We start from the raw sequence: 72,089 nt of genomic DNA, 5'->3' as shown, positions 1-72,089 counted from the left end.
GGAGAGAAATGGAGTGGTTGGGAGAAGGGCATTCCAGGCAAAGAGAACAGCAATTTAAAGGCACAGAAATGAGAAAGACAGTGCAATGGGGTGTAACTTGGGGGTTGCTGAAACATAGCATGCATGGAGAGGATGGTAGGAGATGAAAGCTACTGGAAAAATTGGCTGACATGAGACCATTCATGTGTTTTAGTTTAACGATGAAGCTGGTCTTCACTTCTTAGGTGTGAAGATTTGAAGGGTATTTAAGAGAGGAATGGTGTGATCAGACTTCTGTTTTGGGGAGATCGCACTGAGAACAATGTGAACGATGGATTATAGAGGGGACACTGGAAGCATGAAGAGCTGGTAGGTCTCTATCCAGTCAGTCCATCTGAGAGATAATAAGGATTCAAACTAAGTTTTAGTGGAAATAGGGAAGGAGACCAAAGCCGAGGATATTTAGGAGATAAGATGAACCAGAGTCCATCTGGAAGTTAGTATGAGAATGAGATGGTCGGGTGGAGATAATTTTTAGTTTGATACCTTTGGCATATATGAGAAAAATAATAATTTATCAAAGAGACTATTCAAAGATACATAGCTTTGACTGAATAATTTACTTATCAATTTATTCAACAAGAGATTAGTCATTATGAATCAGGCATTATATCAGGTACTAAGGATACCAGGATGTTTATCAGTAGGTAAATATGGCCAGGTTTGCTTGGAAAAGTCCTGGTTGACGCTTGCTATCCTCATCCATCAACAGGTGAATGGACAAACACAAGTGGTATATACATAAAATGTAATATTATTCAGCCTTAAATGGAAAGGAAGTTCTGACACGTGCTACAAAGAGATGAGTCTTGAGGATATTATGATAAAGTGAAATAAGCCAGTCACAAAAAGACAAATACTGTATGATTCCACTTACCACAGGCAGTAAACTCATAAAGACAGATAGTAGACTAGTAGCTTCCAGGGAATGGGAAAGGAAGAAACGTGGACTTATTGTTTAATGGATATAGAGTTTCAGTTTTGCAAGATGAAAGCGTTCTGAGATGGGCTGTACTATGATAGGAATATACTTAGCACTTCTGAACAGTACACTTTAAAATGGTTAAGATAAGAGGTGCCTCGGTGGCACAGTCGGTTAGGTATACAACTCTTGGTTTCGGCTAAGGTCATAATCTCAGGGTGTTGAGATCAAGCCCCGTGTCAGGCTCCACGCTCACACAGTCTGCTTGGGCTTGTCCCTCTCTCTCCCTCTGCCTCCCTCCCCCTTCTTTAAAATAAATACATAAATCTGTTATACGCAAATAATGAATCATGGAACATTGCATCAAAAACTGGGGATGTACTGTGTGGTGACTAATATAACAAAATAAAAATTATAAAAAAATAAAATAAATCTTAAAAAAATAAAATGGTTAAGATGGTAAATTTTACATTGTATTTTTTTTTTACTAGAATTAGAAAATTTTAAAGTTTTGGTTAATGCATTTGGTGTTAACTTGAAATTACCTTTTAATTCTTTGAAATAAAAAGTATGGTGGGATTTGGCAATTTCCTGGATTTTTTTTTCCTACAGTGTTTGTGGTTAGCGATACCCAATAATTTTCCTTTGAGGTAAGGAGTTTTACTATCCAGTGAAGAACAAGAGTAATTTTATATTGCATCATTTTCTGTAAATCAGGTCTCCAATCCAAAGGGCAGGCAGTTGTTCCCATGGTTTACCAAAGCTGCTAATGAGAAGCTTAGAGATAGCACATCAAATCTCTACAGTATTTAGTCATACCAGCTTATTATGTAGCAACATCAAGGAGAGTAGTCAGGTCCCTAGACCCATGGGCTATCTGGGCCCAAGGTCATGTGGGGATAGTCCATTAGCTCCCGTTAGGGTACACCTGATGGCTATGAGAGCTACTGGCAAAGACTTTGGCCATGACAACTAAAATTTCTCAGGTAACTTTGTTTCCATTTTTATGTGCCATTCATTCATTCTGTTTTAATTGACAATGGTAACGGTGGCAAAGCTTTAGGGTTACAAACTTCCTTAATTATTCTCTCAGTCAAATGATTACCACGATTATTCCCAAGTGGGAAAGGTAAAGTCTAAAATTTCTTTGCTCTGTAAAAGTAGTTGTTTTATTGTTAGAAAGTCTACAGAAAGAAAAGAAAGAGCATGAAGAGGCCTCTAGCCACCCACGAAACAGACAATATTAAGAACCTATCATAAACATATGGGGCAGGGGCTGGAATCAACATTTTTTGTAGATAGTCAAACATGCTAAAAATTTTAGCCTATATTCTTAGCCAATCTTCTTATCCCACTTGTAAGTTTTCTTAGGATTGTGGGCTTGAACAGTAGAAAAAAAAAATAGACAGTCTGGACAATTCCACTGAAGTTTCACTAACAAAGCGCATTTAGGATGGTTGTTAAGTTTTTCTATCCCTAGTGGTTTATAACTACAGCATTTTTTATAAGACTCTGTTTCAACCTATTTGGCCTGACTATCTTAGTGTCACTAGAGACTGGGTGGAACAAATAATCTAATCTTTACTAAAGTGCCTTTTTTTCTTTTTCTTTTTTCCAGAATAGGTGCCCAAAACTGGCATTAAATCAAGACTTGATGACATCAATCAGGATTTTGTTTTGGCTTTGATTTTCGAACTTGTTGGATAGGCTAGATGTGTTTTAAAACAGTTCGTTTAGCATTATAATCTGCTAAAGCATTGCCTTTTGCTCGTTGAGTCTGTTCTTAAACTGTGCTTTAATCTTAATTACTACCAATTCCTCTGGAAGAAGCAAGTCAATTAATTGGGTTTTGATATGGCTGGCATATTTAATTGCAGTTTCACCTCCAGATAAGAACTCTCATTGCTTCCAAAGCGCCAAAATCATTAAGGTCTCAAAAAGATAACTGCTATCTGTACAGACATTTCCTTTCCTATCTGTACCTGCTTGACAGGGCTCAGTAACCCCAGCATCAACTAGAAATGAAATATTTTGTTCTTGCCATTGTATGAGAGTGTCTCCCTCTTTTGTGAAGGGTAAATTTTGGTCAAGCAGGAGGCATCATTCAATCAGACAAAGTTTGTTCTTTATCTTTTTAGATTTTATCTTGTAAGATAAGACACAGTAATTGTTCTTTAAACGTCCCCTACCTTTCCTATAATGACAGGTATGTGAGGTTTTATTGTTGCTGTTGTTGATTTGTTGTTTCTGAGTAGTCCCAGAGTTGTCCTTTCTTAGGATGACCTAATTGTTCAATTTGAAGAGTTATTATGTAGGTCTAGAATTTTTGTTTGAGTCAATGTTGTCTTCAAAATGCCCAGCTAGGTCTTACAGATCAGAGAGGGGGAAGTCTACCATCTCTTCGTTTCTTATGAAATCTACCATTGCAGATTTAAGACAATCACCCACAAAGGTGACTAGAACAGTTGTAGTATCTTCTCCCCGACTGAAACCAGAATACTTTCTAAAAGTGTTAGTGAGATGGTCTCTAATATCTGGAATGTATTTATTTTTGCCCTTGTATTCAGAACTGAAATTTTTACCAATTTTTACGGAAAAGATCTCAGGGACAGCTTTAATATATCTTACTCAATTTTTATACTTTTTTGTATGCATGCTTGGCCAACTTTTGATTCATATAATTGATATCACGTTGATAATCAATTCACTCTGATTTTTCCACGTTTTAACATTCTCTGTTCCCAAGAGGTGACTCCTGGACTAAATTTCACAAGGGACATACTAAATCCACATAAAATCATGGATTTATGTCTTCACTTGGGAGGGTTAGAGAAGTCTTTATCTAGATAATGCAAATCTAATCTTAACTAAAGCTTAAACTCCAAAGCCAGCAAGTGTAGTCACCGTCTGAAACTATAAGACATCGTAAGTTGCTACTGACCAACAGGAGTGGGAAAGGTTAGTGGACAAAAAGGAAGAACATAGAAGGAATAAAGCAAGGGGTGGGCAGGTGTTGGGGTCAAATTAAAAGAGGAGGCTGGTGAAATTTTCATTTTAGAATTGTATCTGGTCAGTTCAAGTTTAAATTTTAGTTCTTCCATGTTGGTACTTCTTTTCTCAGAGCAGCAATTTTAGAATTTTTCTGGATTTTAAAAGCCTTTTCCTTCAAATCACAATACAGCTGGCCACCAAATATTTTAAGTCTTAGGATCCTTTGATTTCTAAGATGCCACACAGGTAAAATTATTTTATTCATGTCTTAAGTTCCTCATGTAGATCACTTAATTTCTTTATGGGCCTTAGTAAAATCCTGCAAGAGCTTCAAATACTCAGTGTTTTCTTCCTTTCTTTCTTTCTTTCTTTCTTTCTTTCTTTCTTTCTTTCTTTCTTTCTTTCTCTCTCTCTCTCTCTCTTTCTTTCTTTCTTTCTTTTTTTCTTTCTTTCTTTCTTTCTTTTTTTCTATAATTCTCTACATATAACCCAATGAACAGAGGTGCTTAAAAACTGATGATTATCTGTATCGAAATGATGAGAATAAATGAGAGAGAAAAAACAAAAAACAAAACACTAGATCCCAAGAGCCATCTCGTCCATGTGAGCCCTGAAACAAATAAATCTAAATTTTCAGGAGGAGAAATTAAAAATATGAATAAGGGCTTCGATGATGCTCAGTATAAAGGAATGAGTGGGACTTACTCAGTGGTCCAGTGCCTGAGACTCCAAGAAGGAAGCATGGCAATGGCCTCCTGCATGCTCTATTCTTGTCAAAGTGGACTGGATTGACAAGCAAGAGCACAAAACTATGGATTACGGTATCTCAAATTTTCAAAAATACCTTACGCAGTTTTATTTTTGATATAATTTATTTAATTTTATTTTTTAATAAGTACTTTAAAATTTTTAGTTTAATTCCAGTTCATTAATACACAGTGTAATATTAGTTTCAGATGTACAATATAGTGATTGAACGCTTTCGTACAATACCCTGTGCTCATCACAAGTGCCCTCCTTCATCCCCTTCACTTATTTCACCCATCCCCACCCCCACCCCCTCCACCTCGTCTCTGGTAACCATCAGTTTGTCAAGAAAGTGTTTCTTGATTTGTCTCCTCTCTCTCTTTTTTCCTCCCCACCTCCCAATATTTTAGTGGTTTAATATAATAGGAACTTGTTTCTTGCTCATAGAATCAGGTGAGTGGTCAAGATGCTTTAGTTACCAAATCACCACATGAAGGAAAGCTATGCCTCTATCTTGAACTTACGAAGTTTTAAACTATAAGGCACAATACTAAAAAGTAGAAAATGGTGATTTTTGTGTTGTTTTTCAGATTATCGGTGTCTTAAATTTTTTACTCATACTTTTCTGAATTTTCTAAATTTTTAAGCATATCACGTATTAACTTTTCTAATTATAAAAATGAAAAAATGACAAAATTCCATCTATCTGTTAATTAGGCATATTAGATGCAATATTGCAAAATATATTTCCTTAAATTATTCATGGCATTTGTCAGCCTGATTTACCCTTTAATATTTAAAGGCATAGTTATATATATATTGCATATATAACCCCATATATGTATACACATGTATTTCACATATATACATATATGCATGTGTGTGTATATATATATATATATATGCACACACATCTATATACATCCGTATATGCACATATATTTAGATCAGTGGCAAATGCCAAAATATTGTGACATCAATATCTTAATAATTAAAAACGTTTATTCTATCATTTGCATTTCAAAACTTCATTCATGAAATCTAATTTCAAACTTCACAGACACATCAAGGATTTGTAAATTCCAGCAAGATAAAATGTAAACAAAACAAAATGAAACAAATCAACATATATATACAAAGCCAGCAAACAGTCAACTCTATTTCAATTTTTTAAAAAAGTCAATAAATAAAATAGAAGTCTTATTTCAGGAGCCCAGTTTGTAGTCCTTAACTTTTTGATTGAAACAACATATGGTGGGGCGCCTGGGTGGCACAGCGTCGAGCCCCACATCAGGCTCCTCCGCTATGAGCCTGCTTCTTCCTCTCCCACTCCCCCTGCTTGTGTTCCCTCTCTCACTGGCTGTCTCTATCTCTGTCGAATAAATAATAAAATAAAACCTTTATAAAAAAAAAGAAAGAAACAACATATGGCAAGGCTCAGTAGTAGAGCTGAAGTCCAAAAACCAGAACAGTCTGTGATGTCATCAAACCCTCATAAAGTATAAAGCTCTATACCAATTATCTAGTAATCCAATAAGTTTTATCTACAACAAGGGGTAAAAACTTAAACAAGGACTACTAGCAGTAAATAATTCTGCCAATATCTTTCCCAGTAGGGCGACTCCTCCAGCAGTTTTCAGGATTAGCTACCAGTGGCAAGCATTTTCATAATCTGTTCTTAATTTTGCAATGTCTGAATGAACTTGGCTCTGACACATTCCTTGTTATTTCCCTACTACCAGTAGGATGAACAACTTGTCCAAGGTCATGCTGTGTCAAAGAAGTGTTAATGTGTTTATATAAACGCCACATACAGCACCTGTCTTGAACACACTGTATTTTTTTTTCAGCTACAGTAGAACACATGCACAATTTCTTGGTATAGGAATGTAAGAGGGAGAAAAACACAAACTGAAAATTTAGAACGATAATAAAAATTAAATTGTTTTTGCTGAAGCCCAGTCGGCTATCATAACATTAAAACCAATTTCTTTTCCTCATCTACGGCTTTTCTTCATTTCCACTACTTACATAGGTAGAAATTTCAGTTTGTTCTTTTCAAGTGCTTTGAGAGTTATAACTGAACTAATTTTCATTCTTTTCCTCAATACGTACATTGAGAGTGAAAATTAAATTAATATGGCATTTCTTTTGATAGGTGTGCATATATATATGTTCTAGATTTTTTTATATATAGGTAATTAATACTTATGAATTATCTTAAAGGAAAAATGCATAATTATGACTAAGCTTTGATAATATTTCTGCCCCAAAATTATTTGCCTAATGAACCAAAACCATTATTCACTTACATAGTTTATCTTCTTTCTGTGTTATTTTGAAGTGTAAAACAAATCTTTAAATAACTCTTATTCCAGTCTCACATGTTTGTATGAAAGAAAAACCCTCGTTTTTAATTCCAGGGAACATATGGCCCATCTTCAGTGTCCTTTGCTAGCTCGTAGAATGAATCTAGTAGTCATAGTTTCCAGATAAACATAAAATAAAATCCATTCCAATCAGATGCAAAAAATACAGGTAGGAAAATACTTCATTTTTCTAAGGAATTATAAAATATTGTAATCTTGGTGAATTATGGAATAAAAAATGGAAGATTGTAAATATATATGAAAATGAATCNGGAAAATACTTCATTTTTCTAAGGAATTATAAAATATTGTAATCTTGGTGAATTATGGAATAAAAAATGGAAAATTGTAAATATATATGAAAATGAATCACTTTTTTAATGAGAGTTAAATTGATAGCTTGTTAACTTTTATTCATATCTTATAAAAGATAAACATCTTTTATTATGCAATGTGAAAAACTTGTTAAAACTTTAATTACATTGTGATGCTTTCGGTGGCCGTTCACTCACCTTCTTAGCAGTTAATATGTTTATACTGAATGTTACAGCAAACAAATTCTTTAAAATAAGATGCTATTTCCAGCATGAAGCAGGGTAAACTGAAGCCTGAAATGAATTCTGTGTATCTGCAATTGAGTAACTTAGAAATGTTCAAAAGTTTTTCAAAATTATAACATAAATGAAATAGTTTTTATCATATGCTTTGGTATATATGAGACAGATTGAGAGACCCAGACAAAGAGATAAATGTACGCAGGGCAGTGTACAACACTTGGTCATAGGCATATGTTTGAGGGCCAGGGCTAGGCCCAGAATAAGGGTTAAAGGGCCAGCATATGGAGCCTAAAATACTGTAGAGCATGGTTTCAGTTCTAAGTGCTACCATGGGGCTCATAGTAACCTCCATTGTTGAAAAGGAGTCACCAGCTGGATCAAGATTTGTAACCACATTAGAAGCAAGTTTTCTAGTTGTCAGTGCTTGGGGCAAAGATTGTAAGAAGTGAGCAGCTGTCTCCTGAGAGAAAAGAGATCAGCTTTGGTGAATTCTGTGACAGTTCTGTCACTGACTGAGGGGTTGTTAGGGTTCACACAGAGGAGGATTTTAAAATGGAGCTTCAAGGTCAAAAGGGAAAAATGAAAGAAAATTTTGAATATTTCTAGGATCATTAGGTTAAAGGATGTGAATGTAAAAATAATTCTTGCAATGTGTGTTGGAAGGAAAGCAACGGCACACGATGTGATCACTATGGGGATATGGTGCCATGTGTAAGTTAAGTAGATCTCAGTCTTAGTTTCTAATGCCTGCCATCATCATTTTGAGCAATACATTTGTCATTCTGACCTAAAAATTATGACTAAAGATTCTCTGTGCTATGTCAAAAATATCTGTAGGTCTATATAATGTGAAGAACAATATTATGAAAATACAAAGTTCTAAAAGCATATATTATAACTATTATACTATTTTCAATGACCCTCCCTACTGCCTACTCAATTGAAAGGATGGTTATTGATTTGGAATTGGGTCAAGAGACATAACATCTTTTGGACAGCTAATGCCACAGTAATCACATGTATGTATTTTTTCTTTCTGTATTGCAAAATTTGTGACCTAAAAGAAGAGCACGAGAAAAGTTAATGTACGTGAGCATAAGGCTTAAGGGTTCTTTTGGAGCCCGTCAGAACATGACTTGAAAGATGGAGAATAAAGGAGAGAGAGAAAAAGTGTATGAGAGAGACAGAGACAGACAGACCCAGAGAAATGGAGTGTGTGTGCACAAGAGAAAAAATGATTAAAGGAACTGAGATATGCTAAGAAAGAAAACAATATGAAAGATGCAGCCATTGAAAGTATTTTATTGGTATTGCACTTGGGTTGGTTTTAGCCTGTAAGACATTCATTAACAACGTATGTGCTATGAGAAACCTTTCTCCAGCTATACTTTTTTGTCAAGTAGACACTATATATTACATGCATTAAGCAGAGGTTATTTCCCATAACAAAATGCTTCCATCAGCACTGATGAGGTGCTCTGAGTACCTATGCTGTTGGCAGTCAATAAATGCTTAATAGTAGTAATAATACCACAGATAACATGTGGTTTAAGAAGTAAAATTGGCCTTCACGTATTTGTTTCTTCCTCAAAGAATAAAATGTCTTTCCTGGCCCTTTTTCATCTGACGTGATGTGAACATTTTCTCATTAATGTGAGGGTAGCTCTACTTTGATGAATGCTTCTGCTGCACTCAGGAAGATAAAAGTAGGCCAGATCATAATCACTTGAGTTGTGTTCATGGAAAGAAATGCTATAGGTTCTCAAAACATTTTACTCATCATATCTAATGTAGCTAGTTGCACTGACTTTCTCTAAAATCTTTGATGCTAGATGGAATATTTGTTATCCTGAATCATGTGGCTAATTTCAGACTGTAAGAGACAGATGGAATAGAACAAATTTTATGGAGTAGGATTATTATTTTACTGAACATATATATTATATTTAAGCTACAATCTGTATAAAAGTACTCTAATTGTTGCCAAATAGGCATCTCAGAAGCTGAATGTATTATATGTAAAAGAAGAAAACAGTAACAGGAGAAAAAAAGGAATACAAGAGTAAGTTAACACTTTTGCAAACTACATTTGAAACTTACATACATACAAACAAATTGGTTATATAATAGGTATATAACATAATAGGATATTTAAGGGTTTACTAAATTAATATGCATAATTACCGAATCATATTATCTGCACATTTAGCGAAATTGTGTCAGATTCTTTGACAGTTTTGTAAGAGAATTTTATCTTAAATTACCATTTCCATCATTACTAAACTCTAAGGAGTTATAGAAGATAATCTTTGTGTATGCCTGACATTTTTTTCAAGGATCTGACACACTCTTATTTGTTGTCTTTGTATCTGTTTGATTTCCTTTTCAGGGTTTTTGTCACTTTTGATTACTTGCTTGAATCTTCTAACTGGAAATGCCCAAGAACCCTTGCCTGCTGGCATTCAAAACACTGTAATAAAGGACAGTGATTAAAGAAAAAGGCTCCACTCCTGTTTGTGAGAGTACTGAATGACTGCTCATGTTTTTACAAATAAAGTTTTATGGAAACATGGCCTTGCTCATTCATTTATATTTTGTCAATGGCAGCTCTCTCACTTTAAGGGCAGAACTGTGGTATGTGAGACAGAGACCTTATAGTTTGCAAAGCCTAAAGTATTTTCTATCTGGCTCTTTATAGAAAAAGTTTCCTGACCTCTGAGTTATTATAATAAAGTAGATAAATTGTCTTAAGCCCTATTGCATTCTTCCCCCAATCTCTTTTCTTCTTTCCCTCCTCATTAGAAAATAACCCAGATCTTACTCCTTTCTTACCATTCATTGACTGACTACATGGGCTTCAAGTTTTCACCTTAGAAACACTTTTTTAAAAGCTTGAAATAATTCAGTTTGAATGACTTTCAGAGATAACTGAAACACTCTAAGACCAATTCATTTTAAATAATATTTTAGAATAACAAGAGCAAATACAGATACAGCACTTACTAAGTTCCAATCATGGTTCTGAATATATAGCTTATATTGATTTATTTAAATCTCACCACAGCACCTTGGAGAGAAGTGTCATCTTTATCCCCTTTTGGGGAATGAAGAAATTTTGGTACAGAGAATATAAGTAATTTACCGAAAGTAACATAGCTAAATGGAAGGCAGAAATGGAATTAGATTCCAGGACAGCTGGATAATAACTAAACTCTATGGCTTCAGTGTATATTTGTTGGCCAATTAATGTGCTTTATATTTTAATCAACATCATTACCGCCTCAACATCATTACCATTATCTCTTGTTCTTATACATTATCAAAAAATTCTAATGTAAGCCAGGTGATACATTAACAATTTAAGGTTTTCACTTAATATATAGAGGTATCCTATGTCTCCAACTCTCCAGTCTTAGTAATGCTCAGGAAACATTAAAACAGCACTTAACAGTGGAGAAGAAGAGTGGTGATACTTTGAGCTTTATGTGACATTGAACTGAAATTGAAAATGAGATTAAATATTTTCCAGATAGTGTAGAATATCTTTATGAGAAAGAGATGGGGCATTTCCAATTCTTTCATCACAAATCTCACTAGCAAATGTCAGAAATAAAATAATTTTACTATTACATGGAATTTTTATATGAAGACACAGATGAAGCACAGAAAAATAAGTGACCTTATAGAAATAAATAACAGACACAAGTTTACCTGGATGGTGACCATCAGAATCAAATTAGAAAGAACAAATTAGCCCGGCTACAGAAATAAACCATCACTGAAAAAAATCCCTACAAATTAGAGAGAAATACATTGTTCAAGAAACACATCATTATTATTATTAGTCAGTATAATAATTGAAAAAGGGAAAGATAGCTTTGGGAAAATGACTCTAATTTCAAACTAAGCATTAATTACCCTAATTATAAGTAAAATAGGGGAGAAAAAATATGTAAGATCTGAATGTCAGTAAGACAACTTGAGAATTCTCTAGTTCATCAAGTTTTCTTTCTTTTGTAAAGAATATACCTAAGCTATTCAAACACAGAAAAATTATCTCACCTTTAAACTCACATAATTATTTTTGATTTATGAGCCTGTCTTCATAATTCATTGTCTGAGAATCTCCTCTTACTCAGTCTTTGATTCACAAAAATAAAATAACACAACTACTTTTTTTCTAGAAAATTATGTAATGTCCTAAATAGAGAGTGACAAAAAAAAAAATGTTTCTTTTTTAAAACTAAGCTCTAAAAGGAACTGAACTGCTACGGTGTGATATGGTTAGTGCCATATTATTTTCTTCTATATGATTGCATAGTCATCTTGAAAATGAGAAGTGCTATCAATTCAAAACATTACTTTTTACATTTAATAAAATGTATTGGCTACTAGGATCAACCTTGAAACAAAAATACATTTTGTTGGATTAAAATTTTGTTACAATAGCTGTTTTTATAATAACTCATTTGAAAATGCTTAAACATTCACGTCTGATGGAGGGATAAATCTGTTTAAAGGGGTTTAAAGCACAACCACTCACAACTAAGCTGGCCTTTGTCAGCATGCACTTGACATCTGAATGAGTCTATTCTCTATGTGGTAAGGGGTCAACACAATAAAATGGCTGTCATTGAATCATTGAGTGGTTTTGGAGAATACTACCAAAATGCTGTCTAGGTATTCTGACACTAATCTGTGGAGAGGTCACTTTCACCTGAGTGACCTATGAAATCTCATGGTCAAGAAGACACAAACAATGCTTAACAAACCCAGAGACAGTAAATAGTTTAACCAGCTCTCCCTTGACCAAAGCTTTGTATTTAACCAAAGTCTTCTACAGGAGTATTGTTAGATATGTTTTGGAACTATGGAGACAATGTGAACTTGACACCTTTGAACGGATGGGAATTTTTCTATTCCAAATCCCATCCTGATTTAATCACAGTTACTTTAATATGTTCATTAGTTTTATTATTGTTGCTGTTGTTGTTTAAAATGTTTAAAATATGTCAGATTTCCATTGAGGAAAGGGGTCAATTATTTAAAAGGAAATTAGAAAACCCCTGCAATGAAGAAATAAATTAGTTCCTGAGACCATCTCAACATTTAACAGTTATATACTCATTCAGTTTTTTAAATTATAAGATGGTTCGACACAAGATGACTCTATAAATAGACTACGTCTTCAAAGGTCTGTTTTAAAAATTAGGCAGAGTATAAGATAATCTACATACTATTCAGAATTAGATATGTTATTGTGTTTTAAAGTGATGTAATTGTTAAATTTAAAATTTTTGTAAAATAGCTCAATACTCTGATTAAGGAAAAAAGTGTATATTATAAGCCCAAAGAAGTGTGTGTTGTGACCCAAAGATACTAAAGACTATCTTTAGAAAATCCTGTGGAAATATTTAATAATAAAATCTGTAGATAGCAAATGTTGCCCTGCTTTACCAAAAAGGTAGGTAAATTGATTGGGAGACTCATAAAGAGTGGCTTGCAATTAATCTCCAATAAAATTCTTGAATTGCAAGAGTTATAAATCAAATCAATGATCACTTAGACGTCAGCACAGTTTCCATAGAACAGGTCACATTTTTTCTAGCATGCCTTAATAGAGCTATTTAAGCATGAAGAGTCTCATACGGACATCAGATATTTAAAACTACTTCTGGCCTCTCCTCAATTCAACTTCTTCCTTTGGCTTCGTAATCAACACAGTTCTGCATTCATTCTTTTTTTTTTTTAAGTTTTTATTTAAATTCCAGTTGGTTATCACACAGTGTAATATGAGTTTCGAGTGTACAATAGAGTGATTCAACATTTCCATACTGTATTCATTCCTGAGTTCACTGTTGCTCATAGTTATGATTAAAGAAATTCTCTCCTCACCACTTTTGTTCTACAAAACCTTCACTGGCTAAGCTATAAGAGCAGGATATTTAGGCGATGTTTAAGAGATCAAAGCTTCATTTTTAAAAGTAGTTTAAACTTAAATATCAAGAATTTGTTTTAAACAGTGTTTTGGATGCAGTGCATCTCAAGCTCACCAGGGTGCGTGACATTTTGGTGGGTCTTCCAAGTGAAATGTAATTTGCTAGAAGTTCAATTAAAGTAAATTAAATGTAGAGGGAAAGTGCTAGCAGCAAGCTATAGACTTGGTAATTGTGCCCTTGGTCACAATTTTTGGTAGAAATTAGACTGGCATTAGTTCTTCCTATTCCTGTTTCCTCCCCAACTCCACTTATTAATTCTCAGAATATCATAGATTTGATATGTATCAGGCCCAAGGCTGATGCTGAGAGTCAAAGTGGTGAATTGGCCAGACTTTGCTCCTCTCTCATGGAGTTTATAGACTTCTAAGATCTTTCAAGGCAGGGGACACCTGGGTGGCTCAGTTGGTTAAGCGTCTGCCTTCAGCTCAAGTCATGAAGCCAGGGTCCTGGGATCGAGTCCTACATCACGCTCCTTGCTCAGTGGAGAGCCTGCTTCTCCCTCCACCTGTCACTCCCCCTGCTTGTGCTCTTTCTCTCTGACAAATAAATAAAATGTTTTAAAAAAAAATCTTTCAAGGCAGGAAATGTGTCTTATTCACTTAATTGTATCATAAGTACATATAATAGTTGCTTAATAAGTATTTATGAATTCTGATTGAAAATTTATAAGGCATGCATATCACATTTTCCAAATTTTGAATGCTACTAGAGATTTACTAAGTGTATTGAATAAGTGACCACAAGTTTAAAAGATTTTAAAAATCTGGATTTTTTTAATCTGGGATCATAATGAATACGATTAAATTTGTAGAGATGTGCTTAAAAAAAACAAAAGCAGGGGCGCCTGGGTGGCACAGCGGTTAAGCTTCTGCCTTCGGCTCAGGGCGTGATCCAGGCGTTATGGGATCGAGCCCTATGTCAGGCTCCTCCGCTATGAGCCTGCTTCTTCCTCTCCCACTCCCCCTGCTTGTGTTCCCTCTCTCGTTGGCTGTCTCTGTCTCTGTCAAATAAATAAATAAAATCTTTAAAACAAAAAAAAGTTTAAAAAAAAAAAGCAAAAAACTCAAGATAACTGCAGAGCTACAGGATGAGATATATATAACCTTAATGGAAGTGTCTATAAAAATAGCTTAACAATTTTAGTTTATTTTCAGTTCCTTGGTGTAATTTGACTTCTGAAATAGTAAATAAAATTTTAGGTAGAACAATAGTGCTCAGATGAAAGAAAAGAGCAATCTCATTTGCCAGAGTATAATCAAAGCTAAGTTTTTTATTGTAAGATTCACCTTGTGAGAGAAACTCAAGGAGACGCTGAAGGAATTTGTATCAGTTCTCTTGGTGAAGAGGGGCGGAAGAGAGCTAGCTTTAAAAACACAAAGGAATGTCAAATGGAAGATGAATTACTATTTTTTGTCTGTATACAAATGGAAGACTCATAAAGAATTAGACACCAGGCTCCTAGAATGAGAATCCTAGGAAGATCAGATGCTAGGGTCAGCATCGTTCTGGTCTCTTGGTTCCTACGATCAGAATCAGGAAAAGAAGCTCTAAAAATGTCAGGTCACACCTTACTTAGGAGATCTATGAGGGGAGGGAAGACCTGAAGTCTCCCTGGAGATATCTTTACCTTATGAGAGCTGAGAGTCCCAGTAATTCTTATCAAAAAGGATGAGAAAGTTATGAGCAGGAGATAAAGCTATGGATCAGAAACCTAGAAAGCAGGACACTGAGGGGTGAAAATCAGAATAATTTGGTTACAGATAATTAAGAGGTCTCATAGAAATGGGTCACAGTTGGAGTAGGTGGAGAAAGGACAAGGCTTGAATGAAGAGAGAAACCAGGTCAGGGAAATCATGTGGCTGTCATTTTCTAATGATGACACTCCTTTATATGGGGTTCTCACTCCTTCGGCCCATCAGGTATGGGTTCCTAAAGTGATATGCTTCTGGGAGAAACTAAAACATAACTCAGTTTAAGTATATATGTTCTAATAGGGAAAGTTGTTTAAAAGTACAATGAGATTCCCTATTTCCCATGACTAAAAGAATTCTGAGTCAGGGTGTACCCCTGAATTTTTCAAGATGTGGGAATTTTTCTTTTCTTTTTTTTTGGCTATTTTTTTTTAAAGATTTTATTTATTTATTTGACAGAGATAGAGACAGCCAGCGAGAGAGGGAACACAAGCAGGGGGAGTGGGAGAGGAAGAAGCAGGCTCAGAGCGCAGGAGCCTGATGTGGGGCTCAATCCCATAACGCCGGGATCACACCCTGAGCTGAAGGCAGACACTTAACCGCGTGCCACCCAGGTGCCCCAAGATGTGGGAATTTTTCTTAATAATTATCCTAGAAAGCTTATTTATCTCACACACTATACTTTAATGTTGAGGTTTGACGAGAATCACAAAATGTGGAACGAATTTTATTTTGTATGTTTGAAGTTAAGATGTCAATAGCCAATTCACCAATGTATATCTTGCATGCAAATTAACCTGACCCTTGAACTTCTAATTGTTGGAATAAAAAGTGATTGCTTAATATAATATGATGGTTGAAGTGCCTTTTATTCATTACATAAGAATACAAATTAGCAATTAGAAAAATTCCAGGAGTCAAGAATTTCTTAAACTAAATGCAGAATCAAGTCAAGTGACATAGTGTATAGCTTTTAAAGCTTGGAGACAATCTTTGAAACTGGGTTAACACCAATATTTTAAAAAGTACTGACAAACAACATCCTTAACGACTTTGAAGAAGTAAGTTGGTCCCTAATCACTATCTACATGTATGGTCATTTTACGAACATTCACAACTCCTTTCAAAACAAGCCCTGAATCACTCTCAACCAAAAGATAAACACCAAGACGGCTCTTTCAGTAGTTCCTTCTGGTATATTTTGCTCTAACCGTGCTTGTGTTTTTTTGCTTTCTGCTGCTATTTTTTGTTTTGTTTAGATTTTTTTTCTTTCTTCTCTCTTCCCCCTGAGAAAAAGGTAGAGTGGTGGGAGATGTGGAAATTCTCTGGGTTACAGGATAAATCCCGCTTGGCCGCCTCATTTAGCAGCTGGTAATTCTGTGCAGCAATGCTCGGCACTCACTCTTCCATTCTTTTATGTAATATAATATATATTTTTAAAATTGATTGTAATTTTTTTTAGCACTTTGGGGGCTGCTGGTGGTCTCTTTTTCAGGCTAAATAGACCAACTGCTGCTGCTAAAAGAGTTTATTCGACCACCCACACTCGGAAGCACAACCTCCTTCTCCCCGTGTCCCCTGAAGTAGCAAGTCGGCGAGGCCCGTGCAGTAATAACTGTGAGCAGCCTTCAGGCTCAGAAAAATGTCACAGCTTGATCCCTGGAGCCTCTAGTGCCCCCATTCAATCAGTGTTCAACTGCATGACGCACCCTGAAACTTAAAATGAAAGCGCTGGATTCATGGCCAAAAATACAAACTCCCCACGGGCTCCTCCGGTGGGCGTTATTGAAGTTCTCAGTTAGCTCGCAGACAGTTACCTAGCCTTTCCTTCGGTCCCAGGCAGCAAGGAAAAAAAGGCACAACTGTAACATTTTCTGCACAAAGGCCTTGACTGGGACGCAGAAAGGCTTAAAAACAGCAGGCGTAACTTTTTAAAACAACATTTTGACAGATACAGTCAAGTGATAAAATAGAGTAAACTTATAATTACCTCAGCGGTTGGAGGCGAGCAGAGGAAGGGACAGCGCAGAGGAGGGGTGTGCCAACGAATCGAACTTCATTCCCGTTTGCTCTGAAATCATAGAATTTGACAGTGTGTATGTGTGTCTTAATTATGGTAAGGGGTGATCATTTTGAGGCCCAGATGAGGACAGAAGAATGGGAAAGCAACAGTGGGTAAAATTTGGTTGAAGTATTTCCTCCCCACTCCGCGCCAAAAGGCGCATCTTTTGCCTGCATCTTCGCGAGAGAAGCCCAGTGCAAAGCGGACCTGGAGGTTTCGGCCCTGGAGAGACAGAGTAGGTAATAAACACATGTAGAAATGTACATTGATAATAGTAACAGTCTTCTTGATACCCTTATGATCCCTGGCCCCAGACACTTCTCATTGCCTGTGTTTATTTCTTTTTCCAGTAAAATTGCATTTTCTAAACTTTCAGACTTTGCTCTGACTCTGATAGAAGGGTTTAGAAAGGAGTAAATCATTTCCTTTACTTGCTGCCATATTCCAAAAGTATCTACTTTTTCCACAGTATGAAACAACACATTTAATGTAGAGATGGAAACAGAGATGTAGACAGAGATATATTGTATAATTTGTGTATATAAGTCAAATCTTGTTTCATACCTTTGTTTGATAATTAAATTTATTGTGATAGGACTACAAAAGCAATACCTGCCCTCTATTCAATAAGTAATAAAACTCAATCATACAGCAAGTTGCAGATTCTGTTAATCTAGAAGCAAACTCAAAGCCTGTTTTTACACAGGAAACCTTGTCCAGTAATTCAAAGCCATCATACCTGAGATTATTTTTACCTTTTAAAAATTTCTAACTTACTATTTTTTTAAATTATCTTTCAGAGAGGGAGGGAGGGAAGGAGAGAGAGAGACAGAGACAGAGAGAAGAGGCAGAGGGAGAGGGAGTGAATCTTAAGCTGGCTCCACCCACACCCAGCGTGAAGCCCAACACTGGGCTCCATTTCACAACCTTGAGGTCATGACCTGATCTGAAATCAGGAGTCAGATGGTTAACTGACTGAGCCATCCAGGCACCCCTCTAATTTACTATTCTTTCATAAGATAGGGTTTCGTTCTTGATTAGGAAGTTCAGTGAATCTCAGGATCCACTGGATATGTGTGCTCACCACAGCCAAGGGAACTGGCATGCTGAAAAGAGAAGGGCTTCTGAAGCTAAAGAATTTTTATTCAAATAATTGAGCAGTGATGAGCATGAAAAGGGATCCTGGTTAAATAAATGAATAATTTTTCTCAAAATTATCTCAAACAAAATATTAAATTTTTAAAAGTAAATAATAGGATTATCTTGATTCACATAAAAATATCGCTTTTTATTAGGTAGAGAATAGTACGTAAGATGTTTATTTTAATTCTATGAACCTTACACAGTTGGGGAAAAAGGATTGTCTCTCACCTTTCTGTTACAAAACTGACAAAATGGTGTCTGGAAAAATCAACAAAGAAGAAAACGAAGCCAATGCTTAGATTTTTAATGAGGCTTTGTAGTATAAAATTTGATATAGCTTTTAACTATTTCTTCCTCTTTCTATTGATGTCATGAACCATTGTGTTTTCAAAAGCAGTGAGTAGCAACTTGGAGAAAAACTGTATATTCCAGATGGTCTTCTTTTAACAAAATTTTGTAATATATCACTTTTACCCCAGGGTTTAGGTACAGAAATATATATAGAGAGAGAATGAGAGAGAGGTGGAGAGAGAGAGAGACAGGAAGAGTGAGAGAGATGTTTATACATTAGAGCAGAGGTTGGCAAAAATGTTCTATAAAAGGCCATATAGTAAATATTTTAGGTTTTTTAGGCTTTGTGGGCCAGAAGGTCTCTGTTACAACTATTCAGTCCCGTCGTTGCAGTGGGAAAGCAGCCATAGATGATATGTAAACAGATGAGAATGGCTGTGTTCCAACAACATTTTATTCAGGAAAGTAGGCTGAGGGGGTAACATCAGTGAATGATAGAGTAAGGACCTCCAAGAATTCCTTCCTCCCTAAAAACAATGAAAACTGGTAAAAGTGTCAGAATAAACTTTTTCAATACTCTGGAAATTAAAGTCTTGCACAATCATGGGATTATATTTTAAAAATAAACAGTTGACTCTTGGTAAAACTAGTGAGCTTTGTGGCATTATAACTTGACCTGTTCCCATTCCCCACTTCAGTTCTGGAGGCCTCAGGAATTAACAGCCTGCAACAATAGTGAAAACCAGCAGCATGGCAGCCACCAGAGAGTACAGAATAAGGGTGGAGCCTCTTTAAACCTCATTCCCAGAGAATTGTCATTATTTGACCTGTCAAGTATGTGTAGTAAAGAATTTGACCTTGTCCAAAGAGAGGTCTGGCCTTTGCCCTCAACTTTTGGGAGGTAATCAGTGTCACACCTGATAGGAGTGTCTTTGTTTAGGGCAGAGGCTGACCATACCAGATCTTAGGGTGAGGCTGGCCACAGCAGAACACAAACCATGTGATTAAGGGAAGAAGACTTAGGTTACATGACATCAGTTGACCCGGAGACTGGGTTCAACCAAGTGGGCAATCAGATCAAACAGTCATATATGTATGATGAAGTCCCAATAAAAATTCTGGACAATAAATCTCTGGTAAACTTCCTTGGCTGGCAATAGTTCATGTGTATTGTCACACATCAATGCCAGGAGGGCAATGTGTCTGGACAACAACAGAATTTCGTGTTTAGAACCCTCCTAGACTCTGTCCTATACATCTTTTCCTTTGGTCAATTTTAATTTGTATCCTCTCCTTGTAATAAAACATACTTGTGTGTATAATAGCTTTTAATCAGTTTTGTGAAGTTTTCTAACAATCATCAAAATTTAAGGTGATTTTGGGGACCCCCCTCAAACTGTCCTTTGGTGTCAGAAGTATTGGGAAGATTTGGCAGTCTGGAGAACTATCCTCTCAAACTTCACAGTTTGACTTTGGGTATTTGGTAACAGGATTGGAAGTTCCCTAGAATGATATTGATTCACCAATACATGATGTTTAGAAAGATAATGCATAATAGGGTAGGAGATGAGGAAACTTTGAATGGTCATAGGGTCACTCATGGTATGGAACTGCAGCTGTGTTTTGATTAGTTCATGGAAGTAAAATTTATCAATGGAATTTAGAAATGATGGATCCATCTCCTGAAAAGTTGGTTCACCAGACACATAAAGAAATGTAAGGCAAGAAGATATGAGCTAACTATATAATCATTCAGTTATTGATAACTGTAATAACTAAAACGAGAGCAAGGGAGAATGCTGGGCCAAATGTGGATACTGGCACATCCAAGTTATAGCCTCTAAACGCAGGTCCCATATCAATGGGTAAAGTTAAAATACAAATTAAAAGGTGTTAAGGCAAATTCTGACTCTGGGCCAAGCTTGGATCCTGACAAGACTGAGTTATAGTCTCTAGCCTTAGGGCCCCTATGAATGGTAAAGTTAAAATAAAAGCAAAAAAAAAAAAAATACTGGTGTAGATCTTAACTGAGGTCTCAGAGCTACTTTCAAAGGGAAAAATTATTCCAAAAAATAGATAGCAAAGGAGGTTAGAACGACTCATGAGAATGGGCAAAACAAAGAGGAAAGAAAAAGAAGAGAGTCGCAGGATTCATCCTAACAAGGTGCAAATCTTTAAATAGTATGAAGAAATGAGATGAACAAAGCAGAAATTGATGGGGTCCAAAGAAAGGTCTTAATCCAGCACTCCTCAAATTTGGGTGGATCAGTGGAAGCCCCTGACATTTGAACACTGAAGGGCTAACATTGAAGCATGACCTCCGATTACTTGGAACAATAGTCATACAAGGTATTTAAAACAATGACTGATCAAAGGGTCTGGGTCCCTTGGCCTGACTCCCAACTGGCAATCAAAGCCTACAGAAGCATGAATGAATAAAATGGTCAGAGGGTGGAAAGAAAACATTTCAGAGACTCCTGAACATGGGAGCTCATGCACTGTGTTTCCAAAAGAAAGGAAAAAGTGAACGTTGTCTCAAAGACATGGGATATACCATCAAGTGTATCTGCAAACACATAATGTGAGACCTCAAAAAGGGAGAAAAGGACAAACAATATTTTAAGATATAATTTTTGAATTCTTCCTAAATTTGATAGAAAACATTAATCCACGCATCTGAGAATCTCAATCAATTCCAAGTATAAAATACTCAAAAAGATTGACACCTAAACACATCATAATCAAATGGTTGAAAACCAAAGAGACAATCTTGAAGCTGCAAGTGAGAAGGAATTCAGAACTTACAAGGAATCCTCAATAAGATTAAAAACTACTTTCTCATCAGAAACCATGGAAGTCAGAAGGCACGGCCATGACATAATAAGTGTTAAAAGATAAAACTGCTAAACAAGAATTCTATACCAGCAAACTATCCTCCAAAAAGGAAGGAAAAAATAAAGCACTGAAATTAAAAAAAAAATTAAAAACCCAGAAAAATAGAGAATTCTTTGCTAACAAACCTATCCTACTAGAAATATTCAAGGGAATTGTTCAGGCTGGAATGAAAGAACATTAGACAATAACTTGAACCCAATGAAAAAATAAAAAGCACTGGTAAAGGGAACTACACAGGTAAATATAAGAGATAGTGTAAATATAGTGCTTTTTTTGGTAACCGATTTTTTCCCTGCTGATTTAAAAGACAACTGTACAAAGCAATCGTTTAAAATCCATGTTTGTGCCATTTAATTTTCTACGTTTACCTTCAGTTGCCTGGGAAGAATCTTCTCCATTAGAAAATCTCTAGACCTTTGCAAAGAAAGACTTTGAATAGGTTTTTCTATTTCTTCTTGTTGGAAGCAAATTTTATGTGTTTCTCTCAGGGACTTTTTTTTATTTTCTCAACTATTTTTGTGAGCGGCTTCACAGTTCTGTTCTTTCTTATAATGTTTAATTGTAACCTATAATTATTGATTATACCTTGCTTTTATTTTAGTGGATCCCAAAGAACCCCATAGCTAATATGTTGCATTTTTCTTCTTCTTCACAATACCTCAATCAGGGCAAATAGAAATCCAAAACACCGGGGACGCCTGGGTGGCTCTGTCGGTTAAGCGTCTGCCTTCGGCTCAGGTCATGATCTCAGGGTCCTGGGATCAAGACCCACATAAGACTCCCTGCTCAGTGGGGAGCCTGCTTCTCCCTCTGCCTGCTGCTCCCCCTGCTTGTGCTCTCTCTCTCTAATAAATAAATAAAATCTTAAAAAGAAAATACAACAGAAATCCAAAACACTGATAAGGAAATATGGAACACCTTGCTTGCCAATTACTAAAAATAACTAACAATTTGGTGAAAGGAGAGATTTCCTAGCTTGTGGAAACTTGTTTCTACTATGCCATGCTGCACAAGGTACACAGTGGTATCTGTTCTCATTAGGATTTGCAGAGTAAGTCTGACTTTTAGTCACTGTAAAATAAAACTTCCTTTGTAGTAATGATCTGGTTCTTATCTTTAGGCTAACACAGGACTTCTGGGATCTAATTTTAGTTCTGTTTTGAATGGTGTTAGTCTTTTTTTTTTTTTCTCACACATCATTGCATGATTGAGATTGGACATTTGTGAAATATATATAGTTACTATCCCACATTGATATTCTGACGTGGAATGAATGATTTTTGTGAGACAGGGGAGAAGTCAAAACTTTCGTTTAAATTTACAGATACAAGGTAGGTGTTTTAAGTACAGGCATACCTCGGTTTATTGCACTTCACATACATTGTGTTTTTTACACATTGAAGGTTTGTGGTAACCCTGTGTTGAGTGAAATGGTCAGCGACATTTTTCCAAAAATATCTGCTCACTTTATGTCTCGTCACATTTTGGTAATTCTCACAATGTTTCAAACATTCTTATTATTATTATGTCTGCCATGATGATCTGTGATCAGTGATCTTTGATGTTACTATCATAACTGTTTTGAGGTGCTATGAACTATGCCATATAAGTTTTAATTGATAAATGTGTGTGTTCTGACTGCTTTACCAACTGGCTATTCTATCTCTCTCCCTCTCCTCAGCCTTGCTGTTCCCTGAGACAAAACAATATTGAAATTAGGCCTGTTCGTAACGTTACGATGGCCTCTAAGTGTTCAGGTAAAAGAAAGAGTCCCACGTTTTTCACTTTAAATCAAAAGCTAGAAATGGTTAAGCTTAGTCAGGAAGGCACAGAGAAAGCTGAGATAGGCTGAAAGCTAGGAGGTCCCTTATGCCAAACAGTCAAGTTGTAAATGCAGAGAAAAGTTCTTGAAGGAAATTAAAAGTGATACCACAGTAAACACACAAATGATAAGAAAGCATAACAGCCTTATTGCTGATATGGAGAAAGTTTTAGTGGTCTGGATAGAGTTCAAGCCAGCTACAACATTCCCTTAAGCCAAAGCCTAATCCAGAGTAAAGCCCTGACTCTTTTTAATTGCATGAAGGCTGAGAAAGGTGAGGACTCTACAGAAGAGTCTGAAGCCAGCAGAGGCTGGTTCATGAGGTTTCAGGGAAGAAGCCGTCTCCATAACATCAAAGTGCGAGGTGCAGCCACAGGTGCTGGTGTGGAAGCAGCGGCAAGTTTGCCAGAAGATCTAGTGAAGTTAATTAACAAAGGTGGCCACACTCCGCAACAGATTGTCAATGTAGATGAAACAATCTTCTATTGCAAGAAGATGCTATCTAGGACTTTCTTATCTAGGGAGAAGTCAATACTGGGCTTCAAAGCTTCAAAGGACAAGCTGACCTTCTTGTTAGGGGCTGAAGCAGATGGTGACTTCAAGTTGAAGCCAACGCACATTTACCGTCTGAAAATCCTAGGGCCCTTAAGAATTATGCTAAATTTACTCTGCCTGTGCTTTATAAATGGAACAACAAAGTCTGGATGACAGCACATCTGTTTACATGGTTTACTGAGTATTTTAAGCCCACTGTTGAGAACTACTCAGAAAACAAAGATTCCTTTCAAAATATCACTGCTCACTTATAATACACCTGGTCACCCAAGAGTTTGGATGGAGGTGTACGAGATGAATGTTGTTTTCATGCCTGAGAACTCAACATCCATTCTGCAGCCCACGGATTAAGGAATAGTTTTAACCTTTGAGTCTTATTATTTAAGAAATATATTCCGCAAGGTTACAGCAGTCACAGTGATTCCTCTGATGGATCTGAGCAAACTCAGTTGAAAACCTTCTGGAAAGGTTTTGCCAGTGTAAATGCTATTAAGAACATTCATGATTCACGGGAAGAGGTGAAAATATCAAAATAAACAGTTTGGAAGAAGTTCATTCCAACTCTCATGGATGACTTCGAGGAGTTCAAGACTTCAATGAAGAAAGTAACTGCAGATTAGAAATATCAAAATAGCAAGAGAACTAGAATTAGAAGGTGAGTTTAAAATGTTAGTGAATTGCTGCAATCTCATGATAAAACTTTCGCAGATAAGGAGTTGTTTCTCATGGACGAGCAAAGGAAACGGTTTCTTGAGATGGAATCTACTCCTGTTAAAGATGTGAAGATTGTTGAAATGACGACAAAGCACTTAGAATACTGCATACACTTAGTTTGTAAATCAGCAGGATTTGAGAAGATTTACTCCAATTTTGAAAGAGGTTCTGCTGTGGGTAAATGCTGACAAACAGCATCCCATACTACAGAGAAATCGTTCATGAAAGGAAGAATCAAAAGATGTGTTGAACTTCATTGTTGTCTTATTTTAAACAATTGCCACTGCCACCCCAACATTCAGAACCCACCCTGATCAGTCAGGAGCCATTGGCATCAAGGCAAGACTCGCCACCAGCAAAATGATCACCACTCACTGAAAATTCGGATGATGGTTAACATGTTTTAGCAATAAAGTATTTTTAAATTAAGGCATGTATTTTTTTAGATATAATGCTATTGCACACTTAAAAACTACAATATAAATATAACTTTTATATGAAAACTCAGTGTAAAGAGAACTTTAAATTATAACTGGTAAACCAAAAAAGTCATTTGACTCGCTTTATTGCGGTATTCCCTTTATTGCAGTGGTCTGGAAGCAAGCCTGCAGCATCGCCAAGTATGCCTGTACTGCAAAGTCAACTCTTTTCTTCACCACTGTCTCATCTTTCCCCACCGTTACACCTTTCTTCCACTTTTCCTCAATGCTTAAATTCCTCTTACCTTGACTAAGAAGTGAATGATTCTGAGCTCAAACAGGAATTTTAGTCTTAAAGGAGCACCTCCTATCGTCCAGGATTCTACACTATTTCTATGTGTGCACTCCACTATGCAATTTGCCATTTCTTCACTGCTAAGTGTAAGAGAGCTTAAGCAACACTGCAGTTAAACAGTAAATAACTTTGACCTAGGGGCCTTTTTGTCCAGAGAATGACAGTGTTGGGAACTTAAACATGGATCCTAGTGTATACAAATAATCATCTGTATGAAGTGGCTACAATTCTCTTAGGCAACATCTTTCATATTTTGAAATCCTTTCTAGAATGTAAACATCTTTTTTTTTAAGATTTTATTTATTTATTTGGCAGAGAGAGAGAGATCACAAGCAGGGGAAGCAGCAGAGGGAGAGGGAGAAGCAGACTCCCCGAAGAGCAGGGAGCCCGATGTAGGGCTTGATCGCAGGACCCTAGGATCATGACCTGAGCCGAGGGCAGATGCTTAACTGATTGAGCCACCCAGGTGCCCTACAATGTAAACATCTTAAAGTCAAGAGTGTTTTTGTTTATTTGCTCATTTTTAAAATTGGTTTATTACATTATTCTCAATGACTAACAGAGGGCACCATTAAATAAAGACTGAATAATTAGTACCTCTCAGGGAATAACTGAACTAGATCACAAACAGTATTCAATTCTAAATTTCAGTTCTAAATTTTCTAAGGTTTTATAACTGTATTTTACAATTAAAGGGATATAATAAGCATACATTTCAATATTATACAAGTAAAACAGAAAGTAATGAAATGAAAGAAATACATCATTATTATTTGACTTACATGTCCGTTGGGTCGATTCATCCTGACTCTCCATCTCATGGCAATACTATCACGCTATTAACTTAAATAATTTTTATTTTCAATCTCCATCAGCTGTGTTTTAAAAAGACTCATGCCTTTCCCAGATCCCACTCCAGGTAAAGTTTCTTTTTAGTTAAAATTTAATAAGAATTTTTTTCTTTATCTTTTTCTTTCTTTTTTTTTTTTTTTTTTTTACCGTTTTTCCATTTCTCTCAGAAGCTGTCAACGTCAACTACATTGGGTTCATTTTATCAAAGAAGCTCAAAGTACCTGGCTGAGTTACAAGAAAATAAAGCAAATTGATGCAAATGAAAATTGACTTCATTACCCCCCGAAACAGAAGATGTCTAATTTCTGAGGTGTCCACTCTACGTGAAAATTTTTCCCACACTGCTCGACGTCATTCCTGTACAAACTTTTAAGATTCTTTAAAAGTATCTACGAAATTAGGTGAAGGGTAAAATTATGAATTTCCCACTTGGAAGAAAGTGGCTTAAATTCTATCCAATTATTTGCCATGACAACCAGCTAAACACAAAAGGGCTAGAATGGATGCAGAGTACTGCCTCTATAATCATCACTGTATGTCCTTCAAATCATGGATATGCAGCACCACTATCCCCGGCTACTTCAGGGCCATAAGCCTACACGGTAATTACATGCTTTGGAACACTCCACTTAAGTGCATCAATAATATAGTGAGCGAATGTGTTCTTTAATTCTGCACCTGTAAATGGAGGAAAAAATAAAGAAAATATCTCTATCAAAAAAAAAAATAAAAAGGAAGAAAAATAAACTAGACAGCCAAATTATGTTTAAGCTGCTTTGCGAGGTCTCCCTCTAAAACTCTGATGGCTAATAATTCAAAGGTTTCAATACACATAATCAGATGATAAAGTATCTCTGCTTAAGAGACTGTTAAAATTAGGACATAGGAAAATAAATGATGAAAAACAAATACTCTCAATGAAGCTTAGTATTTTTATCTTTAATGTACGCATTTCAATTATGCATTACAGAATCCCAGGCAACTTTTTTTTTTCCCATTGCCATGTTTCTATATAACTGCTATTAATGGGATTGAGAAGATAACACCTACTAACTACTCCATGACTTCCAACACGAAAGAAGAGTTAACACGTCATGGCATTACACAACAGTATTTTTCTACATGCTATTTATATTTAATACATTTTAGAATGATGGGTGTGTGTGTGTGCATGTGTATATACATGTGAGTATATTTTTCATTTTATGGATTTGAAATCCATATTTTCTCAGAAATGGAAAGTTTTTTTTTAATTTTATTTTATTATATTATGTTAATCACCATACAGTACATCCCCAGATTCCAATGTAAAGTTTGATTGCTTCATTAGTTGCGTATAACACCCAGTGCACCATGCAATACGTGCCCTCCTTACTACCCATCACCAGTCTATCCCATTCCCCCACCCCCTCCCCTCTGAAGTCTTCAGTTTGTTTCTCATAGTCCATAGTCTCTCATGTTTCATTCCCCCTTCTGATTACCCCCCTTTTCTTTATCCCTTTCTTCCCCTACCGATCATCCTAGTTCTTATGTTCCATAGATGAGAGAAATCATATGATAATTGTCTTTCTCTGCTTGACTTATTTCACTTAGCATTATCTCCTCCAGTGCCGTCCATGTTGCAGCAAATGTTGAGAATTCGTTCTTTCTGATAGCTGAGTAATATTCCATTGTATATATGGACCACAGCTTCTTAATCCAGTCATCTGTTGAAGGGCATCTCGGCTCAGAAATGGAAAGTTAATACAGTCAATTTAAAAGAGAAGATATAAGTCAACAGAACCATAGAGAGAATAAGTAGTTGTTATAGAACTGTTCTCCCACCTACATATTCCAATAAAATAAAATGGCCAATTTCTTAAGATCAAAAATTTCTTCTGAAAGTAAAATATTTTTTGAGTGACTCATTTTCCATATTCTTGGGGAACATCAAAAAATTCTTATGAAAATTATACACATAAAATTTATAATAAATTTAACACTCTTGGTATTCAGAACAAACCAAGGGATTTTTTGTTGTTGCTTTTTTTCTTTTTAAGATTGATCTACTTATTTAAGAGAGAGAGAGTGAACTGGGGGAGAGGCACAGGGGGAGGGAGACAGAATCCTCAAACAGACTCCCCATTGAGTGCAAAGCCCGATGTGGGGCTGGATTCCAGGATCCTGAGATCATGACCTGAGCAGAAACTAAGAGTCGAAGGCTTAACCAATTGAGCCATCCAGGAGCTCCAAGAACAAATCAAGTTTTTAAGTGGGTCCATCCTAAGTTTTGTCACTTAAGAAAATAAAAAAAAAATAAATGAGGTAGTCTACATAGGTACCAATGTTTTATGCAAATTAGCCAACATTTTTTAATGAAGATACTCAACGTAAAATGTGTTTCTGTATATTGATTTTAAAATATGAGTGCTATTTAAAAGCTTTCCATAATTTCAGGAAACCCACAAAACTCAGGAAAATCAGATATGTAATGGTCCAAAATTCATAAAGGAAACAGAAAAGATGCACTGAATAACCAGAATAGAGTGTATTATTTTTTAAAAAAATGTTGTTATTCCAGAATGAAGTTGAATTTGTTTTTCTTTGTCATTTTACATTTGTAAGTTAATGGATGTGCATAGGTTTTACTATTAATTATTAATATTCAATACCTGAGTATGACCTTGTGTTCTGTTAATCTCTACACATTTGCTTCTTAGACATGATCATATGTCTCAAATGTTGCTTTTGGGATCAAGAGCGTATTTTTTCTCCATTACGTAATCAATAAACAAATATCTTTGGAGAAAAAAAGGCAATTTAATTTACCATGTGGCAATGGTAGCTAAAAGACAAAATCATTATTATATTTTTGAAGCTACATATAGAAGCTTACAAAGTTGTTTTTAAGTAACATTTGCTAGAACTATGTATTTAATATTAACTGTTTCTTCATGAGCTTGAACTTATGGAGATTTTTACTGGTTCAGACAGTGGATTTTGAAACTTGTATGCAACTCTCATCATACAGATACCCTGCTAATAAGCAGTATTGTATTATATGGGAATCTACTGTTTTAAAGTTTAAGACAATTCTCAGAATGCAAATTACATTAATTTGGTAATGAACAATCAGCATATAAATCCAAGATAAAACATCAGTTGTTTTTTTGAAGGAAATATTGATAATCATCTGAGAGTTGAAAATTACTAATAGTTAGAGGTGTTTTTTTTTTTTCTCTTGCTGACACAGACATAGGAGCAGGCCAATTGTTTGCAACCATGTAAAAATGGATATTGCTGAGACTTGGATTATAAAATGTAGACTGGAGAGTGTTACAATTGAATTTCAAGTCCTAGAGAAGGTTTTATGATAGAGTATTGGCAGACACTTTCTAAAATGACAGTAACAGTAAGGACTCTCCTTGAACAGCTCATTGATGGTATGTACAACTGGAAACAAAAGTGGAAATGTTTGAGGTTGGGTGTCCAAATGACCCCATACCCAGTGTTTTTGTTTTATTTCTGTTTCTGTTTGATTTTAATTTTGTCTTCCTGAATAGATGGCAATTGACAATATTGAAGCAAGGCATTTCTAAAAATTTAGATCACTTAATTGACCTACATCTGTGGTCTCAATGAAAATCTTAAGAATGTCACCTTTGAACAGGCAACTGAGTGTAGGATATTAATCAGACATATAGAAACTATCTCTTGGTGTCATCTAGTGGCTATATTTCATCACTGCAAAAAAGAAATACCTTACTGGTTTTCTGAGTAAAGATTGTTTTATTACATTTGTTTCTGACTGACTGGAGTAAAAGAAGCTGCCATTTTTAACAGACAAGAGAAGGTTAGTAGCAATCGAGCCTTTCTGAGCTCTTCACCCTGGCCCTTCACTGTGCCTTCTTATAAGGTCAAGACACATCGATGGGAAGTTCAGTTATCGTACGCTAGTGTGAAGGTGTTGTGTGCTGCCCCATTTAGGCTGCATGACTGAGTGACTGGGTGTTGTTAAGGGACATCCACAGCCAATACACAAGGTATTTTCTCTTAGCTGGCCGAGCAGCACTCAGGGGATTCTGACTGACTGAGCAGACATGCTAACAATCTGAGATCCAAGGGCAATGGTAGGAGCCTTTGAGTGAGAGAGAGGAGTCCCCTGACCCCCCTGTCATCTACTTGCTGAATCTCTATCCTAGGATAGGAACACTGCACAACTATCACAGGGAAAGGTGACATAGGGAAAATAACTTACCCGCAAATGTGCTGAAATGTCATCTCTAATGTTATAGTTCCTTTAAGACGAACTATAATTTCTAATATAACTTTTCAGTTTTGAAAGGAAAGGGCACCAAGCCTGGGTTGACAGAAATAAATTATCCAGATAATTAAGGCTAACTACTCCACTTTCTCCTACTCCCTGGCCCACGCACAGACAATAATAAGGCTCAATTATTTATAATTCAGGAATATTTTTTTTGTTTAAAAAAGGATTTTCTGTAAAACTGATATTTGAATAGCTTAACAAATATAATCATTAAGGAAGCAAATTATTAACAAAATACAGTCAGGAAATTTACAATTTTAATTATCATAGTTTCTGTTACCATGTCCAATGTAACAAAGATAAGTATGATTTTTAAAAAAGGAAAAATGTGTGACACTTCATTCTTAATTTTCCATAATTACCTGATATTTTTAGGTAAATTCAGTAGGTTTTTTAAATGATCTTGATGGATTTGTCAATATCTGGCAAGATACTCCTCCATATACTTACAGACATTTACTTTATATGACTAGGTGGACATTTCTTTTATTGTTGAATTTGCTGTTATTTTTCATGGATGCTTGCTTTTTCTTGTCTGTTAAGTCTTTAATTTTCGGATGTCGTACACACAAACATAAATTGAGAAAAATAATTGAATGAGAACATGAATGAATATAAATTTCCTGAAATTTTTATCTGTCTTTGGTATAAAGGACTTTGCTACTGCTAGTATTCTTGACATGTAAATTTGTATACCACAAAACGCAAATGTACATCTATGAGGCATGTATGTGTTTATGTGTGTGTGTGTGTATACACACATATATATGCACATATACAGAAATATATATATTTATATTTTTGTTATTTTATATATAACAAAACAATACTCTCAATTCACATACACATTAATCCAAAATATATGGGACCGATTAATGTTCTGCATACGCCCCCAAAACATATTTTCTTTCTTCTAAACAAAACCACAAGCCTCGATCATTTAATCTTCTATCTTATGTGTAAGAGAATCAAGTTTGGTTTACAGCCACTCCAACTGTGATCATTGTGCTATACATTATTTTATCTTATAGAGCAAGTGATTGAGAATAATAAAATAGTTATGTAGGAGTGTTGTGTGTGTATAATTCATAAATCTCTTGTCAGATTTTGATTAGACTTTCGGGAGCCATCCCAAGTCTGAATCATAAAGCCTGTCATAATTTTAAGTCTATTAATACATTTCCAAAGCCTATTTTCTGGTCCTATAGCTAAAATCAGAGTGTGGAGAAAAGACTTCTTTGACAAACAGAAGAGGTGATTTAAATATCTTGCGTAAAGAAAGTAGGGCTCTGTCTTGATCCCCTCATCCTGATTTCATTTTATCTTCTTGGTAAACAAAATGTATACTATCTAATAAGGAAATAGATGAATATCCACCAGCTCTAGCAAATAGGAAACTTATACCTCTTCCACATTAACAGAACTGGTTTACTACATCCAAACGAGTAACCCTAAGTAGCAGCTAAAATTACTGGTTAATCATCAACAAAGTAAGTAAATGTCAATTTAACATAATTCATTATTCATAAAAGATATTCTTTGGTATTTAAGTTAGCTATTCTAAGTGGCCTTATCTAATAGATTCTTTTATTCAGTTATATGGCCATACTTTTGGGAACCAATTCATTCTTGACAAGTCTATTGGAATTCCATTTCATTTTCTTATAGTGTTTAGATAAATTGTGAACAAGCTGGTAGGTTTAAAACACATCCATTTTTTCCCCATCCATGATATTTATTGCAGTGATCTGTGGTTTCAATTACATATTTACCCAAATTCTGAAGCTGATCTAAAAGTCCTTATTTGATAAAGAAAAAAAAATAATATTCCTAACTAGCACAACCTCATGATCCACGCTCCTTAGTAAGTGAAGGCAGCTGCCATAGTGTAGTGTAACATTTCATAACTGGCACCTCATCTTCTATGCCTCTTTGTGTTGTTACTTAATCTTCCCAACAATGCCTATACTTTAGAATAATTGCCTACATTTTACAGATTACAAAAACAAACCAATGCTCAGAGAAATTACTCAAGTCTCTCAATCTACATAGTAAATAGTGGACTGTAACTCGATGCAAAGTCTGATCTTTTCCATAATTTGTACAGCATATAGATCCCTCTTCCAAAAATAACCTAGAATAGATACATTTGTTGTAATCTAGCCCCTTAATATAGCTTTCATTTAAGAGAAACAATCTAGTAGCATGCTAGCTTTCTGTTTCTCTAGCTTATCAAAATCCCTCCCTTTACTCAAACACACATGCAGCTAACATGACTGGTAGCAAAATAATGGCCAGGAACATAAAAGCACAAAGACTTCTTAAAGAGGAATGGATGTGCCCTTTTCTAAGCTCTTTCTTCCTTCTATTTACTAGTAGATGTGATTGCGGAATTTCCAGCCACCATTTTGTATCATGAGGTGACACAGGAAGAATGGCAAAGTCATAGAGCTGTCCGGATCCTGTTGAGTCAGATAACATTGGTCCTGGGCTACTCATCTTCAGGGTGCTTTTAGGTGAAAAAGAAATGAAATTATGTGTTGTATTTGTTTTCTATTGCTGCATAATGGATTTACTATAAACTTAGTGGTTTAAGAGAGTACCCACTTACTATGGGTAAATACAGTAATGCAAGTACGGGTAAGCTGTGTCCTCTGCTCAGACTATCACAAGGCTGAAGTCAAGGAAGGCATTGGCTGGGACTGCAATCTCCTATAATACACTGAGGCCTCTTCCCAACTCCTGGGATGGCAGCATTCGGGTCATGGTGGTTGTAGCACTGAAGTTACATTTTCTTGCTAATCATCAGCCAGGGATAGCTCTCAGATTTTGGAGACTGTCCCAGCAGGAGGTGCTCTGGTGTGGCATCCCAAGTCTCTTCTTTTAGAAAAGGTCCAGTTCTTTTTAAGGGCTCACCTGAGTAGATCATTCCTTCCAAGAATTATCTCCTTTTGATAAATTCAAAGTGGATTGATTTTGTACTTTAATGGCATTTGCAAAATCCCTTCGCCTTGGTTATACAGTACAACTTAATCATGGAATTAAAATCCATTATATTCCTAGACCCACACTCAAGTGGAGAGGGTTATATAGAGAACATACATCAGGGAATGGGAATCTTGGAGACCATTTGAAAATATTGCCTATACTTGTTTAAGCTATCATTATTTGTTTTTTAATATACAGCCAAACCTCTTTATAAATAAGGCACCACATGTAACCTTTACCTCTGAATTTTATGCAGGAATGTTTCTTTAGATAAATATGTATTCTTCCTACCACAGAAAGAATAATTTACCAAGTTTCTTTCTTCCTCTTTTCCTTCCTTTCTCCTAAATTTTTGTTTTAGATATTAAGACATTTATTTCTAAATTTAGTGCAGAAATACAATATTCTAAATCAACTAGGACGATTATTCATCCCCTAATGCTCTATGTCTTTCTGCATTTTAAAGACCCTGTTCTACCTTGTACTAAATTTTATGAATCACCTCAAACTGCTTTTAAAAGAAATAACAATACAAAAGTAAGTGATAGAATTAAAACATGCTATATTATATTTAAAATGGGTGGTAGGTTTCATAAAGAGAGTAGGTGAGGCATTTTTATTTACTTTTAGTCATTTGCAATTTTCTATCTTCATATATTTTATTTAATTCATAATTTAAATAAATTTTTACTGGAAAATATTTGCCTTTAGCTGTCTTTAGATTTCCATAGTTAATCTATGTACTTTATTAAACTTTCTACATGATCACTATTTCTCATTAATCACTTTCCTGAAAGTCTCCTTCACCAGAAGTTTACACGACAAGTTGAGTTTATAAAACTTGGTTGTGATTGAGGAGACGCATTAAATATTGTTTTCTCTTTGCACTTCTTCCAGAGGGGTGGGGGAAGAAAGCTGACTTATGGGTTTTATTTGTAAAACTAAGAGTATTTTCTTTGGCCTCTGTTAAAACATTTATCATCATTCTGTGATTACCCTTATGATTTAGGCATTATCTGGATAAATCAGCTATCTTCTAGCAGCATTTGCAAACTCAAATGCTTACAGGCCCAGGCATAAATTATGAATAAGTTAAATAAGTAGGCTATAAATAGGGAACAGAACTGGAGAGTGAACTGCCCACTTAAAGACAAACCCCCACATAGCATCAGATTGTTCCTTCAAGGCCCCGTTTACCAGATCTTCCATTGTACATAAGGAACTCATTATTCAGACTTCTTTTTGAAAAAAACTTGATTTTAAATGCTAACTTTACATTCAAAAATTTCTAAGGGGTGTAGGCCAGAAAACATCATTAAGTGAAGACGGCCAGTGGACTGGCAGTGAGCAATTTCTGCTCCAGACAATTCAATTGGTTAACAATAGTAAATGTTTTCTTGCTGGCTGTGAATACATGTTAAAAGACTGATACGTAATAAGTGCTCTTGAAATATAAGTAAATTTATCTTGATATTTCATAGAACTATTTCCTATTTTTTCACAATCATTCTCTTTATTAAATGATACAATATAAAGATACGTAAAGGGCCTTGTCTGAGATTTTTGTACATCTAATTTTTTTAGTATAATGATAAAATCCTTATATCTTATTTTGTAGATAAAAATCTGAGTTATCTTTTGGATAACAAAGACTGGTTTGTTCCAAGTAGGTACAGGGTATTTTATAATCTGTATGTTTATTATATTATATGCCATATATATATAATAAATGGGTTATAAAAGTTCTGAGATTTTTTTCTCTTTGTACCATATCTGATCAGAGAGGACTTTTATCTCCACAATCACAGTGAATTTCTGAAATATAAGAAAGATTATTTTACTCTTCAGGTTAAAAGATAAAACATGCTATATCCAGAGGACAAATGTGTATTCTATATGAATTCTATAACCTTGTTTCTGCATTTATAGTTCCTGTTACAACCAATTAATTATTTAATTTTAAACTCTACTTAGATATAATTGACCTTCAGATCTCATGAATTTGGTAGATAGGATTTTGCCAACCCACAAATACATCAGAGTATTGATAATCTTTGCTGGGTTATTATTTTGATAAAGCCAATTTACATCAAATTTTAATCTGGTAGCTGACTTGTGCTGAACTTGGGAGGGGAATGCATGTAAGTACCCAACTCTGACATTGCAGCCAGGCTATATTATTCTGCATTCTTTGTCTTTTCTTTGGTCCCCAAACGGCATACGCTTGCACGCCAAGGCACTTCAGTAAACTCACAATGGCACCCCAGGATATTAAATTATTTTTTTAATTTTAAAAGTTTGAAAGAAACACAGTGATCCTTGGTATCTGCTGGAACCATATAAACTAGAAATCCGAGATAGTCACAGGTTCTATATTACATGGTGCTAAAGATAAAACGTGATTCTATCCTTAGGAAGCTGAGTTCTCAGTGGTTCCTGTAATACAAAGAAAGCACTACGTATGAATGCAAAACAGCAAATGAGGGGAGTAGTGTCCAATCTGATTCCAACACTTGAGAAACTGTGTGGTGCCTAAGTCCTGAGTAATTGTAGTTATGTAAGAATGAATTTTTTCTTTAAATTTATGTGTACTGTTTATATGCAGTAAGTTGTTGAAGCAAAAAAAAAAAAAACCTATTAAATTGTTTGGACTTCACTACTTATTAAATGGAATGTTAGGTACTTCTTTTTGTCTAGGAGCACCATGAAAAAACTCATTTAGAAAATACAAGGTCCATGAACAGGGAAAACTTGGAAACCTCAGGTGATGGTCCTTTCCACTAATCTGTAAACTCCAAATAGGGACCAAGTCAACTTTGTTTACTGTTCCATTCCCAGCGCCCACTGTAGTGCCTGGCATATCATTATGTGTTGAATTCTTTTATTCAGTAATCAAGTGACGTAAATTGTCCTGATAAGTAAACCAACTGCTACTGTAGGCTGGAAAGTGTGGGAAACTAAGTGTTCCAAGAAAGATATGTTCCTTAGTAAGAATTGAAGGTTTGGATACATTTTAAGTGGAGAATCAATTTTGGCAGAGACCTGCATTTATTATATGAATGACTCCACATTTTGATCTTTTTTCAGAAATAAGAGAAACAATTTTCGAAGCCCTTTTTGTGGTGTTTCTGCTAGTGCCAAAATGCTTAGCAAATGAGAAATAAAATTATTTGAAAGTCAAAAAGGTGGGTAAGTTCTTGCTTATGCATGGACATAAAAATTTTACCCTTAAAATAGTGCTTCATGTAAAATTCAACCCCTCTGTATTTAATCTTTTCATCAAGTAACCAGTAATGAATATATCAGTAAAGGCAACAAACCAATTTTTCCAGGGAATAAATATATTGGTTATCTATTTCCATAAAATAAAGCACCCCAAACTTAACAGCCTAAAATAACAATTTACTCTTTCTCTCACAATTCTACAGGTTGGCTGGGTTCAGCTGGTCAGTTCTTGGAGTCTCCCAGGAGTTTGAAATTGAGCAATGGCCCAGTCCAGTGCCGTGATGATAGGATGGCTTCTACACTCACATCTTGCACTTAGCCTGGGATGCCTGGAGAAGTTAGGGGTTAGCTGGGCATCTGGCTCTTGCCAAGGCCTCTCCACATACTTGCCTATGTTTCCTTGCAACCTGGCAGTATCATGGTAGTGCATCATCTTACATGGGGGCTGGCTTCCCAAGCAAGCATTCCAAGACTTCAAAGCAAAAACTGCAGGTCTTCTTCTAATGTGCTTTGACAGTCACACAGAATCATTTTTGTTGCACTGCATTAGCTCTAAGCTTGTTACAGCATCGACCAGCTTAAAGGAGAGGCACTGAAGAACACAAATACAGGCAGGCATGGCCAATCGTGTGGACATCTTTGAAGATTAGCTATCACAATAAAACTTGTCTTACAATTTTAACTTGTCTTTAAATTTTCTCTTCACAGAGAAGAGGGATTATGGATGGTAACACATGTTCCATACATATTAAAACTGGTCTGTTTTGAAGAAAACCTTGGTAAATATCCATATTAAAGAGAACTGAGATTATACAGTAAGGTTGCCAAAGACAGGACAATCTCTAGTAATATTAGACAATGTGGAAGTCTTCATTATTAAACAAGTTTGGTCTCTAATGTTGTACAAAGGAGAAAATATTCCTTTTTATCTTGACCGTACATCGGGACAATTGTTTTCTTAAATTTCTTCACAGTTGCTTCAATGCTAAATCTGATAAAACTGACCCTGAATGATTAAAATTATTGTTGAAATTGGATAATTATTTTTGCTTTTCCAGTAGGGAATACAATCACAAAACTTATCTCAAAAAGATAAGTTGTAGAGTAAAAATTCAGCTATCTTCCAAATAAAATTGGACAATTTAATGAACTATCACGACGAAGAAGGGAAACAAGGTGGCTGAGCATGCAGGAATTCCTTTGGGATCTAGAAGTAAAAGCAGGAAACAGTATTTCTGGGTACTTTAGGTATATTTACCATGTTTTCTCCTCAGTATGGATATCCTTTTAGGTTCTAAATTAATGTCTCTTTCCTTAAAACTCCCAGATAGGAACTATTCCTTATCTTGCTTAGCATAATGACTCTGTTCCAGGGTCAGATTAACATTTTTCCAGACCAGCTTTGTTGAACCTTTCTGATAATCATGAAGATTACTGAAGGAAACTAGTGGATATCAGAGATATTCCCAGAACTTCAATATCAAAACAGCCACATCATGCTCCTTGGAGCCAATGTCAGAGACAGTAGACTGGATCAATCACATGGTGACATTTTTTAAAATTTTCATTAGATTAAATCTTGTAGAAATGCATGTGTATGCTTTCCCTTATCACTTGTTACTTCTAGGCAATAAAAAAATACAATGCCTAGAATATGATAAGCATTTAATAAACATAGGTTAAATTAATAATTTTAAATTATTTTGTACTTTTAATAAAGACAGGTATGTGGTGGGGGTGGAGAGTGGGGGTGGGTATTAGGTTTTGCTTGTTGCATCCTCTGCATAGAATTGTTTTGCTCCCCAACTATCAACTAGAGGTATGTTTTTTCATGTGCTCTGTTACTACCTTACAGTCTTTATTACTGTACCTTTTACTTTTTTTTCCTTATCACTTATAATGTACTGCAAAAAATTGCTTAGCTGCCTGCCTCTCCTACCTCTGTGACACTCTACAAAGATGGGGATCATATCCTAATTACATTTGCATTTTCAGTATTTAGCACAGTGATTAACAACTAATAAGTTGGTTAATGAATAATTTAATGATTTCCTAGAAGAAGAAACCTTCCAAATAGCCCATGTATTGGCTGCGTATTTATGAAAGGGATAAAAAACCAACTCACCTTCGCCATGTCAGTTTACTCTCCATTGGCAAAACAACAGATCTTGTTTGTATAGGGCATTCCTTGCCTGTACTTTTGTTCTAGAACCACAGGGTCACATTTCTCCCATGACCCAAACGGACTTCCTTAGTCATCTTGAACAGTAACAGTTTTTCTTTTATTTTTAAAAAGAGAGTAGAATGATGGTTAAAAAAAAATGCACAAAAAAAACCCTCCCTGCAAAAAATGTGAGGAATCAGATTCAGCTCTCTGGAAAAGCCATTCAATACAATATCATTATTAGCTTAATTTGCAAATATTCACAAGGAACAGAGGGCACATCTTTTCATACCAATGTAGCATCTGTTACAGCAACTGTTTTGAGAGGTGAATATTTCAGTGAGATAATAGACACAGGATTCACATTCATTCTATTCAGGGTTTCTTTTTAGGTTTTGTAGAAATATTTCCTGAGCATTCATTATGTTGTGATAATAGAACCACAGAAAAAAGAATCATGTGAGGGGTGCCTGGGGGGCTCAGTCAGTTAAGCCTCTGACTCTTGATTTTGGGTCAGGTCATGATGTCAGGGTCATGAGATCATGCCCAGTGTGGAGCCCCAAGTGGAGCCCTGCCTCCAGCCCCACTTCCGGCTCCATGCAGGGCAAGGAGCCTGCTTAAGATTCTCTTCCTCTCCCTTTGCCCCCTCCCTCCCTTGCATGTGCACATCTGTCTCTAAAAAAAAAAAAAAATCACGTGAAAAAGCATGAGACACGTTTGAAGAATTAAATGTTTATTATCAGAAAATTTTAGGGTTCAGTAGTATTAACTATAAAATCTATAGTTTCTTTCTCTTGCTTCTTTGTTAATGTTTCCAAATCTTCAGTATTATACTTCTCAAATCAGTAAGGATAAGCTTGTTTTAATGAATATCACAACCAAAATATTTAGTATTAAATTAACAAATAATATATTTTGGGCTAATGAAAGATAAGAAAATTGATGCTATTTAAATATCATATTTTTTTCTACATTATAAAAGCATGCAAACTTTAGCTAGCTACAGGTACTGTAAACTTAGAGTAAAGGTTACAGACTCTTTTCATAAAGGTAGATAGAAAAGATATTTATTGTCCACAAATATGTGGCAAATCACCAAGTTAACCTTTTATAAATGATGCTGTATTCTAAATTAAACCTTTTATGAATATTTATCAGCATCATGAAACTAATGAAAAATATGCTGTTATAATGCTACTTTGCAAAATTCTTGTATTATTTCATACTCAACGATTATAGCATGGTCTCCACAGCATATGATCTTTTATTGTGTAAAAAAAGAAGACAATTTATAATGGAGAACAATAATATCCATGAGTGTGAACTTCTTTTCTTTTAGACCAGCTTTTTATTATTCAATCAAGAGAAGCTGTAGTAAGAATTTCTGCTACTAGAAGGTATTTAATATTTTCATTATTTTTTTCTATTGTAATGATTGCAATTATATTATAGTATCATTATTGTGTGGAAGGTACTGAGTTTACTCCTTTGGAACTTATTCAGTGCTTTGCATTTAGAAGATCTAAAGAAATGTATAGAGTATTAATTTAACTGAACACGGCAAATATTTAGGGTTGATATTCATGTGTGTTGGGAAAAAAGACTAAGTGAATTTTATTTTCTTTTATATATTCAGTGTTAATTCAGTTCAATTTAGTATATTTCTGTGATAAAATGCCATAGGATTTTTTTTTTTTGAGAGTAGTTTTTATTGGGTGATGGGTTACTTTCTATATTATGTATTTCTGTAATGTTGAATGTTCATGACTTTTTAAGTTTTCATTTATGCTAAGAATTTTTAAAAAATTAAAGGAAAACTTGACTATATAATTAATGTTTTAAAAATAAACTACAGAACTCATATAACTCAAAATATAATTTAAATACTGGAACTGCTAACTTTAAATGATAAAGATTAAAGAGAAAATAAGAAGTCTCTATTAAAGTATATTTCTATATCACCTACTCTTTGATTTATTAGTAAATTGCAAATATCTTCCTATGTTAATAAAGATACTTCTACAGTGTCAGTTTTAATGGATCTGTGGTAAAGAAATGACATAATTTATTTAACCTAATTTATTTGACATTTCTTATCTCTTGTTAGTTATACTATCATATTGTAACCCATTTTGTGGGGGAGTTTTGGCTTTTCTAACAATAAGAGCTCTTTATATATTATTGGGAACACTTCATCTATAAATGTTGCCAGAAATAATTTTCACAGTTTATATTTGATTTTTTTAATCTATTCATGGTGTGTTTGGAAATGCAGATGTTTAGAAATCATATAATCAAATCTGTATTTTATGGATTTTATGCTTAAAGAGCTTTGCTGCATAATTATTAAGAATTCTCCATTTTATTTTAGGCCTTTTGTGATCATTCCTTCAATCCTCTTTTTTGTGTTTTAAACTTTGTATTTTGAAATAGATATATTCTCACAGAAACTTGCAAACCCAGGTACAGAAAACCCCCATGCACTTTTCAACAAACTTTCTTCAATGGTAGTATCTTATATAACTATAACACTATATTAAAACCAGGAAATTGACATTTACACAGTATTGGTAAATATAGACATTCAGACTTCAGATTTCAGCAGTTTTTATACGCACTTGAGTGTGCATGTGTGTGTGATTCTGAGAAATTTTATCACATGTATAGATCCATGGCACCATTACCACAGTCAAGACAAAGAACTGTTTCATCACCACAAACGGAATCTCCTATGCTACACCAATCCCTATGCCCCCGTGCCTAGTACCCGGTAACCACTAACCAACCTGTTATCCATCTATAGTTTTGCCATTTAGAGAATGGTATATAAAGGGAATCATGAATAATGTAATATTTTGATTGGCTTTTTCACTAGCATAATGCCTGGGTTTATTAAATGCATATATTTCTCTCACTGTTTTATTTCAATACCTCCATTTCTCTTCTTACATTATTGTTGAATTTTATTAACTTATTTTTATTAATTTATGCTGTTAACTATTGCAATTGAGTGGGGATGGGGTTGGTGGAAGCCTCCACCTCTTCCCCTATCCAAATGAAGTATTATTATGACTAATTCATGCTTCCCTAAAGCTGTATCCTGGCCTTTGGCTCCACCAATGGATCTTTTAGCAATTCCAGCCCTGACTCTTCCAAGTAATCCTGTGATTGGGACACATAAGAGATACATAGCTTAACCCTCCTGACAACTGAAATCTCTGTGCATCACTACAGAAAATTCATAGTTCTTATATAAGGATTCCAAAACTCCCAGTGTCTGGTATAAACAATAATGAAATAAAACTGTAATTTATTAAATATCTGATATATAATGAATGCTTTCATTCAATATCTAATTTAAGCCTTTTAACCACTATATTAAGTAGGTATTGTACCCCTATTTTACTGATGAAGAAACAAGTTAATATCAAAGTCCTTAACTTACAACTACAGAAGGAGGATTATAAGGAAAGTCCATTGAACATTACAGCCTGCTTAAAAAACCATTCTATCATTAATATCACCAGATTTTGGACAGTATACTAATAAAACTCAAATAGTCAAGAGAAAGTAACTAAGAGGTTATACTTCTGGAAGAAGTGCATTTTCTGTCCTCAACAACGGTGATGAATTAGGTGATGCTAAATGTTCTGATGCATTGACATGACCACAGGCATTTCCCCAGAATAATGATTCACACCATCACTTTTACAGCAACATGGTTTTACTTTACTAATTTCCAAGTTCATTTACATTTCTACAAAAAAAAATCAAAAGGTTCTCTCAATGAGCATCTTATGCTGGTCCATTGTCATATTAGACAGTTATGGAATAACTGGCTAGAGTGAAAGCTGTTTGAACAATGCTTCAAAAACAAACAAAAAAGGGATCAATTTGTCCTGACATTGTCTTGACATCTCTTAATATTTTGTATTCTGTGCTGATTATCAAGGCTCATCTAGTTAATCAGAACATAAGGAGAAAAGGAAAGCCATCTTAACCTGAAGGTAACCTTGGTCCCATCTGGAAAAGTCCTTAGGTGATGTCATTCAGCTGATGTTGATATTTGCTGAAACTTTTCTCATTCCCAACAAGGAACAGAAGAGTGACCACAACTTCCTGACTGGGAAGTTTGGAGAGCTCTACCCAATATTTGAATCTGCTTTTCTTGGTGATAATCCTGAGGGTACTGTATCAACAATCCCTTTTCCAACATAAGTGGACTGCTCAGAAAACCCATAGCTTTCTTTAGTTCTAAAAACTGTTTAGACGTAATCTGTGGAACAACTGATTTAGTTTATACGTTGTAGGAGTAGTATCTTATAATAAGCCATATATAAAGCTATGGGTTGAAAAGCATTTTTTTTTTTTTTTTTTTTTGCTTTCTGTAATTAATTGAAAGATTCTTGGAGTTACTAAGATCAATTTTTTGGTCTATTCCTCAATGAGCTCCTAAATGGTCTTGATAAGGGTTTACTTTTTAAGATTTTATTTATTTGACAAGGAGAGAGAGAGAGTGAGAGGGCACAAGCAGGGAGAGCAGTAGAGGAAGAGAGAGAAGTCCTAGCAGGGAGCCTGATGTGGGGCTTGATCCCACATGACCTGAGCCAAAGGCAGATGTTTAACTGACTGAGCCACCCAGGCACCCAAGGGTTCACTTTTTCTGATACATTTAATATTGCATGTTCATAAGATATTTAAATTTCAGAATCATTTAACATATGCATAGGCATTCAGGGGGGAAAGATAACTACAATAAAATTAATGTCAACTTCAGAGATTCTTAAATATATGTTTCCTTTTAGATGATTTTCTACCTGATCCTCTTTTTCTTCTATTAAAAAAAAAAAGTTACGTTAATCACTTATCATTTTGGGGATCTGAATACTAGGGACAACAGTGGCCTCAATGGTGTCCTCTCTGGACAGTTGAGGAATGTGAGAATTACCTTATTGTAGGCTATTCTTCTAGCCATGGTTAATATTAATTTAAATGGTAAATTCTTCTACAAACTCATGTAAAGAGTGGAGGTTTTGAAAGATGGTAAAATGTATGATTTTGAGAGAACACACCAAATTGCACTTCTTTCTCATCTGTGTTCAAAACCAAATAAAAATAACTCTAGCGACTCTGCAGATTGGAACATCAAAATAGTTTCTTGAGTATTGATAAAAGTTGGAATGAACTCCATGGCCTAGGACAAGCACCAAAAGCACTTATTATCTCTTTCTCCCCAGGTCTAGGAATTGAAAAAATATTTTTAGAGCAGATGATTACCCAAGAGAAAATGAAGGAATAAAAAATGAAATCCCCCAAGTCAGAATTTTTGATGGGTTAGATCCACTCAGTTGAGAAGTTTGGGACATTAGTGGTCATTGACCAGTCAGGTAATCTGGAAGTTAAGTGAAAAGAGATCTATCTTCAGAGAAGGAAAGAGAAAGAATTGGAGAGAAGCATTTGTCTTTCAAACAGTGGAAGGAAAGATTCTGGAGAAAACTTTATCCATATATCTTTCTAAATCGATTGTACTTTCTTTAGTTAATCTCTGAGGTAATTATATCATCTAGCTCTGCTCCTTGCTAGCTGTGAGATTTGGGAAAACTCTCTAAGTATACCCTAAGTATCAATTTCTTTATAAGCAAAATGGTCATTGCTTGGACTTACTTTATAAGTTCGTTATAGGATTAAAAGATGTAATTCATACCCAGTCCTCCTCATACAGCCTGGCACATGACATGCATTCAATATATAATAGGGGAAAGCAATGCCTGGATCATTTGCAGGATATCACAGGTACCAGAAACTGGGTGATGTTTGATCATTTCCTTGCCAGATTGAACTCTTGGCCCAATATTGTCTCAATTTACGAATACATAGGGTTGGCCTAGAAAGTTTCAGGATTAAGAATTACGCTAACTGCATTGTTGACTCTTAGTATTTATGGCTCTTAGTTTCTAGCAAAAAACAAATCTCACTCTTGGCCGAAAGAAAAATCACTGTAAGAATATGGAGTTACTTAAAATATCAAAGGAATACTAAAGAAGCAGGCAACTGTTGGGGCACCTAAGCGGCTCAGTTGGGTAAGTGCCTTTGGCTCATGTCATGATCCAGAGTCCTGGGATTGAGGCTCCACATCATGCTGCCTGCTCCCCAGGAGTCTGCTTCTCCCTCTCCCTCTCTACTGCTCCCCCTGCTTGTGCTCTCTCTCTGTCAAATAAATAAATAAAATCGAAAAAAAATTTTTTTTTGGAAAAAGCAGGCAACTCCCTAGGGTTCAAAAGCAGGAACTGATCTGTAGCTGAAATGAAGAAACACATGTCGGCCATTTTTTTTCATCTTTGTATTCCTCAGCCCTTGAGAGAGAAAAATCCATATGGCTGTACAGGTGGTGAGAGGTTCTAAAAGAATTTTTCAAAAACCAGACTTCCCTGGAGAGAGGACCCAGCAACTCGATTTGGCAACCTCCCAAAATTGAACACAGTGGAAGAGAAGTAATTTCTTACATGAAAATTGTGGGGTGTTTGAAAGGACTCATTGGTTCCAGGTAGCCTGAAAACAACAGGCAGCTACTGTGGTGACCTTTCACTAGTGAAAAACTGCTTCAAATCCCGATTCAGATGATCTAATGGAGAGATTCTCTTCTGAACTTTAACAAACATATTGCTGTCAATATAAGTAACACTCTCAATAAAGATTCAGTTTATTTTTTCCAGATAAATTCTTCCACTGAACAGATTGGATCCTTTCATAGTTTATATTTATGGAATGAAAACTTCTTTTCTATCCTGACAGCCTAGACTTATACAGCCTCTAAGAAATTCAATGAAGGAATCCATGCCCACTTTTTGCACAGTATTACAAAATTGATTTTTATGCCTATTTCCACATACTCTTATTTAGCCTATCCTACATTTACTTACTTACTTACTTACTTACTTACTTACTTACTTACTTGGAATATCGTGTCCATTGGAGTGACAAGGGAGTTCTTAGTGGCTGTGGATACAATTGAGAACTACTTTATTTTCTAAGTCTTAACTCTGGTTGGCTCTATTATTTCTTGGAATGTATTTGACTCAAGACAATTCCTCATTTTACCTTTTGCTCTTTGATTTTTTTATTCCTTAAAGTATCTAAAACAGTAGTATATTTAACACTTTCCCAAAATATTCTCTCTCTTTTTTTTTTAAGATTTGGTTTTTTTAAGCCATCTCTACACCCCCCAATGTGGAGTCTGAACTCGCAACCCTGAGATCGAGTCGTATACTCCACCGACTGAGCCAGCCAGGCACCCCTTTCCTAGAGTGTTATTAATTAACTTCTCGGTTAAAAGGCTGGAATGATATTGAAGAAACAAGATATACATCTTCTAATATTAATGGCAAACACATTTTAGTTTTTAGTAGTGGCTTTTGATGCACGAACTGGCATAAGTATAGCAACACTATTTTCTAAAACGTTACCTTAAGGGGTCATTCTTATACTGAGAAAAAGAAATAATATTTAAGAATATTATGGATTTAGATTGCTATGGGTCTTTTGTGTCCTAATATTCTGGTTTTACATTTACATTGCCAAAATTAATATTCCTGTTTAGATAAACCATTTAGGGTACTTTAAAAATCTCTTTATCACTCTCAATTAAAAACCATGTCCAACATGTCAGAATCCTTATCAAATGCTAAGTAGTGTACAAGGAAAGGAATTTCTGAGTATCTAAAAGCCAGTCAGGAATTAAATTGCTCCCAAGCATCAATTAATATACAGAACAAAATATCTTTGTTCTAATTCTTTTTTTTTTCTTTTTTACTGTTTCAGTGTTTAAAAGTTGGTTTACCTTTCCACTCACTTGTGGATATTCTTGTTTAAATCTCCAATGAAATAAAAACATTTAATGAAATAAATGTTTACCTTTACAATTTTTTGTCTTTACATTAACTCAGGTTGAGACAAAATTGCTATATTCTTAATGTCCACTAAAAAGCTTAAAAATGCAATGGATTAAAATGTAAATATTTTCTTTGGTACTTGTGATGCAAAAATATAAAAGTCTTTGAATTGCTCCACTGTTCAGGGCAAAGCAATGTCTGTACCACATCCAATATGATCTCACGTGTACTAGAAACTGGAGAGTTTAAAAGCCCTTCTATTCTTTCCCTTTCAGAAATTGCATTCACCCTTCGGGGCCACACTTTTCATGTGCCAGACCCAGCGGAGCTGTGTTAACATTAGCACAATCCCCCTGACAGAAAATCAGAGCAGTCGTAAGCCAGTTCTTTACTGAGGTAAACAGCTTTAAGGACTGACTGGAAACCCACTTTGACAAATATATATTTGTTATCCTAGCCTTGTTTATTTCTCATACCTGTTTCTTTTAATAATATAAAGGAAACAAACTCTTAATATAATTCTGAATGTAATTAAAAAAAAAGCTCTCACTTCACAAAATTAAATCTGTTTAAGACTGGTTTTCAAAAAGACAAAAGGGAACTAATGTTTTCTATTAATGTTTATTTAAATTCTAGTTAGTTAACAGGAGTAGAATTCAGTGATTCATCACTTATATATATAACACCCAGTGGTCGTCACAAGTGCCCTCCTTAATCCCTCTCACCCATCTAGCCCATCCCCTGCCCACCTCCCTCCATCAACAATCTGTTCTCTATTGTTAAAAGTCTCTTATGTTTTGTTTTCCTCTCTCGTTTTTCGCCCTCCCATATATTCACCTGTTTTGTTTCCTAAATTACACATATGAGTAAAATCATATGGTATTTTTCTTTCTCTGACTGACTTATCTCACTTAGCATAATACACTCTAGCTCCATCCACATCATTGCAAATGGCAAGATTTCATTCTTTTTTGATTGCTGAGTAATATTCCAAAAAAGAAACTAATGCTTGCTATGTGTGTCCTCTCTTTCGTCTATCAGGCAACCCTGTGATGGCAATATTCTGCCTTTCCCATGTCATTGGTGAGTCATTTCTTCAAGGATTACACAAATATGTATTTCTATAAATGGCACTTGTGAAACCACACTTTATCTCTGTTTTGTCCTCACAGTAACCTAGTGGTTGGTCCAATTACACAGAGAAGGAAACTGAGGCACAGAGATGTTCAGGAATGTATTCCAGGATAAGCAACTACTAAATGAAGAAACTAGGGTTTAGCTTTTAGCTTAAGCCTGTTTAACTGTAGAGTCGGTACCTTTCTATTTTTGTGCCTCATCAGTGGCATGTTTCTACTAGAAGTTTGCGTGTGTGTGTGTGTGTGTGTGTGTTTATGTGTGTTCTGACAAAAATCAGTGATACTGTGTCAAGTACTAGTTAAGAGAATGTATTTTTCCAGTCTGAACAGTTTCTGATTTTAAAATAAAATCTGATTTCTCTCATCAGACAAAAATGAACATATTTATATGAATTTACTACATAGTTGAATAATAAGAAATAAACACACCCTACATTTTACACAGCTTTACAATGTTCAAGACACTTTCTTATTCAATAACCTCATCTTGTCTTTCAAACAACACTGAGTATAATTTTTGTATGAATTTTCAAATCAAAGTAAGACTGGGAAGCTTCAAGAGGTAGTACAGGGCTAGAGATTGGGGGAAAATATATATATAAAACAGAAGAACTCTTTTAGTAAAACAAAAAAGCACCAAATTGGGAGTTTCAAAACTTTGTCATTTTCCAGCTGGACAAGAATGAAGAGCAAGAATACCTCGGCCCTCAAGATTCAAGGCTCCATTTCCTTCATCTTTAAAATAAGGGATTAAATTAGAAAGGATTTTTGAGGTTCCTAATGGCATTCAACCTCTATTTTAGCACAGACATCTCTAGGTCTAGAGAATGCTGCCTCCAAATTTCTGCAAAGTCACCCCTCTCCCCGGCTTGCATTCCCCTGGGCACCAGATGTCCCCAGGCCCCTCTTTGTATATGCTGCTCCTGGTTTGCATTATATCTAGCTAGGTGTGAAACTCTGCCTCTTGGATGCCAGGAATAAAGCAGGAGGTAAACCATGACCACACAGACGTTTAGCAGTTCCCATTGAAGACGTGGGGGTCACAGAAGGAATCCCATGGTGCATGCACACAAAAAACTTTCAATTTCACAGTAGACATTCCTTTCCATAACAGTCATGTTGGGCACCCTGCCAAGGGCAATTTTTCATTCATCCACATACACCTCGCCTTCCTCCATGTATTGGTCTGCTCAGGCTCTCATAATAAGATACTACAGACTGGGTGGCTTAAGTGACAGAAATTTTTCTCACAGTTCTGAAGGCTAGGAGATCAAAGTGCAGGCAGAGCTGGTTTCTGAAGAGAGCTCTCTACCTGGCTTGCAGGCGGCTGCCTTCTTGCTATGTTCTCACACAGCCTTTGTGCAAATACAGAGAGTGCTGATGGCCCTTCCCCTTCTTATAAGGATGCCAGTCTCATTGGATTAGGGCTCCACCTTTATGACCTCATTTAACCTTAATTACCTCCTTCAAGACCTTATCTCCAGAGTAGCGTGAGGGGTTAGGGCTTTAATATGAATTTTTTTTTTTTTTTTTTTTTTGGTGGGGGAAACACAATTCAGTTCACAACAGTCCAGTTATTTCAATGTCTCCCTCTGCTTCCTTCTTTTTTCTTTATGTGCTCACTCCATCTCTGCTAATGCCCTGAAACATCTAAATTCTTCCTGCTCCAAAGGTCCTCCAGGTCATAATTACAAGTACTCAATTGGCTGGGGTGGGAGGGGGAAAAAGAAAGTGAAGAAAACAGAAGGAAAGAAAGACAGACTTCTATTGTTATCCCCCACCTTCTCTAAACATTAGTCACATCCAAATGGCATTTTCTCTCTTCTCTTTAAAGTACAAGGAAACAATAATTCAATTTCCCAATTTAAATATACAAATGCTATTACCAGAACATCATTTTGTGAAGTTTTAATGACACAGTGAAAGAGTGTGAAGCACTGTGAATTCTCAGAAAACAGCAGAACTATAAATATACAAAGCAAAGAAGTCCAGACTTCATTGATACAGTGACCAAAGAGTCTGTTTTAAAACTTGGCAAAAGGGGCGCCTGGGTGGCACAGTGGTTAAGCGTCTGCCTTCGGCTCAGGGCGTGATCCCGGCGTTGTGGGATCCGGCCCCACATCAGGCTCCTCTGCTATGAGCCTGCTTCTTCCTCTCCCACTCCCCCTGCTTGTGTTCCCTTTCTCGCTCGCTGTCTCTATCTCTGTCAAAATGAATAAATAAAATCTTTAAAAAAAAAAAAACTTGGCAAAAATATTAACATACATGTTTCAGTTAACGAGACAGAATTTTTACAACTTGGAGTACATCCTAATTTTGCAATTACCTCAGTGCCTAGTATAGGGATAGGCACATAGAAGGTATTTAAACAATATTTGTGAAATGAATGAGCTAGTTTTATCACTTAAAGCATGATTCTATGTCCTAAAGTTATTAGTTTTATTTTGGTAAACCCTATTTTAAAAGATTGATTATATATATACACACACACATATGTATGTATATATAAATATATGGCAGCTGGGGCCTGCTGTCTTCCCTTCAATCAGGCCTTGTGGTAAAATACATGTTAATGCTTTGTTGATAGGCCGCAGTATAAATTAGAGGCATTATGGTTCAAAGAAGAGGAATTTACCTTCACTTTCCTTTGTGAGAGTTCTGCACTGATACATGGGTGCCCATATCCATTTGTCCCCACCTGGGCCTAACTTCAAATATGAGTTGGTGCTTTTCTGAGTTGCATCCTGGCTGGGTAGATGGCAGACGCTCAGTTCTCTCTAAAGTGAGTCAGGATTTAGTAAAGCAAGTCGGTTACCCTCCTGGCACAAAGAGCAGCAACACAGCTGAGGAGGATTGATGACTGTTAACAGCCAGCAAGAGATTTTCCCAGCATTTTTTTTTTTTTTTCCACGAGATGCCTGTGGAAGGTTGCCATAGGATGTCTTTGCAATACTGACTGAAACTTCTTTAGTGGAGAGGTTGACCAGCTGCTCCTAGGCTGCAAACTGAGGTAGTTAGGAGCATGGGTTCTGGCATCCAATTCAGGCTCAAATCCTGCTGACTCTGGCACTCTCTAGCCGAGTGTCCCTGGCTGATTTACTTCACCTCGATAAACCTCAGTTTCCTCATTTGTAAAGCAGGGTAAAATTGGGCTAATAATACCCAATTCATAGCAGGTTGCAATGATTGCATAATTTATATAATTGATGACAAGCCCAGTGCCTGTATTAAGTGCTCGATAAATGTGAGTAGTGTAATAGTTATAGGCATGGCCTGGATTTGGTGATATCATAGAGCTGTGGGTCACAACACTGCCTGCACATTAGAATCACCTGGGGGAACTTTTAAGCCACACCAGTGCCCAGGTTCACCCCTGGAGGTTAACTCAATTTAAAGCTCCCCAGGTGATTCTAATGTACAGCCAAGGTTGAGACCTACTGCTATAGACCCTCTGATTTTCAAATCTATAAGGGCTTTTAGTGATCAGTAAAACCAATACTCTCATTTTACAAATGGGGATGGGGACCAATATAGTTCAATGATTTGTCTAGGATTATTTTTAATAAGTGGCAAAGAATGTAAGCTTCCTCATTTCTCTCCCAGAGCACTTTCTCCTCTACAAAATAAATCAAAACCTGGCTTATTTCTTCTGATCGTTTTAGGGATTTTGTAATTTATTAAGTTAAGCAGTAATGACATTTAGTATTAAGGTGGCTAAAGGAGTCTGGTTGGTGTACCATGATCCTTTGATAGGATAGTATTCGTAGAGTTTTACTGTGGTATGCCTCTTATTGAAAAGCCATAACATATAAGAGAAAATAAGTTGCTTTATTCGAAAAAAAGAACTGTGCCTGTGGACCATTTGTATGTCTTTGGAAAAATTCAGTTCTCTGCCCATTTTTTTAATCAGATAGTTTTGTTGTTGTTGTTATTGAGTTGTATGGACTCTTTATATATTTTGGATATTAATTCCTTATCAGATATACGGTTTGCAAATATATTTTTTTCCATTTGCAACAACATATATGGACCTTAAAGTCATTAAGCTGAGTTAAATGTCGGACAGAGAAAGGCGATGTATGATTTTACTTATATGACGAATCTAAAAAAGCTAAACTCACAGATTTAGAGAGAATGATGGCTACCAGGGGTAGAAGTGAGGGAAACAATGAGATAATGATCAAAGAGTACATACAAACTTCCATTTAGAACATGAATGAGTTCTGGGTATCTAACACAGAGCATGGTGGCTACAGATAAAAATAACACATTACAGACTCAAAAGTTGTTAAGAGAATAAATCTTAAATGTTCTCAACACAAACACACACACACGAAATGGTAATTATTGACATGATGGAGGAATCAGCTAAGGCTATGGTGGTAATCATCTTGCAACATAACAGTGTAGCAATCAACACATTGTACATCTTACACTTGCACAATGTTATATGCCAATTATGTCTCAATAAAACTGAAATAAAAAAGGAGCTGTGCACATGATCTCCAAAGTTTTGTTTTTCTTTTGGGTTTATCCCTAGAACAAAGAAGCAAAAAGTTTCTCCATCATACTCAGATTTCTTAGGAACACAGTACATGTACCTGATTGGCACCAACTTACGTCTGTAATGCAGAGGGCTGGGAGTGGCGTTACCAATGAGCACTTCCGGGGCTGCCTGCTTCCTCATGGTGCCCCAGTCACACAGCTGCCAGAGCAGCACTGCTAATTAGGTGATGTGCCTTGTTCCCCACCATCTGGACAACACTGCCAAGATTCCTCCCAAGCCTCCCTTGAGGCTCTCTGTTCCCTTGTGGCTCATTGTATACCCGCTCCTCCCCCTCGAAAGCACTCTGCCCCTCACTTGGGCTCCTTGTGGGGTTCAATGGTGTGGAAAGTACCACACAGGACAGTGCCAGGGTGGGTTGAAGTGAGAAACTCTGAAGTGTCAAGTAATCAAGAAAAGCACAATGAAGTTGAAATAAGTCCTGTGTGACTAAAGTGGGATATCTTCTTAGGAAGCAGTTTAATCCAATTGTTTTACTATGTTCCTAAATCAAAATGTATGAAGCTTGCAAATATATGTGTGAAATAGACAGTTTACACATTAGGATATGCCTTACCGTTTATGCTATAAAATACTCCAATCTGCTTTCCTTATATTGGGTAGCATTTAGTCTTGGGTAAAAAAAAAAAAAAAAATACTCCAGTAAATACATTAGAATGTCATTTTCAAGCACTTCTTCATTTCTTGATGGAGAGTTTTCCATAACTATTCTAAGAATATGAATGTATACATATATATGCATAAATAAATATATAAGGTAACATGCATTCTAATGTTTATTGTTTTAAGAAATTTCAATTATGCTAGAGTGCCTGGAAAGAACTGAAAACACATTGAATTTTTGTATGTGATACAAAGGTAAGGTATGTTTAATAATTTGTACAAACCGTCACTCTTAAAGAAATTGAACTGCACCTAGACTAAAATTCCCAGATTCATCCTCCTTCTGCCAAATGTTATTAGCAGCAAGTTAAAAGTGGGCCTGCTGTCACTGTGACCCCAGCTGACCTCTTAATTTCTTGAGTTCAAGTCCAATTAACCTCTAGGAAGAGGCACAACTGTTCTAACCAGACAAGTCAATAGAATGCAATAGTAATCATTTCATTTTCTGCCTTGTCAAAGGGTGGCCCTCCCACCTAACCCATTTCACACAAAGGTGGTCATTTATCACCGTTTAGAGAACTGTACTGAGCCGTGTCCTAGCCCTGTCTGAAGTACATTCATCAACTTCACAGACAGGAGCTGGGGTGTGCCGTGCTTTGGAGGGCTTGGCAGAAGGTGCTGCTTGAAAACCCGCCTTGTCTGTACAACCTGTTGGTGTGCTTCGCATAATGGCACCCAGAGTTTGGACCCAGACTGAAAGTGGTTAATGAGTAATGTATTTCTTTCAAAGAAAGCTATCCCTTTCCCGGTGAATACATAAAGCATTTCTTTCCAGGGCAGTCAGATATTGTTATGATTATTTTTTTAAATCACTTTGAAAGTAAATAGTGAAAAACACATTAAAAAAATAGATATGTACAACAAAATGTAATTCCCTTCTAGGCTGCTTCTGGCAAACCAAGGGAAAGAACATTACCTGTATAGTTCACATACAATAAAGTTTACTTTAAACCAATTTTCTAGATGATATTCACAAATAATTTAAGATGTTCAATGTGATATATGTCATTCCAGAAGTAGTTCTCTGAAATAAGCAATTTTTTTTTTTCTGGAAATGACATTTTTTACTCTATTGTATTTTAGAAAGGATCTAAAAGCAAATTATGTTATATTTTCAGTGCATCCAATAAAAGAAGAGTCAGTATGGAAATCTGGTATTATTTTATTTATATTCCCGTGACAGGGATATAACACACACACACACACACACACACACACACATATATAAAATTTTCTTGTGCTTTAATTTTTGTCATTTAAATTAATATGAAAAATTACAAATGTGAAACTGATTATTGGGAAAATATAATGTCTGTCTGTTCTGGCAGCCATTTAAAACTACCACAAAATTTCTCAATATAACTTTTACTTCTATACTGGGTCTTTTAAAAGCTCTGTGGAATTTTTTCTCCTTAAAAAAAAAACCAAAAGACAAAACCTTCTGAACTACATGTCAAAATCCTTTGGCATCACTAATACATTGGATCTTCAGATCTTACTCTTCATTTATGTTCTTCTGTTTCCTTTTTCTGTTCCATTTCTACTCTTCTCACCAAAAAACACTAGCTGTAAGGAGTAGACAAGGATATAAGATTGACCGAATCAACAATTCCAGTCCCAGGTTAAGATACTCTTCAAAAGTGGGGCTATTAAAAATGTAATGGAACTTAAAGTATAAGGAATTGGTCCCTTGCTTTCTGGAATAACACTGTCCAATAGGACCTTCTATGAAGATGGAAATGTTGTATAGGTGTGCTGTCTAATACAGTAACCAATGCAGCCACATGTGGCTATGGAGCACTTACAGCAGGGCTGGTGCCTCTGAGGGACTGATACGCATAGTACTTAGAATTTCCTCAGGCTTCATTGGGTAGGACTCAGCAGGTAGACTATGTCCTTGAAAGGTAACAAACAACCTCACACTCTCAAATGTACAATTAACCTTCAACTCTATTCCTGCCTTTACATGCTCATCGAATCTGTGGCTTTAAGTTGTATATATAATAACATATACATGGGCAGGATACACTGATCTTAATATCTCATAAACAGGGCCTGAGTCTCAGCATGGATAGTCACATTCTTATGCGGGAATTAGAGTTATTTTCAATAGGAGCTAAAACATAAAACTTTATGTCATCTCACAGACTTCTAGGAGGGTGGTATCAAGGTGATCTGAGTTTGATGTATATGAATTAATTGGTAAATGTGAAGGACTTAGGGTTTTTTGGACATAAGAAACCATTGCTTTTTATATTTCATGCATACAATCCCTAGAGTTAACAGAATGTCTTATGCAAATTGGTTGACATCAGATGTAAATAGTTTAATAGCTACACAGGGACTGACATAAGTAAAAAACTAGGCAGCTTTTGAATTACTCTTAAAGAGATATGAAATATTATTTCTGTGAATTAGCAAACGGTCCTCCAATGACTGTTCACATGTATGAGACAAAAAACAGCAGTGAAAAAACTCTCTCTAATTCAGTTGTTCAGTTTCCTACTGTCTTGTATTAAAAGCTACCTAATAGAATTTATAGTTGGAGAAACCTTTTAGGCAGCACTCTTTGTATTTTTTATTAAGTCCAAACTCGGAGAATCTACTTAATGTCAATTTTGTGCAATGGTTATACTGCACAGCATATTTTATTTTAAATCTGCAGGACATGATGATAAATTGATAATTGACCCCAAGGCCATTATAAATAAAGAGGCCCTGTTTTTCATTAGTACAGTATTACCTAGTCATAAGGGAAAGAGAACCAATGCTCATTTAGCTCTCTGAGAAGTGAGCAATCACTAGAACTCATGGTTAAAAACACACATTTAAAGAAAACAAATTTCTAGTTGTGAACAGTAAAAGAAAATGAAATTAGAGGAGCATATGATTAGAAACATGCCTAAAAGAGTTTATGTTGTGTGCTGATAAACAGAATGTTCTTAATTGTGTTTACTTAAAAAAGTCTAGCTGAGAAATAAACTAAATAATGTCAGGTAGTATAATTCCTGTTGGTATTTTTGTTTCGGGGTATCCAAGGATAATTGTGTTACCTTGACATTCCCACCCTAGGAGAGAGCAGTTTCCATAAAAGTTCATTCATGTGCAGAAGTCACCTTAATCATGCTCCCCAGACTCACATACACTTACACCAACATACGTAGACTACCTGTCTTAGCTCTACTGGCTCTTGCTTATTTAATAAATTAAAAAAAAAATGTTTTGATACTCTTGATACAAGTAAAGATACCATGAAGAAAGCAAAGTCTATAAAACACAGTTACTGATCTTGAGAATCCAAATGTAAAGAGAATGAACACTTCCAGAAAGTAATATTTAATAAATATAATAGCAGATATTAACCATGTGCTCTGCCCATGGAAAAAAAGGAAAGAGATAGCATGAATTTGAAAAAGCTAAAAAAAGACCATCAAAAAAAATAAAAGGAATTTAAAAATATTCTTGAAGGATGAGTAGAATTTTAATTGATAAGATACGAGGGAGGTTTTATGTTTCAAGGACACTACCAAGAAAGTGAAAAGACAACTCACAGACAGAATGGGAGAAAATATTTACAAATCATATATCTACTAATGGACTAGAATCTATGGAAGATATACAAATAGCCAATAAGCACATGAAATTATGCTCAACATCTTAGTCTTTGAGAAATGCAAATCAAATCCACAATGAGATGCCACTTATTACCTACTAGGATGGCTACAACAAAAAAGACAAAAAATAATGTGTTGGCAAGGATGTGGAAAAATTGTTGGTGGACTATAAAATGGGGTAGCCACTTTGGAAAACAGCTGCCATTTACTCAAAAAGCCAAAAATAGAGTTACACTGTAATCCAGCCTTATACTCCTAAGCATATATCTAAGAGAACAGAAAATAAATGTCTACACAAAAACTCTTACACAAATGTTTATATTAACATTACTCACAATAGCCAAAAAGTGGAAACAACTCAAAGTCCATTAAGTGATGAATGGAAAAATAAAAGGATGTACATTTATACAACGGGATATTATTCAGCCATAAACAGGAATTAAGTACTGATACACACTACAATGTGGATGAACCCTGAAAACATGCAGAATGAAAGAAACCAGACACAAAAGTCCATGTATTGTACAATTCCATTTCTATGACATGCCATGCCCAGAATAGGCAAATCCATAGAAATGGAAAGTAGGTTTGTGATTTCTAGGGACTAGGAGGAGGAGGGGGTAGGGAGTGACTGCCAATGGGCACATGGTTTCATTTTGAGGTAATAGAAATATTCCGGAATTGGAAAGTAGTGAATGACTGCAAAGTTTTGTGAATATATTAAGAATCAATCACTGATTTATACACTTTAAAGGGTGAATTTTATGGTCCATGAATTATATCTCGCTTAAAAAAAAAAAGAGGATGCAGTAGTCCCTCTGGATAAAGTGAGTGGATGGTATGAAGAGCAAAGGGAAAAGGTGAGAAGGAACCATACATGTTTGAAGAAGCATGAGAGATCTTGTTGATCGTAGTCCAAGATGGAGATAAGTATCAGTTTATATTTATATATAAAATACTGAGAGGTAGGAGATGAAGCTGAAATGTTGGATAAGGAAAAAATTAGGAAGGGCTTCAAAGCATTGTCTAAGGAGTTTGGCATTTGTTTGTTGATATTAAGGACTCAAATTAATTTGGCAGTCATGTTATTTTATCTAATTTGGAAGAAGAAAAATCTGGAGGGGGCAAATCAGCTACCCACAATGAACATCAGTTTCCTTGGTAGTTTTGGGGATGTGAAGAGTGTCATGGGGTATGGGAAGAGGGAGCGGGAATGACGGAGAAGCAGTCTCCTCAAATCAAGAATTTTCCTATGACAGAAGAAAACATCTCCTGATTTCTAGCATATGTACCAAGTGAAATGAAATCTGTATCTTTGAAAATATGAGATGAGGAATCTTAAATTTTACTTGAGAAATGTCATTAAACATGGGAAATAATGATCTCCTCTTCAGATGTTGCTAATAATTTTAACAAAACCTTTTATTCTTTATGGAAAAATAAAGTGACTCATCAGCAATGAGAAAGTTTAGTGTTAATCGGAGTTAGAAATTTAGTTAAATTTGTAAAGGAACTAGAAGGTAGAATAAAACTGGGAGTAAGTGGAAAACGTCTATGGACAGAAGTATTTCAGGCAACGTATTAGGTGGTTAACTTCCTCTCGCAAGAAAATTTTATCTATGGAAGATCTCAGGGAGGAAATACACAGGATACACCCAAGAAAAATTGGCCAAACGGCATCATTTCCTCTTGCTGGCATCAGTGGTGAGCCTGCACAGCAAATCATTCTCTGATATCTAATGGTATCCAGTACATTTTCCAGAGTTTCACCGGTCCTGAATGTATTGTTATTTATAAGAGTTTGCATGTACAGCAGTAGATAATTAAGTTCTGAATTATTTCTGCTCATATGTCAGAGTAGACAAAGGACCGGCACAGTGAGTGATGTTTGCCTAGAGCAGTTAAATTCATCTTAAACGTTAAAGAGAGCATGTAGGTAAATATATTCCATGGCAGGGAAGGCACTGGAGATATTTTAGCAGGGAGATAATATGTAAGAAGAACCGAGTTTAATGATATTTAGCATATCGAGGAAGGAAGTCAGACAGGGCGCTACAGAATGAATGAGATTCATGAGAGCCTTACTACCAGTGAAATTCCAGTATATATGATGGTTGATTTGATGTGTCAGACTCACCAGTGATCCCAGCAAGGGGCAATGATGCCCTCTTACCAGTTCAGGAACCGTAATAACAGGGAAGGCTTGAATTGAGTGGACAGTTTAAAGAAGCCATGAAATGTGGCTGATTCCGAAATGTGGTGGTATATTATGGACAATGTTGAATATTGGGAGTAATATTTGATGTGGTAAAGAGAGATAAGGGTGATGAGCACGGAAGAAATGTTTGCTCATAGACAACTGCACAGTTCTCTGGGTGACTAATAAAATGTTGGCAACATTAACAAAGAAAAGGAAAGTTTAGAAAGGAGACACAGATATCGTGTATTCATGATGCAACAAACACTTGCCCATATTTTTCTGTATCCCTTGCATTTAGACATCATGACTGCAGTGTAAAAAACAGTAAGGTCTCCACTGTTCAGGTGCTTGTAAAAAAATTACAGCAAAATGAGATAAGCACAAAGCTGGGAATGAGGAAAACGTGGTGGAGGATGAGCCAGAGAAATTGTGACAGAGAAGCGTCTACTGGAGGTGTGAATTAAAAATTAATAGGAGCTCACCAGGCCAGAAAAATCCTAAAGGACTTTAAAGGTCAGAGAGTAGTATTTGCAGCCATAGGGTTACCAAAAATAGGCAGGATTCTGGATATTGATGAGAAATTTGGTGAGGCCGGATCCTTGGGTAGTGAGGAGCGAGAAGGTTCCAGACGGTGTTAGTGAAAATACAGACTTCAGATTTCATTACACTGGAAATGGGGAGCCAGTGAAAGTTATGAACCAGGGGGGAAAAACAGGAACATATTTACATTCTAAAAAGATTAATTTTGTGGTAGGATTTGGAAGTGAAGGGGTAAGAAGGTTGGCTAGGATTTTGCTCTTTTCCAGATGAGAGATGATGAGGACCTCCTCCGGGGCTGGTAGAGGACATGAGGAAAAGGGAACAGATTCAGGAGCTATTTAGGGGGTTGTCAGAAGTAAGTGATGTGATAGAGGGAGAAAGTGAGAGGGAGTGTGAGCTATCAAGAAAGACTGCAAGGCCTCTGGTTTGTGTGACATAAAATGGATGTGTCGTTTACTGAGATATGGGAGACTAGAAGAGAAGCAGGTCTCAAGAGGAGGAGGGGGCAGACCATAAATTCATGTTGGTTCATGTTGAAATACAGTCTTTGGAGGAAAAAAAAATCAGAGATGTGGTCTCTCTTCCTCTTCAGCTTGATGGGGAAAAGGCGATTAGCCTACACATCTCCTTGGATCCATGTCGAGAATATGATTCATTTTGCTCCAACCATTGTTATCAGCATGATTTAATTGTTTTAGAGACTCTCATCTTTTGATTTAGATAAGGACTATTTGGATTCCCAAACCAGTCTTGTACAGTTTTGTACTGTGAATTGTGCTTCTTTTGCTCTTGTTTTTGAAACAAAGCTGGTTATTTACTGTTCTCTGTTGATGTGGAAGGAAGAGAGACAAGTTGAGCATTTGAAATTCAGTATCTGGTTCATGATATCTGCTCTGTGGGCCTAATAATATTTACAGATAAGCAACTCCAAAGAATATGAGACTTGTATTACAGGCCCCAGCTTTTTAGGAAATAGCCACAATCCAAATTAAACATCTGGCTTTTCCAATGTGTATCTCCAAAGATTATGTGCCATTTCTTTGTAAGCACATCAAGTAGTCCACTATGTGGTGAGATTTGATCCAGAGGATTTTCTTCCTCTCTCTTCCGAAAGCCTTTAGATATAACCATTTTTATTGGAAGCATGAAGTTATTTTGTGATAGACTTTTATTATGTGATGTGAAGATACAGTCTTTAATTATCTGTCTGCAAGACATTGATTTAAATTTACACTATGATGTATTTGATTGAGAAGTCAGAGGAGAAGTCCTCAGGCCTGGGGTGCTTAGAGGCAGAGTCAAGGAGAGGTCACTGGACTAAGAATACAATTGTAACCAGCCAAATAGAAGCTTTTTTTCTATCTCACCATTTCCAGTATCTCAGTCTGGGTCCCCAGAGTTTGTGTGTGTGTGTTTATGTATGAAGAGCTTACAAAAAATAAAGAATCTGCAAACTTAGTGGGAAGAGGTCAAGACTGAGAGTCGAACAATCCTGTTTCTAAAACTAGCCAGTGAAACTGCCCCAGCCTGAGTGCTTACTCTTCGGCAAGTCTCTAACTGAAGAAGATGGTGAACAGCTATACCCACGGGAATTACGCTGAGTGATAATGATGGGGATGACGACAGATATCACTGGGTGGACATACGAAATATAAGTTTGTGGGGTTTTAAAATATCTATGTGTGTCTTTTGAGAAATCGAAGTGCAAAAAGAATAGAGTGGCTCTCTTGGTATTGAATTTTTAAGTAGATTATTTAATTGGACATTTAAAATAATCTGTATCACAAACCCAACACCTTACCAATAATCTTTGGACAAAAGACGAAAGAAGGCAATAAAGAAGGAAAGAGAAGAAAGGAAGAAGGCAAGGAAAAGGGAGAAAGAAAAACAGAAGAAAAGAAGGAAGGAGAGAGAAAAAAATGATAATTTTTTAAAAAGAGAATTTTTAAGTTTTTTAGCTCAAAGAGCTTGCAAGCAACTCATTAAGTAGGTGATAGAAATTGTAATTGAATTGAAATTATTGATTTGTATTAAGTAGCTCTTTAGTGAGACTATCTCCCACATTCATTTCTATCTTATCTCTACTAAGCTGTTGTCACCGAAATAAGTGTGAAATAAGCAAATACACGCACATTTACCATAGCAAACAGGCTGCCCAGAATCTAATTAGACAAAACTCTGTCCATCTGCTCTGCATTATCATGGGGCCTGCCCAAATGGATGCTGTTTCATTACTAAAAGGCAGAGGGAAGCAAATTGAATTGAGCTGGACTTCCTCTCAGACAGAGACCAGGGCATGAAGTCAAACCCTTGCTGTGAACTGACAAAGCACCACTGGGAAAAAGTGGATGAGAGGGGATTTCTTTTTCTAAGGCCACATGTCTAGTACTTAGAAGAGGCCATAAGGGAGTGTTCATCCCATTGTTCCGTACAAGGCAACATGAGTCGCCACAATGTAAACCTTGTTCACTATGCAAATTGTTGATTTTGGTACTTAGTCCCTTGTGACAGATGCCCTTTTATTAGCTGTATGTCACGGCATGTTGAAATGCATTTAACATGAGCAAGACAAAAACTAGCAGTCCTGACATGAGAGTTTATTTCATAAAGTTGGTAATATGCATTTAGTACTCAGTGTATAAAAGATTAATTAAAATACTTCAGTAAAACTGTTGCTCAACATAGTGTCCCTGGTATGTAACAATTCTCAAAGCCCCTTTTACGTGATGTTCCTTCCCCGTCAGTTTTAAACTAGTTTTGACAATTTCTCTATTGATAGGGATAATTAATTGCTGATGTTCTCAAAAAGATTGAAAAAACCCTTTGGCTTTAAAAAGTTGTAGATTTAGAGTGTCTAAAAAGCTAATATATTGTATTAAAAGTTCTACATTTTGATCTTGGAAATAGGCTTTGAAATGACATTTTTCTCCATATGATGAATTTGTGCCATTTTCTTCGGTAAAAGCTATTTTCCTGTACAAATGGATGCATTTTATCCTGGATTCCATTCATGCTTATTTTTTAAAATGTTTATCTCTTTGTAGAAATGCACTCTAATAAGGATCCAGTGTTCGAAGCTTCAATAGGAGCAAAAAGAATTAGGTTTTATGTTAAATTTAAAGGTTTTTCCTGTAAGTATTTTTTCTGATAAAAAGGTTACACTATATCAAAAGAGAACCACATACAACTGGTAAAGTCTTAAAAACTGAAGACCTATTGTGACAGAGTCAATGTTGCTTCTCGTACTTCCAGTGAGAGGTAAGACTGAATTTTGTGTGTGGCGGGGTGGAGGCGGTGGGGGGCAATTCTGTGCCCCAAACCTTCCTTGTCTGTGCTCTATTCTCCACTCAAAAAGTTTGATCCCGGGTTCTCTCCAGATACGCAGACCTTCTCAGCCAGGAAAAGCCATCCGTAGGCTCCTAGGGAAGAATCAGATCCACAGGTCTACCCTACAAGAATAATTAGTGAGGTTGAAAGTGTTGTTTCTGTTACCTATCTCCTAAAAGACTAAAATTTCACTTTCTGTAGATTAGAGTCACTATTTCCAAATGGGAAGGAACATCCTTTAGTGTTGGGACAGTAGACACTTGTGTCTCAGGACACAGTCCAAAACTCATGGTAGACATCAATGATTGATCACAACAGTCCTGTCAACCCAGTACTCAATGCATTCATTGCTATCACTACCTTCTGATAAGATGAAGACTTTGCCATCCTTGCTCTGGTGCCTGGAAGACCAACCATAAACCTCAGATGGAAATGGCTGGTTGAGCTCTAGAAAAAGTACACCCATTGGGTTGGTCTGAAAATCCAGAAAAGGGACTTCAATAGATGTGGCACTGGCTTTCCTGTTTAGTTAGACAGAATAAAGCAAACACCAAATAGTGTTCTGATCTGACAATCCCTTCTGCTTACACAGCTTCTTTGGACTCACACCCACCTTTTGTAAATCTCCATATTGTGATATCTGTGACCTGAACACCTGGGGTCAATACTGCGTTTCAAATATCCCATTTGGCTTGTTTCTCACCCTTCATACAAGGATGGCCTGTCTGGACTCCACATATTTAACTGTCTCTTTAGTTGGTACTCTCACTGTTCTCCTTTCTTTGTTATCACAGGTGCACACCACTCTCCTCACTTGTTTTAACATTCTAGGTTTTTATTTTGTTTTTTTTGTTTTAGCATAGGTGATTACATTTGCCTTTTCTTCCTTTGTTCTTGGGTATATAAACCTGTATCAAGTTACCTTGCTTATATATGGCTCTACTCACTCATCTGATCAGATTTGCCTGCATATGGACTGCTGTGTTTCTAAAAGGTTTCTCTACTAAATTTGACTTTAAACATAGTCCACTTTATTTCTTGCTGACTCTGTCTACACTTGATCAAGAGTCATTCTGACAACCTATTGTGCATTTAACTTTTCACATAACAAAATCTAGTGTTCATAAATCCTAGAAATAAAGTTTTATTTGTAGAGGTTTAGGTATAAAATGATGTGGTGGATGAGCATTTCAGAAGAAATAGCACCTCCCCACTGTCTCTGACTTTGTAGGATACAAATAGCAGTCTATGCCCCTGGGATTATCCCTTCCCCTCATGAGGGAAACACAGCAATGATTCATTTTTAGATAACATACCAAACAATGTAACCAGATCCAGAGACACTGCTTAACTAATTCTATACCTTTATACTAAAAGAATTACAGAGATAAAATCATTCACAACAAGTGGTTGATTAAGAAAGCAGTTTTGGGGCACCTGGGTGGCTCTGTCGTTAAGCGCCTGCCTTCGGCTCAGGGCGTGAGTCCTGGGATCGAGCCCCACATCAGGCTCCTCTGCTGGGAGCCTGATTCTTCCTCTCCCACTCCCCCTGCTTGTGTTCCCTCTCTTGCTGGTTGTCTCTCTCTCTGCTAAATAAATGAATAAAATCTTTAAAAAAAAAAAAAAAGAAAGCAGTTTTGATTCATGGAATATTTTAATTATCTAAACATTGATTTTGTTTCTAGCATACATTTAATTAAGTATAAATAATACTTTCAATTCATTTTAATTATAAAATAAGGTATAATTAGACTTTTGATTAATTATATTATCAACAGATATATTTCTTCAGATCTGGGGATATGTGAACAAGAATTGGGATGGGAAGGAGTTAAGATGGCAGAGTAGTAGGGGGATCCTATGCTTGCCTCGACCCTCCAACACAACTAGGTAAATATCAAATCATTCTAAACACTCAAGAAATTGATCTGAGGAAAGAGAGAACAAACTGCACAGCTAGAGGGAGAAAAGAGTCCCCATGGTGAAAAGTAGGAGGTGTGGAGATGTGATTTGGGGGAAAAAAGAATCATGTGTGCTGTGGAGGCGAGGCAGCCCTGACCAGAGAGAGAGAGAGGGAGAGAAAGCACATGCAGCACACAAGGGATTGAACAAGAAAAACACTCCCCTAAAAACTTTGCCAGGGAAAATGAGAGGGGCTGATTACTGTGAGTTTTTACAAGCAGTGGAGCTCAAAGACTGGAGTTTTAGAAGTCTGAGCCATGGCCATTGTGGAGTCTGGTGGGCATAGTGGTGTTCCTTGTAGAGAAGGAGGGCAGAGGCCTGGGAGCAGACAGCATGGTCTGAGGATCCCCTGGGTTGCACTGGGAAAGACAATTCCCCTTCTTGGAGTGCATTTGGGAGACCTGGTACTAACAGGGAACAAACGAGCCAGTTAGCACCACTGCACAGTCCCATTCATTAGCATGGGCAGAGACACGTGCTGAGTGCAGCTAACCTGGATGCAGGCTTTTTGCTGCACTTCACTTGATAAATTCCAAGTCCCTATGTGTGTTCATGCAACTGCCCTTCTGCAATAAACCAGCACCAGCCACAACACGGCAACACCCTCCCCTAGAGGATCAGCACAGGTCCAGCCACATTAGATCCCTAAAATTTGGAGTTTTGAAACCCAGCCAGCGTGCCTGAGGTAAAACACAGGAGCACTGTGCCGCTGGGTGGGAAGATGTCTCGGGCACAGATATGGTGAAGGCAGGGACCTGAGGGATGCTTGGAACACACATGGGGAGACTGTTCATTCTTCTGTGATGGTTTCCTGGATAGTGGCAGGCATGAATTCCCCACTTCAGAGAAGAAAGAGTGGGATGACACCATTTTTATCTCCTGTCCATCAACACAGGTGGACTTCAGTGAGCTGCACAGTACCCACAGGGGAGGCTTGAGGCACTTACACCAAGCCCCACCCCCCTGTGTTCTACACATGCTTTTTTACTAGGGCAAGTGTGCCTGAGAGTCAGAGCAGAACCAGACCGCTCCCCCAGAAGACCAGCACAAACCCTCTGCACCCTCCCAAGTCTACTGAATGCTGCAAAGCTTCAGCTCTAGTGGAAACAGGATTTGGCTTCTTTTAACAAGCAGACCAAAGCACACCTAGTTAAAACTCGCCACACACTGGACAAGGTCCAAACACTCCCCACTGTAGGCAAGGAGAAGCTCTGCAGAGGACTGACTGGAGAGAAAGAACAGCCAAAACACAATAGCGGAGTCCACACAGCTACACCAGAAACACTTCCTGAACTGCCAGACCCTGGGCAGTGTATGACCTCTTATTAATAAAGCTATTACTCTCAGCAGCAGCAAACATAACAGGCTTTCCTAATGCACAGAAGAAGACAGAGATCTAGACAAAATGCCAAGACAGAGGAATTCATCCCAAAAGAAAGAATAAGAAAAGTTCATGGCCAAGGATCTAATCAAAACAGATACAAATAATATGCCTGATCCAGAATTTAACAGAACAATCACAAGGATACTAGGTGGGGTAGAGAAGAGCATAGAAGACACCAGGGAGTCACTAACCACAAAATAAATGACCTAAAAACTAGTCAGACTGAAATAAAAAGTGTTTAACTGAGCTACAAACATACTGGATGTAATGACCACAAGGTTGGAGGAAGCGGAGAAATGAATAAGTGTATAGAAGATAAAATTATGGAAAATAATGAACCTGAAAAGAAGAGGGAAGGAAAAATATTGAATCAATCACAAAGGGAGACTTAGGGAACTCAGTGACTCCATAAAGCATAATAACATTCATATCATAGGAGTCCCAGAAGAAGAAGAGAAGGAAAGAAGGCCAGAACGTTTATTCAAGAAATTAAAGCTGAAAACTTCCCTAATCTGGGAAGGAACCAGACATCCAAATCCAGGAGGCATAGAAAGCTCTCATCAAAATCAACAAAAGTAGGCCAACACCAAGACATATAGTAAAATTTGTGAAATATAGAGATAAGGAAAAAACACTAAAAGCAACAAAGGAAAAGAAATCCCTAATTAACTAGGGAAGACAAATAAGGTTAGCAGCAGATCCATCCACAGAAACTTGACACGCTAGAGAGCAGAGTGGTATAATATATTCAACATGCTGAATGGGAAAAATACACAGCCAGAAATACCTTATTCAGCAAGACCGTCATTCAGAATAGAAGGAGTGGTAAGGAGTTTCCCACACAAATAAAAACTAAAGGAGTTCGTGACCACTAAACCAGCCCTGCAAGAAATTGTAAAGAGGAATCTTTGAGTGGGAAAGAAAGGCCAAAAGCAAAAAAGACTAGAAAGGAACAGAGGAAATCTCCAGAAACCCCAACTTCATAGGTAACACAATGGCTCTAAATTCATATCTATCAATAATCACTCTGAATGTAAATGGACTAAATGCTCCAATCAAAAGACATAAGGTAACAGAATGGATTAAAAAAATAAGACTTAACTATATGGTACCTATAAGAGACTCATTTTAGACCTAAAGTCACCTACAGATTGAAAGTGAGGGGATGGAGAATAATTTATCATGCTAATGTGTGTCAAAAGAAAGCCAGAGTAGCAATATTTAGATCAAACAAACTAGATTTTAAACCAAAGATTGTAACATGAGATGAAGAAGGGCACTATATCATAATAAAGCGGTTTATCCAACAAGAAGATCAAACAATTATAAATATTTATGCCCCCAACGTGGGAGCACCCAAATATATAAATCAATTAATAACAAACATAAAGAAACTAATTGCTAATAATGCAATAGGAGGGGGCTTTAACATCCCACTTATACCAATGGACAAATCACCTAAGCAGAAGATCAACAAAGAAACAATGGCTTTGAATGACACACTGGACCAGGTGGACTTAACAGATCTATTTAGGGCATTTCATCCTAAAGCAGGAGAATACACATTCTTTTCAACTGCACATGGAACATTCCCTAGAATAGATCACATACTGGGTCACAAATCAGGCCTTAACAAATACAAAAAGATTGGGATCATACCATGCATACTTTCTGACCACAATGCTATGAAACTTGAAGTTAACCACAAGAAAACATTTTATAAGACCACAAATACACGGAGGTTAAAGAACATCCTACTAAAGAATGAATGGGTTAACAAGGAAATTAAAGAAGAAATAAAAAAATATATGGAAGCAAATGAAAATGAAAACACAATGGTCCAAAACCTTTGAAATGCAGCAAAAGTGGTTTTAAAAGGGAAGTATATAGCAATATAGGCCTAGTTCAAGAAGCCAAAATAACTCAAATATACAACTTAACCTTACACCTAAAGGAGCTAGAAAAGGAACAGCAAATGGTGCTTAAAGCCAGCAGAAGAGAAATAATAACAATTAGAACAGAAATACAAAAAAACCCAGTAGAAAACATTGACGAAACTGGGAGCTGGTTCTTTAAAAGAAATAACAAAATTGATAGCCAGACTTACCAAAAGAGAAGAGAAAGGACCCAAATAAATAAAATCATGAATGAAAGAGAAGAGATCACAATGAACACTGAAGAAATACAACAATTACAAGGGAACATTATAAAAAGTTATATGCCAATAAATTGGGCAATCTGGAAGAAATGGATAAATTCCTAGAAACATATAAACTACCAAAACCGAAGCTGGAAGAAATAGAAAATTTGAATAGACTAATTTTTGCCTAACTAGCAAAGAAATTAAATCAGTAATCAAAAATCTCCCAACAAACAAAGGTCCAGGGCCAGATGGCTTCCCAGGGGAATTCTACCAAACACTTAAAGAAGAGTTAATACCTATTCTTCTCAAACTGTTATAAAAAATAGATATGGATAGAAAATTTCCAAACTCATTCTATGAGGCCAGCATTACCTTGATTCCAAAACCAGACAAAAACCCCACTAAAAAGGAGAATTATAGACCAATATCCCTGATAAGCATGGATGCAAAAATTCTCAACAAGATACTGGCAAATTGAACCCAACAGTGCATTAAAAGAATCATTCACCATAGTCATCTGGGATTTATTCCTGGGCTGCAAGGGTGGGTTCAATATTCACAAATCAATCAATTTGATACACCACATTAATAAAAGAAAGGCTAAGAATGATACAATCCTTTCAATAGATATAGAAAAAGCATTCTTCCATAGATGGAAGAAAAAGCATTTATTCTTGATAAAAACCCTCAACAAAGCAGGGATAGAGGGAACACACCCCAACACCATAAAGGCCATATATGAAAGATCCACAGCTAATATCATGCTCAATGGGGAAAAATGAGAGCTTTTCCTCTATGGTCAGGAACAAGAAAGGATGTCCACTCTCACCATGGTTATTTAACATAGTACTGGAAGTCCTAGTCTCAGTAATCAGACAATGAAAAGAAATAAAAGGCCTCCAAATTGGCAAGGAAGAAGTCAAACTTTCACTATTCACAGATAGCATGATACACTGTGTAGAAAACCTGAAAGACTCCACCAAAACATTGCTAGAACTGAAAAATGAATTCAGCAAAGTTGGAGGATACAAAATCAATGTACAGAAATCTGTTGCATCTATATACACCAATAATAAAAAAGCAGAAAGAGAAATCAAAGAATCAATCGCATTTACAATTGTACCCAAAACCATAAGATACCTAGGAATAAACCTAACCAAAGAGGTAAAATATCTGTACTTTGAAAACTATAGAACACTTATGAAATTGAAAAGGACACATAGAAATGTTTGAAAAACTTTCCATGCTCATGGATTGGAAGAACAAATATAGTTAAAATGTCTGTACTACCCAAAGCAACCTACACATTTAATGCAATCCCTATCAAAATACCACCAGCATGTTTCACAGAGCTAGAACAAACAATTTTAAAATTTGTATGGAACCACAAAAAATCCCAAATAACCAAAGCAATCCTGAAAAAGAAAGCAAAGCTGGAGGCATCACGATTCCAGACTTCAAACTATATTACAAAGCTGTAGTCATCAAGATAATATGGTACTGGCACAAAAACAGACGCATAGACCAATGGAATAGAATAGAAAACCCAGAAATGGACCCACAACTATATGGTCAACTAATGTTCGACAAAGCAGAAAAGAATATCCAGTGGAAAAAAGACAGTCTCTTCAACAAATGGTGCCGTGAAAACTGGACAGCAACGTTCAGAAGAATGAAACTGGACCATTTTCTTGCACCATACACAAAAATATATTCAAAATGGATGAAAGACCTAAATGCGAGACAGGAAATGATCAAAATCCTAGAGGAGAACACATGCAGTGATCTCCTTGATATCAGCCATAGCAACTTCTTACTAGACACATCTCCTGAGGCAAGGAAAACAAAAACAAAAATGAAAAATGAACTACTGGGACTTCATCAAGATAAAAAGTTTCTGCACAGTGAAGGAAACAATCAACAAAACTGAAAGGCAACCTTTGGAAATGGGGAAGATATTTGCAAATTACATATCTGAGAAAGGGTTAGTATCCAAAATCTATAAAGAACTTGCCAAACTCAACACCTAAGAAGGAAATAATTCAGTTAAGAAATGCACAGAAGACACACACAGACTTTTTTCCAAAGAAGACATACAAATGGCTAAGGGACACATGAAAATATGTTCAACATCACTCATCATGAGGGAAATATAAATCAAAACTACAATGAGATACCACCTCACATCTTTCAGAATAGCTAAAATTAACATGGGAAACAACAGATGTTGGCAAGGATGCAGAAAAAGGGGATCCCTCTTACAGTGTTGATGGGAATGCAAATTGGTGCAGTCACTCTGGAAAACAGTAGGAGTTTCCTCAGAAAGTTAAAAATAGATCTACGCTATAGTCCAGCAATTGCATTACCTGGTATTTACCCAAAGGATACAAAGTACTTATTCGAAGGGACACAGGCACCCCCATGTTTATAGCATTATCAAAAATAGTCAAATTATGAAAACAGCCCAAATGTCCATGGACTGATGACTAGATAAGGAAGATGTGGTGTATACATACAATGCAATATCACTCAGCCATCAAAAAGAACAAAATCTTGCCATTTGCAATGATGTGGATGGAGCTAGAATAATGATGCTAAGTGAAATAAGTCAGCCAGAGACAGACAAATACCAAATGCTGTCATTCATATGTGGAATTTAAGAAACAAAACACGTGAATATAGGGGAGGAAGAAAAAAAAGAGAGAGAGGGAGGCAAGCCATAGAGACTATTAACATAGAGAACAAACTGAGGGTTGCTGGAGGGGATGTGGGTGGGGGATGGGCTAAATGGGTGATGGGTATTAAGGAGGGCACATGTGATGAGCACTGGGTATTGTATGCAAGTAATGAATCACTAAATTCTACACCTAAAACCAATATTACACTATATGTTAACTAACCAGAATTCAAATAAGAACTTGAAACAACAACAACAAAAAAGAATTGGGAGCAGAGATAGAAAGTTACTTGAGGTAGGTGACCAAGAGGGTGACACATGTTGGGAGACACGTATAATTCATTCCATCTTTTGTGAAAGAATCTAAGACAAGGGTCTAACACTCAAGCATCTCAGAGGTCAGGCCTGTGATACAAACAAGCATAATCAGTGGGGGATTAGCAAGGGGTGGGGACTATTAAAAAATGGAGAGTAATGTCCTCTGCTATTGGGCTCCATCTATTTGTGGCCATCTTCTGGTATTTCATAAAGAAGCCAGGTTAGTATGTGAAATCTGTCCATTTTCAAATGCCACATCCAATATTTTAAAACCATGTGACCCCAAAGTGTACATAGTCTGCACTGTGACCTGTGGGTGACCAGTTTATAATCTCAGCTATAAGCTCATTAAATTTATTTTATATCTACCCAAATTATAATTACTGTGGGAAAGAAAAAATCTTCCTCCAATAAGGGATTGGTATATGTTTACTTTGGTCTTGTTAGGGCTGAACACAATAACAACTCAATATATATTTGTTGAATGAATGTTAAGAATTGCCTGCCAAGGTAAAAATCATACTTTCCTCTTTATGCTCTTATAATATATCAGGCTAATACAG

Source organism: Ailuropoda melanoleuca, chromosome 3 (genome assembly GCF_002007445.2).
Source record: "Ailuropoda melanoleuca isolate Jingjing chromosome 3, ASM200744v2, whole genome shotgun sequence".
Taxonomy (NCBI): Eukaryota; Metazoa; Chordata; class Mammalia; order Carnivora; family Ursidae; genus Ailuropoda; species Ailuropoda melanoleuca.
The sequence above is the reverse complement of the archived record's forward strand: the minus strand, read 5'-3'. Positions refer to the sequence as shown.